Here is a 71,496-nt window from a genome sequence, read left to right on the forward strand (position 1 = left end):
TGGTGGTTTTGTTATAGCAGCCCCAGCCGACTAAGACAGCAAGTTACTTAACCCCTTTGGGTATCAGTTTTCCTTATATATAAAATGAGGATAACTGTTATAGGCTGAATTGTGTCCCCCCAAATTCATATGTTAAAGTGCTAAACCCTCTACCTGAAAACATGACTATATCTGGAGACAGGGCCTCCAAAGAGGTAATTACTGTAAGTGAGGTCATATGGGTGGGACCTAATCCCGCATGTCTGGGGTCCCTGTAAGAAGAGGCGATTAGGATATGGACATGCACAGAGGGAAGAGCATGTGAAAGCACAGGCAGGAGAAGACTTGTCTGCAAGCCAAGGAAGAGGCCTCAGAAGAAGCCAACCCTGCTGACATCTGGATCTTGAACTTCCAGCCTCCAGAAGTGTGAGAGAATAAATTTGTGTCATTTAGGCCACCCAGGCACTTCATTGTGGCAGCCCTAGAAGACTAATCCAGCCCACCTTTTGGAGATGTGGTGAGAACTACCTGAGAGACAGTAAGTGAAGGCTCTGACCACAGAGGGTGGTGCAGAAAGGTCAGGAATTGGAAGGAAAAAGGAATCACCTTTGTCTGAAGGCATCAGGAGTGGGTGATGTGGGATCCTGTGAGCGGAACAACCCAGGAACTCGAGCAGTAAGGGCTTGTTTCAGATGGAACTCAGGATTCCACTGGAACCAACCAATAGGACGTATTCTACTAGGAACAGAGGGGACTAATTTGATAGCTCAGCTTCATTCATTCATTCATTTATTCAACCAACAGTTACTGAAGGTCTGCTATGTGTGGGCCCCCAGCCTGGGCTGAGAGCACGAGGGAAGGCTTCTAGAAGACAGCTGCTCCTGAGCTGAGTCCTAAAGGATGAGCAGGAGTAAGGCAGATGAAAGAAACAGATGACAACTGTATGCCCACATTAGGTTTGGACTGAAAGACCAGGTGCAGACCCCACTTGGGTAAATCAAACATAGTTTCCTTATTTACAGACTAGGAAGAAGCCAGGACATATGACAGAGACGCCAACAAAAGGCCAGGACAGTGGCCCAAAGTTGCAGGTGAGGACTTCTGAGTAAATGAGGGTCACATTAGATTTTCTGGAAGCCTGTCTCCTTCCAGGCAAGGACATATCTCTTGGTTTTGTGGCATGAAGCTTATACAGTTTGGAAGGGCCCTCTTTAAGAAAAATAATAAAGTTATGAATACACAATTAGGTACAGAGTGAATGTTTATTTAGAATGAAAAAAGAAATCAGAGCAAATTAGAAATTTTAAAAAGCTAATAAATATAGCAAACATTCCTCTTTCTTGGACCTTGTGCAAATGAGGGTCTTGAAGTTTAGCTTCTAGTAAATCTTCCATTTGTACACATAAACACATACCCACATCTAGACATGAGGCTGAACCATCCAGCACGTAACCTACACAGCATTCTTACCAGAGACCAGCCCGTCACCTGGGCCAAGTGTGTGGCCATCCCAGGGTACGCTGGCTACAAAGTGTACACGGTCCATTAAGGAAGAATCAGACTCTCCAGCACAGCCTGGTGGGGTACATTGCTGAACTCTGTGCCTGAAACTGGAACGAGGGTTAGCTCCCCAGCAGGCTGAGTCAGGCTGTAAGGCCCTCAGACCAGCTGTGGCACCCATCCTGCACGGGCATTCCAGGCTGGAGGGAGAGCTTGTGAAAAACAGAGGGAAGAGGTGGCGAGGCCCTTTTGGAGGCCTGCCGGTAGTTCCGTGAGGCTGGAGTTTGTGCACGCGGGCACAGAGGAAAGAGGAGGGTGTGGAGAAGTGGGAAGGGCTCAGTCATGAAGGGTTTAGTATAGATGCTAAGGAGTTTTAATTTTATCCTGAAGGCAATGGGAAGTCATTGAAGGAAGCTAAACGTGTAAGAGGCACACTCAGATTCTCGCCTGGGGAGAGCTCTCTGCAAGCAGCGTGCAAGGTCCAGGTGGCCTAGCAAGGCAGGCAGACCCCTCAGGAGGCTGCTGCTGTAATCCAGGTGTATTATGAGGGTTCTCTAGAGAACCCTCTATATAAATAAACTCTCTGTCTACAAAGAGACTTATTATAAGAAATTGGCTCATGGGATTATGGAGGCTGAGAATTCCCCAGATCTGCAGTTGTCAAGCTGGAGACCCAGGAGAGCCGATCTGTAGTTCTAGGTGGAAAACCAGCAGGCTCCAGACCCAGGAAGAGCTGATGTTTCAGTTTGAATCTGCTGGCCAGAAAAAAACCGATGTCCCAGCTCAAGCAGTCAGGCAGGAGGAGTTCTCCCTTGCAGAAAAGTCAGCCTTTTGTTCTATTCAGCCTTCAACTGATTGGATGAGGCCCACCCACATAGGGAGGGCAATCTGCTTTATTCAGTCTACACATTCAAATGTTAATCTCATCCAGAACAGCCTCACAGACACACCCAGAATGTTTGACCAAATGTCTGGGTGCCCCGTCAAGTTGACACATAAAATTAACCATCACACAAGGGAGAAATGATAATGGTTGAACAAAAACAGTGGCCACAGCAATACAGAGGAAGTGTTTAGATTAGAAAACCGTTAAAAAGTTCAGCAGGATTTGGTGACCAATTAGTTTTGAAAGATAAGGGAGAGAGAGAGTCTATGATAACACCTGGGTTTTGGTTTAGGGAAGAGTAAGTGAAAGATGGTTCTTTTTACTGTGATGGTGTCATCTGGCTGTCCCTTAGCTTCACCAGTTCACAGGGACAAATGCTGTCACATTACAGTTAAATATCGATTTTACCAGCTCAAAGCCCCGCCAACAGATCCTTGCAAAGTTTTCCCAGAGAACTCCTGGCAACTTAAAAAGTCTTAGCCCACATTCAGGAATCAATCATCATTCACGGCTGCAGAACTGAGATTCTGCAGAGCCAGAGATGCACTGTGTCTGCCCTCTCATTGGCATCAGCGGCCAAGCAGAGCTCTGCTCAGGCGCAGAAGCGGCTGGCAGTGCAGTGCATGCGGCCGCCTGCTGGGAGGTCAGAAGGGGAGCACTCCCTCCCTCCCTCTGGCTCTGAGGCTGCCGTTGACCTTGCTGCTGTTTACAGCGAGAGCCTTAGCTCTGCCCTCAGAGCCCTTGTTCCCAAGGTGCATCCCTGCCCTCCGCGAGGTTCTGAGGGTCCCTCCACACCGGCTGCCCTGCGGCACCCAGGTCCGCACCTACATCACTGCCCTCCTTCCGCCGCAGGCACTTTTGGCGGATGTACTCGTCCTACCGGATGTCTCCCTTTGTGGTGAATTCTCTCCCGGAGGGCTGGAAGTTCTTGTAATTTGACCTTTCCCACCCAGTCCCCCAGTGCGCCTGACGTGCCTTTATGTGCCTGGAATCCAAACGTGGATACTCCAGAGTCCCTGTCCCCACACGCAAATGATCCTCTGCCCAAACGTGTCAGTACATGTGAATAGATATTTAAAGATGTGTTGTTCCAATCTTAGGGTGTTTATTTTGTGTTTAGAGTTTTTGTGTGTGTACTAACTCTTATTGTGGTTGTTTACTCGGTTTTCGTTTGTTTTGGATCTCAAGTGCGGAGAGCTGTTAACTGTAGTCCTCATTTCGTGTTACTTCCTCAAGATCCGTGCAAGGTCTCCTCTTTATTTATTTATTCTTCTTATTTCTATACCTAGAGTGACCATATATTTATTAGACAAACAAGAGCACTTCTGAGAATAAAAAGAGGCACTTTAATAATTATTATGCTGGGACCACAGTTGTAAACCAGAACATATGGTCACCCTGCCTCTACTTTATGTCTGTTCCTGTGTCCCTCTAAGCAACCATGCCATTTTGTTTCATTTATGTGTTTTTGCTTTTACATATTCTTATAAAATGTGTACTTTTGTTTTATGTGCAAGCATCTTCAGTTTATATGGATAATATTTTGCTATAGCTCCACTTCTGTTTCTTACCTTTTTTCTCTGAGCACCGTTCCTGTTCACATTGAGTCTGTTGCTAACAGATGCCTAATGCTCTGTCATTTGTGACCAGTGCATTTATAGATGCATCCACGTGGTGACAGATGCCCAGGTCGCCCAGCCCCACGCCATCAGGAGGAACACCACAGAGATTCTCCTTGTTCAGGGAGCCTCAAGAGCTGCTGTAAGAATTGCTTTGAGATCTCAGGACCAGAATTGGCAGGTTGTTATTTAAGTAAGTAGTGCCAGATTGCTCCCTAAAATTTGCCTAACTCTTTGTGAGTAATGTGTAAATTTCAGCTCCGGTCCAGCTGGGACACTTGGGGAAGGGAAGGCAGAGAACGGAGATGAGGCACAGGAATTTAGAGAGGGCACCAAGGGGCTGGATGTGATGGTGGAAACTGCGAACAACGGTCAGAAAGGCCGGAGGGAAACCAAGAAAGGCCATAGAAAGAGGAGATGGGTTGCCCAGGCTGCAGAACTCTGCCTCTGAAGTCACACACTCCCCAGTGAACCCCGGCTCAGCCAGCAGCCACTTATGTGGCTGAGTTCCTTATTTGTGCTCAGGCTCAGGGTCCTCACAAGTAAACCGGGTATAGTGAGTCCCTGCCTGGATGGGTTGTAGCTTAGTTCTATATCTGGAAGATGATAAGCATCCAGGAAATGCAAGGTATTTTATTCTCTAACAGCTTCCTCCAAGCACTTATCAGAGTTTGTGGTTTCATGGTTATTTGTATGATTATTTGATGCATATCTGTGTCTTCCACTAAACTGTATGCTACCACAGGACAGGGACCTTGTCTATTTGATTACGATTCTGTCCCTAGCACTGAACACACTCCCTGGCACAGAGGAGACAGAGTAAATATTTATTGAATTAATTAACCAGTGAAAGTAAAATACAGAGGATAATTACGGATTGTGGTAAGTGCAACTGCAACAAAGGAAAAGAGCATAATGTGTTAGAGAATAACTGAGATGAAGGCAGAACGTATGCAGGTCTGCAGGGAAGGCTTCTCTGAGGAGGTCACAGGAGCTGAGAGAGAAACGTAGAGAATGAACCATCCTTACAGACGGAGAGTTGAGGGACGAGCCTTCCAGGCACAAAGACAGCATGTTCAAAGGCCCTGAGGCGGGTAAGGGCTTGGAACATCATGGGAAGTCAATGAGGGATCTTAATTAGGAAAGTAATGTAATAAGTGGAAACAAAGAGAACAGTTAGGAGGCTATTGCAGATGATGGTGGCTTGTACTTAGTGGTGAAAAGATGAAAAAGAGTGGGTGGTTTGGGATCATTTGGGAAGTGGAAGACGGGACAAGTTGAATGATCAGGAGTGAGACAGAGGGAAAATACATGTTAAGGTTGACTTGGGCAGTTCTGTGAGAGAGTAGTGCCATTTGCTGGGACAGAAAAACTAGGGAAGAATAGAATTGGTGGTGGGGTGGGGAGATTGAGAACAGAAAGCTCAGATTTCAGCATAATAAGTTTGAGATAACTTTGAGATCTTTAAAGGGAGATATTGAATAAGCAGATAGATAAATCTGACACTAAGGGGGAGGGGTCCTGATTTATTTAGAGTCATCAGCATATGAGGTGGTACTTAAAGTCACGGGTTGGATTGGATAAGCTCGCAGAGTAACAAAGTATCAGTAAAGATGATAAGAAGGGCCTCCACAGAGCCTTGGGTCTCCAGCATTTGGAGGCTGGGTGGAAGGGGAGGAGCGAGCAAGGGAGACTGAGGAGGTGTGGCTGGTGAGGTGGGAGGACCTGGAGGGTGTGATGTCAAGGAAGGCAAGAGAGAGAAGGAGGAAGTGGTAAACTGTCAACTGCAGCTGAGAAGTCAAGGGAGAGTGGAGTAGGGAAAAGATGCCCCTGGAACAGGCAGTGTGAAGGCTGCTGATGAGTTTTTTTAATTATTATTTTTTATTTTTTTTAAAGATTGGCACCTGAGCTAACAACTGTTGCCAATCTTCTCCCCGCCCCCTGCTTTTTCTCCCCCAACCCCCCCAGTACATAGTTGTATGTTTTTAGTTGTGGGTCCTTCCAGTTGTGGTATGTGGGATGCTGCCTCAACATGGCCTGACGAGCAGTGTCGTGTCCATGCCCAGGATTGGAACCGGTGAAACCCTGGGCCGCCGAAGGTGGAACGCTCGAACTTAACCACTTGGCCATGGGGCCGGCCCCTGCTGATAAGTTTTTTTTAAAGACTTTTTAAAAAAACAGGTTTATTGAGATACATTTTACATGCCACAATTTGCTCATTAAGTATACATTTCAGTGGTTTTTAGTATGTTCACAGAATTGGGCAACCATCACCACTATCTAATTTTAGAACATTTTCATCACCCTAAAAAGAAACTTCATACGTATTAGCAGTCACGCTCCTTCCCCCCAACTCTGCCCCAATCCCAGCTCCAGGCAGCCACTAATCTACTTTCTGTCTCTATGGACTTGCCCATTCTAGACATTTCATATAAATGGAATCATACTTGGGGCCGGCACAGTGGCCAAGTGGTTAAGTTCACGCGCTCCGCTGTGGCAGCCCAGGGTTTCGCCGGTTTGAATCCTGGGTTCGGACATGGCCCTGCTCATCAGGCCATGCTGAGGTGGCGTCCCACATGCCACAACTGGAAGGACCCACAACTAGAATATACAACTATGTACCCAGGAGGGCTTTGGGAGAAAAAGGAAAAAAAAAAATCTTTAAAAAAAGAAATGGAATCATACAATATATAGCCTTTGTGTCTGGCTCCTGTCACCAAATATAGTGTCTTCAAGTTTCATCCATGTTGCAGCATGTATCACTATTTGATTCCTTTTTATGACTGAACAGTATTCCATTGTATGGATATGCCACCTTTTATTTATCGTGCATTAATTAGTTAATGGAAATTTGGGTTGTTTCCACTGTTTAGCTATTATGAGTATTGCTACTGTCAACATTTGTGAACAAGTTTTTCTAAGGATATATGTTTTCATTTCTCTTGGGTATAAGCCTAAAGTGGAATTGCTAGGTCATATAGTTATTCTATGTTTAACGTTTTGAGAAACTGACAAACTGTTTCCCAAAGTGGCTGCACCATTTTGTGTTCTCACCAGCAATGTATGAAGGTCCCAATTCTGCCACATCCTGTCACTTGACATTGTCTGCCTTTTTTATTTTAGCCATCCTAGTGGGTGTGAAGTTACGATATCTCGCTGTGGTTTTGATTTGCATTTCCCTAATGACTATTTCATATGCTTATTGGCCATTTGTATGTGGCTATTGGTACATATGATGAGGACAGATTCATGGAAATGATGGTTGTTGAAGTCAGACTGAGTTAAAGAAAGAATTGAAGGTGAGGAAGTGGGAAAAACTAATATAAAACTATTTTGAGGAGTTTCCCTTTGGGACAGTTTCAAGTGAAGTTTCTTTGTTTTTGTGTTTTCTTAATAATAGGAGACATTAGAATATGTTTGTTCATGAGAATGGTCCAATAGACATGGCTGCTTGATGATGCAGAGGAAAGAGGACATAACTTCAGAGTAAAGCCCTTGAGAAGGTGATAAGGGCAGGACTTAGAGCATAAGAGAGGGGGTTGCCTTGAAAGGATCCCCCTTCCTCCATTTCACCTGTGAGAACTTGCGAATAGGCGTGGTCCATTGTGGAGTTGGTGGTCGGAAGTTGAAGGGGTTCCTTTCCGATGGCTCCTGTTTTCTCAATGAATTAAAGAATGAGATCATCAACAAGAAGCAGAGTGCAACAGGTGTGGGAGGTTGGAAAAAAGAGAGGAAATAATAAACTAATGATTTGGAGTGTAAGAAATCAAACTTAAAGAGAAATGTGGGTTTACTAGGGGGGCATTGAGTGCCCATTGTAATTGAAGCCATGAATTTATAGTAAATCCTGTCAGCTCAGTTTGATTTTCTCCAAGAATATTCAGCTGCTCAGATGATGTGGGATCAGAGAATGTGGCTAGCTGGACTCAGCCGGAGTTGTGGCCTTGCCAGGTGAGTATAACAGAAGGAACTGAGCATAGAGTTGAGGATGTGTGTAAAGTCGTCATTATAATAAGGACTGTGGCAGTGGTTCTCAGCGTGTGATTCCCAGACTAGCAGCATCAACATCACCCAGGAACTTGTTAGATATGTAATTTGGGGCCCCACCCCAGACCTATGTGAGAGGACTATAGGGGAGGCTGTGTCCTCAGAGGACAGAAGTGAAGATATAGGGAAATTACTTGGTTATGGTTGGGAAGCTCCAGAGGAGAGAAGAAAGGATTTGGGGGCTCTGGGAAATGGATCCGTTTAGGAGCTATTGATGGGGGCTCGGTGAGTCGAGGAGTTGAAAGAAAGATTTCTTGGACTCTCAAGGTCTGGCTGTAGTGCTCTTTTATTCAGAGAATAGTATGGAATAGCATGGGGACAGGACCCATGGGCAGTAAAGAGCTGCTGGCATGGGGACAGGATCCATGGGCAGTAAGAGCTGCAGGCACGGGTTGAGGGTAGGGCTAAATTTAAGGTATAGGTATGTGAGTTATCTCTCTACAAGACAAAGGAAAGAATATGTAAAAAAAAGTCGTTAAAATGGTATCAGTGCAGGTGGGGTCTGGTTATTGGGTGGTCCTATAACTTTAGATAAGAATCAGATCGGATTAAGTCAGGATGTCCTATGCTTCCCCATTAAGAGTTTCTAGAGATAAGGTCATCCCCTCTTCTTCCTGGTGCAGAGAGGGAGACACCTTTACACATGGAGATTTCCTTTACAAATGTAAATGTCTCTTTAACAAAGGGTAAGTAAATTCTACTTTTCAGAGTTTCTTTCCTGTCTGCAGTTTTTAAAAGTAACTAGCCCAAAATAATCCTCATCAATATGGCCAGTAGTTTGGGGACCAGTGATCCACTGATCATGGATGACCCAGGAAGCCTGGACTTTGGAGGTTCCTAAAGTAAGCAGGGATGTGACTTATGATGGGATTTACTCTGAAGATCCCTAGGGGAAAATGGATATATTTCCCTCCAGGGTCGTGAATCCTTAGCTGAGTTCTGGGTGACAGCTCCTCCTGTAGCTGGGAACTGGCATCACATCACTTCTGCCACATTCTATTGATTAAGTCAAGTCACAAACTCAGCCCACATTCAAGGGGAAGGGACTACACAAAGGTGTGAATACAGTCAGGTGTGGTTCACTGAGGGCCACCAACAAAACAAACTACCACAATAGTTAATGCTTTTTGTATACAGCTTAAAAAATCATTGACTACTACAAGATCATGAAGATATTCTGTTTTATTATTTTTTTTTTTGAGGAAGATTAGCCCTGAGCTAACTACTGCAAATCCTCCTCTTTTTGCTGAGGAAGGCTGGCCCTGAGCTAACATCCATTTCCATCTTCCTCTACTTTATACGTGGGACGCCTACCACAGCATGGCGTGCCATGTGGTGCCATGTCCGCACCCAGGATCCGAACTGGTGAACCCCCGGCCACCAAGAAGTAGAACATACGAACTTAACCGCTGCACCACTGGCCAGCCCCTCTGTTTTATTTTAAAAGCTTTATTGTCTTACCTTTCACATCTAGATCTACCCATCCATCCAGAATGGATATTTGTGACCAATATGAAGTAGGACCCAAGATTCATTTTTTCCCCATGTGGAAGCCCAATGTATTAAAAAAGACCAACCTTTTACTACTGCTATGAAGTGCCATCTTCATCATAAACCAAGTATCCATATATCTTTGAGTTTATTTCTGGACTTTCTCTTTTGTTTCTTTAGTATATTTATCTATGTTTGCCCTTACTTCAGTCTGTCTTGATTATTGTAATTATGTAAAAAGTCTTGATAACCAGTCGTATTGATCTTCTAATTTTGTTATTCTCTTTACAAGATGCATTCAAATATAATAAGATAATAAAAGGATAATAAGATTGCTATGAATTGAATTGTGCCCCCCAAAAGATATATGGAAATCTTAACTCCTGGTGCCTCAGAATGTGATCTTATTCAGAAATAGGGTCTTTGCAGATGTAATCAAGTTAAGATAAGGTCATATTGGAGTAGGGTTGGCCCTACTCCAGCATGAGTGGTGTCCTTTAAGAAGAAGAGAAGACAGAGATGCAGAGAGAGAACGCTGTGTGACGACAGAGGCAGAGACAGGAAGGATGCAGCCGCAAGCCAAGGGGGACCAAAGACTGATGACCCACCAGGTGGGAGCTAGGAAGGGGCAAGAAAGGACTCCTTCCTACAGGTTCCAGAGGGTGTATGGCCCTGTTGACACCTTGATTTCTGAGTTCTAGCCTCCAGACTCTGAGACCATAAATTCCTGTTGTTTGAAGCCAGCCAGTTTGTGTATTTTGTTACAGTAGCCCTAGGAAGCTAATAAAAAAATGTTATAACAAACAACTGTACTCTAAAAAACTTGAAAATTTAAATGAAAGAGACGAATTCCTAGGATAACACAACTTACACAACTGACACAAAAAGAAATGTAAAGATTTGAAATTCTATATCTATGAAAGAAATTGAATCTGTAATTTAAAAAAAATTTCTTCACAAAGAAAACTATAGACCCAGATGACTTCACCAGTGAATTTTACTAAACTTTGAGAGATGTATCTTAAATCCTCAGTAATAGGGAGCATTGTTCAGGGTTAGAGTTAGGCCTTACAATATCCCAGGCAAAAATGATGGAGACTTCCATTCTTTCAGCAAAAATGGGGAAGGTAAAGAGAGGATGGATGCAAGGGATATTAGGGAGAAAAGGTAGAATCAAATGAACTTGTGGATGTTCTAGACATGAGAGCAAGAGGGCGGAATGACAGCTGTGTCCAGGGTGCCTTACTTGAACACTTGAGTCAATATTTACGGCATTCATTGAAACAGAGAACATGGAAAGTCAGCTTGAAAGGCGGGGTTGACAGGGAATTGAAATTTGACATGTGGTGTTTGAGGGGAATCTCCAAGCAGGGAGGTGAGACAAATACTGGATACGTAATTCAGGAGTACAATGTGAGTTGGGGATACAGATCTAAGAATTAGGAGCCCACTGAGTGGTATTTGAAGTTATGAGAATGGATGAGATCTCCCCAGGAAGGAGTGTAGTCAGAAAAGAAGAGGGCTCAGGACAGAACCCTGAAGAAAAGAAAGACCAAATGGTCAGCAGTCAGCAAGCTATTGCAACTAAAAGACAAAAAAACAAAGCAAGAAACCCTATCCATCTAAATTAAATGATAAGGAAAAATTGTCCTTAGACGTAACAAGCGGTCTCAAGGTCAGGCAGCAGTGAAGTTGGCGGATGGGTCAGAAGGATCCTGTATTCGTTTCCTAGGGCTGCCATAACAAAGTTGCACACACTGGATGCCTTCAAACAATAGACATTGATTGTTTTACAGTTCTGGAGGCTAGAGTCCAAAATCAAGTTGTCAGCAAGGCCATGCTCCCTCTGAAACCTGTAGGAGATGCTCCAATCTCGGCCTCTGTCATCACACAGTCATCTTTCTGTGTGTCTTCACTTCTTATAAGGACACCGGTCATTAGATTTAGGGCCTATCCTACTCCAGTATGACCTTATCTTAATTACATATGCAATTATTTTATTTCCAAGTAAGGTCACATTGTGAGGCACTGAGGGTGAGGACTTCGGCATATCTTTTTAGGGGACACAATTCCACCCATAACAGACCCATTCCATCTTTCTGTTCTGCCATGCTCAACCTGTTGGCTTTGCCTCATGGTCAAACTTGGCTACCGCAGTCCTGGGCATCACATCCAGCACGATAGTGTCCATCAAATGAAGAGGGATCATCTCTTCCCTCTATCTCTTTTAGAAGCAAAGAGACCTTTCCAAGACCTCCTCCTTCAGCAGACTTCTTCTCGTTTCTCATTAGAAAAATTTCATCACGTATGCATCTCTAGTCCCATCACTGGGAGGGGAACAAGACCGCTCATCAGGATTGGCTTGGACCAGTGGTTCTCAAATTTGAACATGCATCAGGATCACCTGGGGGGCTTGTTAAAAAACAGATTGCTGGGCTCCACCCCCAGCACTTTGGGTTCGGTAGGTATGGAGTGAGGTCTGAGAATTTGAATTTTAACAAGTGTCCAGGGGAGGCTGATGCTGCTGGTCCTGGGGCCAGGCTTTGAAAACTGCTGGTTTAGACTATTCAGATTCATCTCAGAGAACTGGGCTCAACGAGCGGGAAATGCATTGCCTCTCAGAGGAGGGGGGTACCTGGACAAAATCAGGACTCCATCAGAAAGGAGCGAGGGGAGAAAACTGGGTAGGTGATCCATAGTGTCTGCTACAGAGTGGCCAAAGAAGAGCCTGGAAGAGACTGAGAAGCAGTGTGTCCAGACAAGTGAGAAGAAAGTCAGAACGCAGTGACGTCAAGGGAGCCATAGAGAAGAGATTCAGAGAGAGAGTGGTCAACACTGTTAATGTCTCTAAGAGGGCCAGGAAGGTGAGCACTGAAATGTGACCATTGGATTGAACAACTAGGAGGTCTTTATTGATCTCAGCAAGAGCAGATTTATTTTGAAAACAAGACATGGGAACAGTAATACAAAATACAAAGTTGTATACACATCATGTGCTACTGATACCAAGTGCTAGACCTAATTCCTAGAGTTGGGACTGGCTTTCCTGGAATCCAGGCAACTAGTGAGTGATAAGAGGAGGCAACAGGGTTTGATTTACTGCTGAGCAGTGAAATAAGTTTACTGAGACAGAGCTCAGTGTTCTGGGCTCAAGTTCAAACACAGCCACATCCTGAGTCCTGAGTTAGAGATAAGAGGTCGTGATTGTGGGGGAAAGATTTGTACATCCTCATCTCTTTGTCGGTTCACACATCTGTCTCCACATATGTGGGACTTACCCATCAGTTCCCACCCACTCCTCTCTGTTATGTGTATTTGTTGTCTAGCTTCACATATATACTTAGTTATCTACAGACAAGTCCAGATTCTGCCACTTGCTACTGGAATACCTCTCTGGGCCTCCATTTTCACATCTGTGAAATAGAGACGATAATTGCACCTCTCATAGAAGTGCTATGAGAATTAAATGAGATCATGTGTCTAACTAAAAATGTGTATATATGTAAGATAATTATTAGGGCTACACATCCATTACTTTCTGTACATATAACATCATCAGCTAACTACCAATTGATTCCCAAGTGTTGGATGAGTACAATTTAAAAAGGATATTTATACTGTATGTTTCTAACTATATGTCATTCTGAAAAAGGCAAAACTATGGAGACAATAAAAAGATCAGTGGTTGCTATGAGTTGGGGACAGGGGAGGGATAAATAAGTGAGGCACAGAGGATTTTTAGGGCAGTGAAACTACTCCATAGAATGCTATAATGGTGGATACAAGTCATTATACATTGTCCAAACCCACAGAATGAATACCAGCCACAGTGAACTCTAACACAGACTGTGGACTCTGGGTGATTATGATGCATCGGTGTAGGCTCATTGATGGTAACAAACGTACCACTCTGATAGAGGATGTCGATAATGGGAGAGACTATGCGTGTGTTGGGGCAGGGGGTCTATGGGAAATCTCTGTACCTTCTTCCTAATTTTGCTGTGAATCTAAAACTACTCTAAAATAATAAAGTTTTCTAAAAAAGTATATTGATAGTTACCGACTTATACCCACCTACTCAGGTCTATACCTAGAGGTACGTATACATTTGCTTCTGGCATTGCATGTAAACATTTACACATCTGTTCTACCTTTCTACATGTCTTTCTAGCAGTTGTTTACATAAACAACATGTAGGCACAGAATCTCCATCAGCCACACCAATGTACACAACTCTCTCTCCTTATGTGAATGAGTGGTGTGCTCTTCCAGGTCCTCTGAGAATCAGACACCAATATGGGATTAAATGTGCAAAGATTTTATTAGGGGAAATGCCTGTGAGGGAAAATGGGGAGGGAGCCAGGGCAGGCTGGGAGAGCTGTCAAACTGCTCTGCAAGTCTGATCCTGGTGAGGGAGAGAGGGCCGGAAGGTTGAGTGGAATCTTCCTAGACAGCCAAGCAGCATAAGAAAGATTTGGCAAGGCCATTGGGGAGTCCTCCAGCCAGTCGACCATTAAGAGGAGCCCCCTAACTCTCAGGAATGGGCCTCTCTGAACATCCCTGCCACACGCAGTCAGTCGTTGGTCAGGAACAGCCCATGGGAGGCATGGGCTTGGCACAAATGATGCCGTGGATTTTAGCGCAGCAGCTGCAGCCCTTGATCAATTTCCCTCACGGTAGCTGCAGATCCAGGGGTGGTGCATTCTCTTGGCCACCATCTGAGGGACCATCCATTTTTGCATTTGATCCAAACACTCCAGATCAAAAAACAGCAAATCAGTTCAAACTTGATGTCTCAGGGGCCCAAACCTCAAATCAGGCACAGAATGAGTGGGGAGTCCCCTCCAAGATTCCCATCATGCCTTCCTCTCCCTGGGGTCCATGACCTCCTTCATGGCAGGGCTGTCAGTTTAGCCCTGATCAGAGGACAAGTGACCAAGGGCAGCCAATCAGGCCAGGGGCTCCGTGTGAATCACCTTGTATCCGAGGCTGAGTTCCACTGATGAAATCCTGGCAAGCCACCATGGCTCAGGCCAGTACTGTACAGATGAAAGTCTTATTTACGTGGAAGATATATCTGCAGAGGGAGCAATAAACTGCAAAGCAAAGTATGAAGGTTTGCAGCAAACGCTGTAAAGTTTTATATTCCTGAAAACTAGGGATGAAAGATGTAACCATTTAAAGCAAAGTGGATAAAAGGGGCTTCCACACAATTGTAAAACAGCCTTATAATAGTTAATTGCTAGTTTCTTATTACAGCAGAGAGAGCCAAAATAGCCTTTAAAATACCTATGGTTGGAAAGTGAGAGGAGGAAGGAAAGAAGAGGACTGGAGGGAGTGACGAGAAAGAGAGTTCGGGCCCCAGTTCCCAAGTAGGCTCAGAATAGGGACCACTGTCATTCCTTGAAGCCTGACCTGTCCCCAATCCTGAGGGGCTGGTTGCTGCTCAAGCCTGTCCATCGTGTTCCTGCTGACTGCCACAAAGACCTTGGGTGACTGTGGACAAGTCATTTCACCTCCCTGGGCCACAGCATCTTCTTCTTTACAATGAAGGAGAACACCATGCTCTCCCAGGTCCTTCCCACTCCAATACTCAGTCTACGTCATTCACTCAGTGCCTTGATATTCCAGGCACAGTGAGAGGAAGGTGGCAGGGAGAAGGATTAGGATTCTGAGAAGAGAGGAGAAGACAGATACTTAGATCATTGCAATTCCATGTAGTAAACTGCTTAACAGAGGTGTGGGTGGGTGTGATGGATACCAAGAGGAGGCATTAAGAACTCTAAGCGGAGATGAAACCTAAGCTGGATCTTGTAGGTTGAGCAGGAATTTGCCAGAATGACATTCTAGGTAGAGGGACTTTCATGTGTAAAGGCTCAAGACCAGAGCTGTGGGGTCCATGTAAATGGTGCCCCTGGGGTTGCATAGTGCACAACCTGAGCAGCCTGACACAGCAGCCCTGTAAAGCCAGGGCCCAGATGCATAGGAGGAATGGTGAGGCTGATGGTGAATGCCAGCACACACCACAGTAGACCTCCAGGGTTAGACCTCTCACCCCAACCCCACTTCCCACCACATTCCTGATATCAGACCACTTAGTGGGGCTACTGCTTAGTTATGGCCTGGCCCCAGGGGGATTTCTGTTCTACTTCCAAACTCTGGAGAGCCCTCCCGGAGCTGTCAGGAAGCTAGGGAGAGGCCCAAATCCATTTCCCCTTTTAGCAACACAATTGCACTTTCTCTCTCCTCTGCAGGGGGCATATGGGTTTCCTCCTCCACAAAAGGGATTACTAATGAAAAGTAGACTTTTAAGGGAATGGTTTATCGGAGGATTCCTTGCAAATCCAGCTCCACTCACCAAATTTTCAACCCTATGTGCCAGCTGCACCCCTCCACGCTGCACCCGGCCCCACCCAACATACAAGTGCAAGGTAGCATCCCTGGCTTGGGGGTGAAGGGAGTCGTCAAAACCACGCCCTTCGGATGGTGGGGGTGGGGCGTCCTGAGCCCCTCTGTCCCTTCCTGGGCCTGCCCAGTGCTGCTTCCTGCTCCAGAATCAGCCCATCCTTCTTCCTGGGGGCAGGAGGGCAGAGGCCGAGCTAGGACTCCATGTAGCTCTGCTGAAGACATGCGGTGTTTGACCTGTGACCCCACAGGAAATCCTTCCGACCTCTAAGGTGAACCTCAGGAGGAAAACCATGACCCCACAGTGGACAAAGGGCAGTGCTGAGGCCTTTCCTCCCCTCCCCCAGCCCAAGATCTCTTGACTCTGGAATCTTAGGGAGCAGAAGGCCTCCTGGCCTACCAGCTGGGGTAGGGTCTCAGCTATGGAAGGGGGCAGGGAACACCCTAAAGAGGAAGGGAGGCCATACATCCTGTTTGCCCCACTTTACAGTAGGTTGTCCCTATGCAATTATTAATAGTACCTCATTTCCAGGACAGGCATGCTGTGGTCTGGATGATAAATTATACGATCGTTCTGGCAGAAAGGGGCTCATGTAGAATCCACATTACCTACCACCCCTCTTCATTCATTCAGCAAATATCGAGCCTCCGCCCTATGCCAGGCCTGCATCTGGCCCTGGAGGTGCAGAGCTGAGTGAGAAGCAGTCAGTCCCTGCTGTGGGAGCTCACGATGTGCAGAATCAGTCCCAAACCAGCTATGGCTCAGTGTGGACGTTCTGGGGGAAAGTGATCTATTCTCTTAAAGCGGCTCAGAGAAGGTTCACTGAGGAAGTGACATCAGGGGCTTCCATGGCCATCAGCCTCCTCAAAGCCACCCCTACATTCCCCCTCCAGCCCCCTCAAGGCCACCCCCACATTCCCCACCCAGCCCCCTCAAGGCCACCCCCACATTCCCCACCCAGCCTCCTCAAGGCCACCCGTCCTCCTTTAGATTGCCCATGCTCTTTCAGCTGCCTCAGTCTCTCTCTTTTATACTCTACTCTCTGCTTCCCACCCAAAATGGCAGTGACAGTGTGCACCAAAGGGTAGATTAGAGAAGGAGTTTCAGTTAAGATCTTCCCTCGCGTGTCTTTCTCACATGTAGATGTCTCTCTCCCCAGTTACAGTTCATTCATTGATTCGTTTACTAAATGCCAAGCGTGGACTACAGTCTGGCCCCTGGGAGTGGTGAATACCTGCCTTTGGGAACTTACAGGCTGGGAGCCAGGATAGATGCTAAGCAAATCACCGCACTATAAATACATGACTTCCAATTATTGCGAGAGTAGAGAAATGGGGAGGGTGCAGAAAGAACACATCACGAGTGAGGCTTAAAGTGGTGGGAGAAACCCTGGACTCACGTTCCCAAGACTTTGAGTGAACCCTTAGTGGGATCCCGAAGCCCAGTGACAAACTCACATGGCAGATGGATTTGAATTTCGTTAGTGAGATCCAGAAAAATGTGCCCTTAAGTGAAAAGGGCAGTTGAGGCTGGAGGGGGGCGGTCGATATGTCAGCAAAGAGAAAAGGACAAAGTGCAGAGCGGGAGCCTGTGCCATGATTAAGTGTCACCTAGATGGGAAGGCAGGATTTCCTGGATGTTAGGCTGGGAAGGTCCTCTAGAGGTTATCCTGTCCACCCCTGCCTGTGCTACTTTCTCAGACAAAGAAGGAGACCAGGAGAAGGGAGCGGCGTCCCTGTTAAAGGCTTTGGAGGGAAGTGATTGGCACCCCCTTCTGTGTCTAACATCTCTTGCATCAAGAAGCCCTTACCACTGTCAAGCACCTCTCCACCCTAGGAAGACCAGCAGACCCTGGGAGAGGGGTGGGGAGGGGAATGAGAAAGGCTGCCACACCCTGATCCCGTATCTCTCTGGCTAGAGTCCTGGGCTCATTGCTGTAGGTTCTGCTTTCATAGCCCCTTCTCCTAAGTTATAAAGTAGCTCAGTATTCATCACCATCAAGCTATTGCACAAATGAACGTGGCCTAATAGTAGTATATTTCTTATATAGTATTAATTAAATGGGGCAGAGATGGACCACTCCTCAATTTTGCTGTGCAGGGGCCTGGGCAAGAAGCTTCTAGATTTATGCGTAAGAGCAATAACAAAACCGTAGTTAAAATTTATCAAGCATTTACTTTGTGCTAGACCCTTAACTGGCCTTGGCTCTTTGGATCCTCACAACAATCCTGTAAGGCAGGATTGTGTAGATTTCACAGATGAGGAAACTGAGGCAGAGAGAAGTTAATTAAGCACCTTGCCCAAGATCTCAGAGTGGTGGAGAGTGATGCCCCCCCTCAAAGACACCCACTTCCTAATGCCTGGAACCTGTGCTTATGTTGTGTTACAAGGTAAAAGGGACTTTGCAGGTGTGATTAATTTAAGGATCTTGAGATGGGGACATTATTCTGGATCATCCGGGTGGGCCCATTGTAATCAGAAAGGTCTTTATAAGGGAAAGAGGGAGGCAGAATAGTCAGAGAAGGAGATGTGACAAAGCAGAGAGGTTTGAAGGTATTACACTCCCGGCTTTGAAGATGGGGGAAGGGGCCATGAGCCAAGGAATGCAGGCGGCCTCTAGACTCTGGAAAAGGAAAGGAAACAGATTCTCCCCTGGAGCTTCCAGAAGGAACACAGCCCTGCCAGTCCATTTGGGACTTGCAGAACTGTAAGATAGTAAATTTGCCCTTTTAAATTGGTGATCTGTTACAGCAGCAGCAGGAAACTATTATGTATAGCTAAGGTGGCAACGGCCAAGTTAATGGGCGTTGCCCTGGGACGAGAAAAGAAATCATATCATTAACCCTATTTGGACCAATGTAGTCTCTTCAGTCCTTACCCTGGAGCCATTGGATGAGCTCTCTCAGGGTCCCACCCTCCCTATCTAGTTACTGACCCTACCCCTCCCCTCTCCTGCTCTGGGCAGCACCTTACTCTCATCCTTCTCTTCCTGAGACCACTGAGGACCATCTCAGAGCTGGTGTGGGGTGCGTTGGAGTTGAGGCCCCAGAGACATGGGCAGAAGAGAAAAGCAGAGTCCTCTGTGTACCTGTATATGTCTGGGTTTTGAGTGAAACAGCTTTTTTACCATCAGGCATCAATATCTTCATCATCTAAGCAGAAAGGGGAAAAGCAGCTAAGTGTGTGACTTAGTGTGGGGTCCAGGCCTGAGCTCAGAAGCAAGAGGGGCAGTTTCTCAGGGATCAGTGTGGGCACAATTGTGTGATGGCACGGGGCGGTGGGCTAGCCTCTCCCCAGAGCATCCGAGCAGGGCTCCAAGCACTCTGGAACAGGATCCTCAGTGCTTGCCAAAAGGGAAGAGCTGGCTTTGAAAGAAGGGGGCTTCAGAGGCCTCTAGAAAGGGATGCAGACATTTTTGGGAGGAGGGGAGAGAGAAGGGGGCAAATAATGTTTCATGAAGGCCTCTCCATAGAATTTCTGGACTTTGCTGCCACCTTGTGGAAAGAATTTAGAAGGATAGGGTTGTGGCTGCCCTTGGCCAAAGATCGGCACCTCATTCTGGGCCTTAGGAGAGTACTTTTTTCTGAGTCTTGAGAGTGGGGTTCTCCCAGGGACATAGAAGTGAATTCTTAGGCTCCCGTAGTCCTGGCTGTCATACTCATGATGTGTCCCTCTGCTGAGAGGTTAGTTCTCTTTGCAGACAGGGACAGAGGAGGGGGAATTGAATAGGAGAGACCCAGCCAGGCATCAGGAGAGTCCACCCAAGTTGTGCTTACAATTCATACGCTTTCCCAAGGGAGGAGCTCAAAGCTGTGGTTTTAGGCAGGAGCTCTGTGCAAAGGAGCTCGGGAATGTGCAGGGGCAAGGTAGAGGGAGTAGCAAGGGGAGAAAAAAGGACACAGATGTATAGGATGTAGACCCATTCGGAACGTAATGTGAGCAGACCGAGGGGGCACTGATATGCCACTAGACATCTCTCTACTCCAGCCTTCTGACTTCCCTGGGCTTTTGCCCCATGTTGAGAGCATGGTGCCCCACAACATCTATGAGACGGGTATGAATATGATCCCCATTTTCCAGATGAGAAGATTGAGGCACAGAGGAGTTAAGTACTTGTCCAAGGTTTCACAGCTAGCAGGTGATAGGGACAAAATTCGAATCTGGGGCAGCCCACTCTGTGTGGCACTCGTATTGTCCCTGGTAAATGGGTTGCAAAAAGGAATGGGAGTGGCCGAGCTTCAGGAGTCCCAGCTCTGGGCTCCCTCCCGACTCAAGTTCTGATAGTGGAGATTGAGGCAGACTCTCCTCCCAGGTCTGTCCCTTCCAGCCTGGATGAAGGTCTCTCTTTAAAGCCTTCTAGGCAATGAGATTCCATTCCTTCCCTTTCAGACTTCCCATCTAATTCATGTCAGGAATATGACTGTCAGGAAGTTCTTCCCGCAGTCTAACGTCTATACCTCTTCCTGCAGGTCAAGCCCGTTTATAAGGTCTCAGATAGAAGAGAGAGAGGATGTGGAGCATGCTTCTCGTCTCTAAAACCAGGGTTTAATTCTCTAACCATGACAGTCAGGGCTGGCCAATCACAGGCCTTAATGGAAGAGCTTAAATTATAGAGGACCAAGTTAGAGAAAAGATGAGAAAAAACCCCAACAAAACCCACCCAACTCCCAGCCACTGGTACTGCAGCTGATGGTTAATTATCTGCTGTTGGTGTGCGCTGTTAGGGCTCCTGAGCCTGATGGTCAGGGCAGACAGTGTGGGCCGGGGGAGAAGGCCAGCGAATTGGTGTCAGGTCAAGACAATTGTGTGGGGCCCGTCCAGACCCTTCTTGACATCTTCCCGCCTCTTCCATCCATCCACTCCCCTCCAATCATGGGAGGAGCTGCCCTCTCTTGCCCACCACCCCTCCCCAAACACTCGGAGGAGAGAGGGAGTGATTAGCATGGGGCATTGTCCCCGATAATGGGCCCCAGCTGCCGCCTGAAAGGAGAGACAAAGCGCTGGCCGCTCCACAGGCATTATCGCCTCGTTAAATCTCTGTTATTAGATTAGATTCAAAACGTATTGATTCAGAGGCTGGAGGGAGATGGGGGAGGGAGGGGATCTGGCTCCGGAACACTGAACCACACCTCCCCCACCTTCACCCCACAGGCAACTTTTCCTCCCTCCTGGTCTCTCAGGGAAATCTCCCCTAAGCCGGTATCCTGACTCTGAGCTCAATTACTCTCCCTGGAGCATTCCGAAAGCAGTGGAGTGTCTAATCCTGCGAGGGGCCCTGAGGTCGCTATGCGCAGGCTGGCATCTCCCAGGATGGTGGCCACGGGCTCCACAGCTTGGAGCACTGCAGAGGGCTGTGGGGCTTCAGCCTGGCACTTTCAAGACCTTTAATGGAATCTTTTGAGTAGAAATGACAGGTTTGGAAAGCAGGGTGGATGGGAAAAGGAGGTGAAGACTGGGAGTAATCGTGGGTGACCAGAGAAGGCTGAGGGAGAGGAGTGGAGATGAGCCGAGAGCCGGCAAGCTTCTCGGAAGCTCAGATGAAGACATGGGTGGCTTCTGGTTCTCTCTCTGCTTGGGACAGAGGGGAGGGGATGAACTGAAGCAGTGGGAGGAGAGAAGGATATAACAGCAGGGAGAGAGATTCTGGGTGTTCTCACATCCTAGACAGGGTAAAGGTCTCCTTGGGAGAAGACCAAGACCAATATTGATGGATGAGAGTTAGTCCACTGGGGGATTCTCTGGCCCTGGGCCTCAGTTTCCCACCCCTGGGCAGCACAGCCTGGATGCTGGATCGATGAGCTGATTGGCTGTGGCTATTGGACCAGAAGATGTTACACGTGGCGGCTAATTCCTGAGGTAGTTAATTGGCTGCCTCACTTCTGGGCTCTGTTGCCGCATTGATTGTCGGCGGAGGGTGGGGAGGGGAGATGGGGAATCAATAGGTTGATTAGTGTCTTACTAGCTCTCTAGTTGGATGCTTTGTCAATAGCCACCCACTTACTCACTAGTGGTGCGTCAGCAGTGCCACACTGTCCACCTTTCTCTCTCTCTGGCCTGAGACATGAGAATCTTCTAGTAGTATGAGTGGCCCCAGTAAATCCTAGTGGAGTGGGGTAGCTTTTGGACCTAAGACCAGGCTCCAAAGTATGGGCTGTTGGGACCATCCTGAGAGAGTAGAGATAAACAGTCTCCATCTTTAGCCCAATCTCTGCTCACCAGGAGGCTACAGCTGTGAATGGGACCAGTCTCCAGCCCCACAATCTCCTGCTTTTTGCTGGGAGACCCTAATACCTACCCATCAACAAAACAAGATAAATATAGAATCCCTAACCAATAGCAAAAGCACATATGTCTGGGGTGGAGGCAACAGATGAAACCTCACTCCTAGTTCATCTTAGGAACTAGCAGCCAGTTAGACAATATTTACTGAGTTCTTGCTGCGTGCTAGGGAAGTTGGGGTGAGGAGAAGCTGATAGAAGCTACACCAGACAAGTACCCTTCCTCAGCCTCTAGGCTCTTTCAGACATGAAGCTCCCAAGGGCCCAAGGTCTACCCTCCACTCAGCCTCCTGGGACAGTCTGTGAACTAGAACTGCAGAGTTTGGGGTCAAGGGAAGGTACAGTGTCAGGTGTTCTATGCTGAACGCTTTATAATTGGCAAGCCTGGAGCAACTTGTCCCAGATACTCCTTTTGCGTCCTTTCCCTTTAGCCTGGCAATGTTCAGTCTCTGTCCACCGTGGCTTCCTCTGAGTGACAGGCAGCCCATGACAGGGAGAGGGATAAGGCTGGAATGAGAAAGGGAGGACCAAAGCCCCAGGCAAATGTAGCAGACACTAACACAGGTTACTCTTGGTGGGTTCTGCCATCCTTTCCTCTGAATGCTTGTTAGGTGGGTAGAGTGATAGAGTTGGGGTGCTTCTCAGCACATCTTAAACCCTAATGACTGGGAGAGGGGGCCAGGATATGAGAAGTAAGATCAAAGGCCATGTCCCCAATTCTGTCTGCCTCATGGTCCTCCTTCTGGTGCACGTGCCAGTGGCTGGCTGCCAAGAGTTCCCAAAGGGGATAGATAAAAAGCCTTGGCTTTCCCTGTCTTCCAAACACCAAACCGGCTGGTGCTGGCCATGGTGCTGATGTTCCTGTCTCCTTAGCTGGATCCTCTTGCAGGGAGAGAGCTTGCTCCCAGCTTCGCGGAGAGACCAGGAGCCCAGAATGATAACAGGACTGCAAGAACACTTCCAGCATCTTCCTAGAGGTCACAGAACTGAGCTTCCCCCTCCCTACCTCTCCACTGCTAAGCTTTCATGGTCCTGACCCTCGCACCTTAAATTCCACCTCCTCTTGTTTCTTCTTCCTAATAGCCACTATCTGATCACCTCCCAATTCCCTGAGGCAGGGAGCATTGAACAACTGAAATCACAGATAATTCCCCAATCTCATTTCCACCAGTAACTTTAAACCTCTTCTTCTACCCACCCAGCTGCTGACAAACAGTCAAGAAGAGAGTTTAGAGCTTCACCGTATTTTATTACCCCTGCCCACCCCCACCCCCACCATCTGATGGAGCAATTCAGGGAAGTGGCCACAGGTGAGGTGAAGAAGGTGCCCTTAAGGTCGGATAAACCTGACGCAGAGTTATCGGGCCTGTGCAGCAGCATTGTTTGCCTTCAATCTAAAAACAAGGCTGAGGGAGATGAGCAGAATTCCAAAGTGCCTTATTCAGGGAAGTGCCAATAGGGAAATTGAAACCTGATACATAAATAGAGTTGAAGTTAGGAGATGTATGGGTTTCTTCTGATCTAAGACAGCATGTTTTAAAGCCATGATGAGCAGGTGGGGGAGGGAGGGAGGATGTAAGGGTCTTGAACACCAAGGTTTTTGGGGAAGGGTTAAGCCCCCGGTTCAGGATTGCTGAGATGAACTAGCAATGGAACCAGAGATGGAACCGTTTATGTGTTTCGAGAACGTCCCTGGCATCCCCTGGGCCCTGAAATTCCCCCATCCCCATCCTAACCAGCGCCATTCGCCCCGCCCATGCTGGGCTGTAGCCACTCAGGAATACTGCCAGATGGACCAGAGCGTGACCAGGGTGACGCTGTAGGCCAGCATCGCCAGCAGGTAGATGCGGAAGAGCAGCCTGTCCAGCACGGAGCCCACATGCAGCCAGTCCCGGGCCACCTCTCGGCTCTCATCTCGCTTCTCCAGGAAGTGCCGGATGGAGGCCAGCTCCTGCAGCAGCCCACGCGCAGCCAGGGAGGCCTCCCCCGGCGGTGGCGGAGGGCTGCCTCTGCCCCTTGGGGTCTTCTCACAGTCCTGGGGTCCTCCCAAATGGCTGCAGTGGTTTCCCACCTCTGGAAGAAGGGCAGAACATTTGCAAGGGAGGGAGGCTCAGCCAAGTGGCTGAATGCTGTCCCTTATGTTTCCGTGGTCTGCAGAAATTTTTATTAGGAACAATTTCAGACATAAAGAGTATAGAGAATAACTTACGTATTTGCATACCCACCTGCCAACTTAAGCAAATAAAGGGAGCCAATACAGTTGAAGATTCCTGTATACCCATCCTTAGTCACATCCTCTGTCCCCTCCCCAGGTCACCAAGATCATGAATTTGGTGTTTATCCTTCCCATGTATTTTTTTTTAACCCATGGGCTTTCCCCAACAATTTGATATCCACTATTTCATTTGAGTCTCACAATAGCCCCCACAAGAAAGGTAGAGTGGGAGTGATTACTCTCTGTACTTTTTATATGAAGGTGCTAAAGCTCAGAGAGGTTAAGTGACTACCCTGTAGTCCCACAGCTGGCGCATCGTTTAATAGTGAGGCCACCTGGGCCTAGGTATCTGGACTTTGAATCCACTGCTCTCTCTGCTGTGTCACAACGCCTTACTGCCCTCCTCTCCATGACTCCAGGTCCTGTACCAGAAAATACACCTGCAGATGTGGCTGCCTTGACCAGGTGAGCAGTGAAATTAGGCTTGAGGCTGGTGTACTAGCTCAGGAGCTCATGATGGGAAGGTCTTAGATTAACCAAACATCTCCTATAGAAGGCCTGGCCTTAGCCAGAGGGAGGACAGAAAGCAGTGGAGTGGGATGAAAGAGTTAAAATGCTAGTTTAGAGGCAGGTGGGCCTGGCTGGATGCAAATCACAGTTTCCTGCTTCCTGGCTCTGTGACTTAGGGCAGGATCTCTGGCCTCTCTAGGCCTGTGTCCTCCGTTTCGAAACTGAGAATGAGCATCCTATTGGGTCGCTGTGAGGACTACCTGTGAGAAAGCACAGAAAGTGCTTTGCAGGAGCCTGCCCAAAGCACCTCAAAAAACCAGCCAACGCCTCCCCGACCCCAACCAATGTGGCTGCAACAGCTCCCCAGGGGCGTAAGCTCCACACTGAGGGTCCCTCTGTACCCCTGTCTCTCTGCCTCATAGGTGTTTGAAGTCTAAGGGCCGGGGTCTTTGAGCTCATTAGAAAGAGAGTTTTAGAAATCCTGGCTGCAGTATTTAAGCAGGCGAAGCAAAGAGTCCAGTAACTGCCCGAGGGGCATCCATTTGACCCACTTTTGGGTCCATCTCAGAGAGAGGCCACTCTCAGCTCAGAGGTCTCAGCTCCTGACATGCTCAGCCTCTGGGACTCCTACCTCTTCTCCATCCACACCCGGGCTGATGAGAGGATGTGAACGTGAAGAAACAGTCCAATCGGTGCCTTTGGCTGAAGTCTGTCCCCTCCCAACGAGGCCAGGCGTGGAACACTGTGTGCAGGACAGCACCCAATTCCCAGGCATGGCACGCCCTTCAGGGACTCTCCACCACATCCCTGCTTCCAGGCCAGAAGGGGCCCCTTCGTGTGGGACTCTGCCTTTCCCTCTCTCACCTGAGCAGTCATGAGTCTTGGTGGCTTGGGAGGTGGCGGGGGGCCTTTGAGAGGTTAACTGCTCCCCTAGGCAAAGGAGCAAGGTGACTCTCTCCAGAACCAGGTGCTGCAGCCAGGCCGGCACGGGCTGCTGCAGGTCTTGCTTGTGTACCAGCCGCACGATCAAGATGGTCTCAGCCAAGCTTATCACCAGCAGAGCCATGCACACGATGAAGTAGACACCTGTGCACCCCAGGGAAGGAGGGGGGGACACACAGAGGAAGTGGGAAGGGGCGGTCCCTTCATTCCTCAGCCACACTGAGCTCTTCCCCAGGAGTGGGCCTTACCAATGAGGGGAGTGCCGATGGCGGTGGCCGGCAGCGTGTCGGACACAATGATCAGGAAGACTGAGTAGCCCAGGAGGAGTGTGATCTTGAAGGAGACCCTCTCGCCACTGTCCGGGGGCAGGTAGAAGCCCACGATGTCCATGACCATGAGGAAGATACTGGGCAACAGCAGGCTGACCGCATAGAACAGGGGCCGCCGGCGGATGACCACCTGAGACCAGGAGAGGAGCTCACGGGGAGCCTGCGGCAGACAGGTTCTGCACCCAGGAGCCGCCACCCCATCCCAGACCCCCTGCTTCATGGAGCTTTTAGCCTGGATCGCTCAGAGAAGGAAATGGACAGAGCCCACATTCTGTCTCTGGATCCAGGCTTGTGCCTGTTCCGCGTAAGCAAGGGACAATTCAGCTGGGTTTCCCCATCTATTCTGTTGAAGCTCCAAGGGGTGAGTGTGACCCTGGAGTTGGGAAAAGGGCTCTTCCTCACAGGCCTCCTTAAGTCTCCCCAGGAGCGAGGACCTAGTAGTTCTATCCGTCATGTACCCACACCCACTCCCCGTTCCACTCACGTAGAACTTCATTTCTGCATAATAGTTGCTGCTTTCGAGACTGAACTTCTGAAACTGAGGCAGCACCTCCAGAAGCTCCCACTCGCCCTGGTTCATGAAGACGCTCTTGTCGAACTTCACTTTTTCTGGTAAGCGCAGCAGGGTGATGTTGATATCCTGGACTGAGAGAGGAGAGATCAAGCCAGCCCTGGAGTCTAGTGCCAGGGGTGTGCCAGACTCTGTGATGGGGGCCATGGAGTGGGCTGTGCCCACATGACTTAGCTCATCTCAGCTCTCGATCTTCAGCCTCGGTTTCCTCAGCTATAAAGTGAGGTAATAGTGTACTCTGTCCCTATCGGTACAATGGGCTGTGGTGAGCGAAATGAAGTCTTGGATGGAAACATGGCAAAATGCAGAGAACCAGACAAACCATTTATTAGAAAGCCCTCTCTCTCTTTCTCTTACACACACAGACACACATACCCCCCTTACAAACATCTTTCTAGAGTTCCCTGCTAGAATTACCCACTTAGGAAATGAACAAAAGTCAACATTCTACACCTTTGCCTTCATAGAGACACCTGTCTTTAAAGATGAATTAGGAAAATCAGCAAAATCCTCACTTACAACATAGCAGTTTTACTTTCTGTGTCTATGCTAGAGAGACAGATATACACACGCGCCAGGAGGACAGGGGTCTGCAGGTACCGTGAAATATTAGGAAAGATCTAAATGTCCACCCATTAGGAAAAGGCTTAATGAAGTTTTATTAAGCCAAACGATGAGCTCTTCTCCGGCAGTCAGAATTCATGAGGAAGATCCAAATAGGCACTAACTAGGAATGTCCAAGATTGGTTGTTGACTAAAAAGGGCCAAAAAGCAGTAGCATAAATGATACATTTGTGTAAAATAAAAACCTATAAAATAATTTCCACGTGTTTTCCATAGATGTGTGTGTGTATATGCAAAGGACAGAAGGCTCTGGAAGAACACGCTATATGAAGTGTATGATAAAAGCTATTAAATCTTGGTGTGGGGAGTTTTTGATGAACAGTTGGGGATTGAGGGTAGAAGTCAAAGGTCAAAGATTATTTGTAATTCTGATTCTTGTTCAAGGAAGTTATGTATTACCTTTGTCATGAACAGTTAATACAATAAAATCAGAATAGAAATGGAGGATGCCTTTTTGTGGGCGGGTGATGCTCACTTCACTGGACCTTCATGAGCAGCCAGCATTCATCTGCTCAATAAAAGTTTGCCGAGCACCTTCCTTTGAGCCAGGCACTGCACTGGCGATCTGATGGTGGGCCAGAAATCATATTCCTACCTCTCTAAGTTTATGTCTGGAAGAGAAGCAGACATTGAATAAGTACTTACCAGTGCAATAGAATGGGGAGAAGAACAGGATGATATGAAATTGAGCAACGAGGATGCCTAGTCTGGGGGATGAGAAGAGTTCTCCATGAGGAACTGATGCTGATGCTGTGATTAGAAGGTGAGTGGAGGAGTCGGCCAAGCTAGGTGTGGCTGGGGCAGGAGTAGCGTGGGAAAGGAAGTGGGGCAGCGGGAGGGGGAGGGGGCAAGGTGGCCTAGGAGAGGAGGCAGCATGTGATAAAGGGAAAGATAAAGGGGCTTTGGGGCCTGGGAAGGAAGGCAACTGGGCTGGAGCAGAGCCCAGGGGAGCATGCATGAGATGAGGCTGGACTGGCAGGGCCGTGGGCAGGGCCACAGTTTGCAGGGCCCTCCCTATCTGCCAGGTGAAGGACTTGGATTCTGTCTCAGGAGTGCTGGGAAGCCATTGAGGGTTTAAGCAGAGAGTGACGTGATCAGATTTGCATTTTACTCAGATCTCCCTGGTTGCTGTGAGGATCGTGACTTGGAGGAGGATGAGAATGACTGAGGGGGACCAGTCGGGAGGCTCCTGCAGAAATCTGGGCGGGAGACGAGGATAGCTGGCCGCAGAGGGGAGGGCACATCAGTAGAGAAGAGAGGCGGGTGGGTCTGAGAGACACTTACGGCCAGACCCTGTCTGTGATATCGGAAAGAACTGGTCCTACTGAGCGTCTCTCTGTTGGTTCATACTGTCTCATTCAATCCTTATGACAATTGAGGGAGGTGACAGGGGCAACAATATTAGTCCCATTTGGAGGACGAGGAAACAGGCTCAGCGGCATTAAGAAAAGAAGTGATAAGAAAGTTGAATAAGGGAGAATGCATCCTGGTGTCCGAGGTCACTCAGGTGTCCGAGGGACCCCTCAATCTGTGCCCCCTACCCTCCCGAAGCTCATATACTCACTGGTGTGCAGCCAGCTGGTGAAGGTCAGGGAGCAGTTCTGTACATCGAAGGGGAAGTTGTAGATGTCAAGGCTGCAGGCGGTCACCACCTGGAGGGGCTTGTAGTTCTGGACCTCACCGCAATGCCGGACATACACGTACGGGATATTTGGAGACTTCCCCACATCCACACTGGCCAGGGAAGAGGGATCAGCTTGGAGGCTCAAGAAGCAGGTCAAGCCCTGGGAGTCTGAAGGTCTCTGAGCAACTCGGCAGGGAGAGAAATTCAGGGAGGGGCTAGGCACCAGGATAACCTGCACCGTTTCATCTGGCCTCAGCTTTTCCAACCTTCTTGTCTATCTTAGACTTCCTTACCTGCCATTGTCAAGGCTGCTTTCCAAGCAGTAGAGGGCATTTCTCCTCAATTCCCCTGGTAACCTAACCACAAAAGGCATGCAAGGAATCCGTGTACCCCAAATCCACTGGCTGTAAGGAGCTTGCCCAGCTGTCCCTACACTGCCACCCACCCAGGCTGGGCAGAGCTCAGCTCCAAGGATTATTGGCCCAGTGGCAATGGGCAGGCTTGGCGGAAGAGCAGAACCTTGGGTTCCATCCTGACTCAGGCTTCTCTTTGCTCCCCACCCCTAGAAGTCCTGTGAAATGGGAATAATCATCTGTGGAGAAAAAGGAACTAGAGAAATCATTGAGAAGAACTGGGTCAAGCTAGGAAAGTCCGGCAAGACCTCGTCCCACGCTCTCAGCAGATCCCAGACCCCTAGACTCTCCCTAGTGACCACTGTGGCTTGGAGTGGCCATAGCCCGGGGTCCTGAGCCTGCAGCCTTCTGTGGAATCAGGCTGAGAGATGAGAAGTCAAGACTAAGGCTACTTCACTGTTTAACTGGAGATCCAGCCAGAAATGGAAATTTCCCCAAATTCCTCCATCCCGAGCTATGCAGGGCGTGGGGCTCTAGGTCAATTTCCTCCCCATAAACAACAGCATCCTCTGGAGTCAGGCAATGCAGTGGGTACTGGGCAGAGGGCGACCGGCCCCAGGCCACCTTCTCCTTCCATCTGTCTCCCAGCCATCCTGCCCACCCTGGCATGCAAAAGCCCAGGCAGTGAGCCTGAAGGGACATGAAGGATGGGGAGAAGGTATGTTGGCTGGGGCCAAATAAGACAGGGTCTGGCTGCTGAGAGTAAAGGCTGGGGGGACACACTTCATATTGAGGGTGTAATTTGTGGCCAGTCAGGCACATGTGAGACTTGAGAGGTGTGAGTGTCTCTCAGCACCAAATCTCCACTGTGACCAGGAGCAGTGGCCACTGCTGGGCCTTCATTCCTTTCAGTAACAGTCCTGTCCCCCTTAAAAGGCAGCTGTCCTTTTTGGCTGTTATAACAGGGTGAATTCATTCCCTGGCTTCCTCTCCCCAGAAAGGGGGCCTTGAAAAAGTACAGACCTTCAACATCAGGCATAGAAAAGAGGAGTTTTAAAAAAGAAAAAGGGAGGGGGGAGCAAAGGGGAATTTGGGCCCAAGCCAACTTTGCAGACAGTTCTGTAAAGAGAGGGTGGGACCTCTCAAATGCAAGAGCAATGACCCTGTCTCCCTGCCCCCTGCCTTCCCAGCCCCTCAGCCACCTGGCAGCCCAGCCTCTGAGGACAGTACTCACAACTCGTTGATGAGAATGTCCGGGACCCAGATGCTGTCCGTGGGGATGGATAACTGGGTGATGTTGTCAAAGTCCTCAGGGTTCCACTGGAGAAACTCATCAGTCCAGTACTAGAGGAGGAGCAGGAAGGGTCACAGGCAGCCCCTCTATCTCGGGGGGGGGGGGGCGTTGTCGGCAACTCAGGCCGACTCCACTGCTCAGTGCCCAGGCAACAGGTGGGCATTTTCTTGGGGGAATCTAGGTGGCACCCAGATTGCTCAGCAATACCTGACAGTCCCCCCACATACTCTGTACTCACATACTCCTACATGCAATATGACGCAGACAGGTGCAGCCTCTCCCGGGGAAAGCATTCATTGGGGGATTTCTAATGTTTTGAATCCCCTATCTACCAACTGAGGCATCTTAGCAAATAGCTTCTTGAGTCTTGGTCTGCACATATGTAGGCGGGGATAATGACACGTACCTCACCAGGGTAGAGACACTTATTGTTAAATTTTGACCAATGCACTCTCCACTGTGCTGCCAGAATGACTGATCTAAAATGTAAATTTGCTCATGTCACTCGCTTGCTGAACATTCTTCAGTGGTGCCCCCTTGTACTCCGGATAAAGTTAAACCTCCTGGCCAACAAAGGTCTCCACCTCCCTCTCTAGCCTCATTTTTTTGTTGTCATGCGAAAAAAAGAATTAGAATTCTCCAGCCACATGGAACGAAACAGTCCACATCATGCCCTTCTTCCTCTCCCACACTACAATCCCCATCTTCCTTACCAAGGAATGCCTCATCCTTCCAGACTTAACCAAGGCCTCTGTCTGTTCCTTTCCCCAGGAAGCTTCTGTGACTCCCATCCCCAGGCTGGGTTTTTATGTGCCTCTTCTCTGCTCCCACGGTTGGCATGTCGTCCTTGCTGCCTTGAGTGGCTGTCTTGCTGCATTTAATTGTTTATTCAGGTGTCTGTGGCCTCTGCCAGTCTGTGAGCTCCTTGTAGGCAGGGCCTGGGTCTAGTTTGTGTTTCTAATTCTGGTTCTTTAGCACAGTGGCTGGTACATAGTAGATTGGCATCCCCTCACTGCGGGGAGCAGACAAGTGACCCCAGAGGTCCAGAGATGGGACCAGGCCAGATGTCCCAGGAAAGGAGCTCCAGGCTACTTGTTCCTTGGCTCCCCTCCCTTGAGGCGGGGTATGCTCCGTATTAAGGGACACTCTAAGGAAGGAAGGGAGTGGTGTGTCAGGGATCAGCATTCTGGCTTCTTCCTTCACCCCACTCCCTGTCCTGTGAGCTGAGGGTGGTGGTGGAGTGTGCCCAGGAGGAGCGGGGAGGGACTTTACAGAGACTCATATATTCCAGGCATGTCCCCAGAGCATCTCTCAGGTTTGACCTCTATGCAATGTCCCCATCCTCCTGCTCCCCTCTCTTCAGCCACTTTGGTTTCTCCTTCTGCTCTGATGTCTTCCCCACAGCCTCAGGGGCTGCCAGAGTGTGACCAGCCTGTGGACAGAAGCCCCCACTGTGTGCTGCCCTCCCCTACCAGCCCAGACCAGAAGTGCTGCCAAGGCCTCAGAGCTTCCACATTCAGTGCCTGACCAACGCCCATTAGAAGCTGGAAGAGTGGGGAAATGGCCAAGGATGTGAGGGCTAAGTGGGTGGGGTCGTCCTGTTTCAAATGCCCAATTTGGTTTTGTCCAACCTGGCTTAACAGAAGGAAGAACTTTCTAGCAATTAGAGCTGTTTAAAAGTGAAGTGGCTGCCTTCGGAGCTCCCCGTCACTGGAGGTGTTTGATCAATAGAAGTTGAACAAGATTCTGGGAGAAACCTCAGAAACCAGAGGGGTTTGGAGGATTTCCCTTCCACTGACCCCAGGTTTCCTTCCGTTCCCAGTCCTGAGCTTAGAGGAGTCCCCGCGCCCGCAACTCATGAGTATGCCTCTGGAGCCCTCCCCTCCCCTTCCCTCTCCACAGCCTCTGAGGTTCCTGACTCCCCTGAGATGGAGAAACCCTTCCCAGAAGCGTAAGTCCCCGTCCCAGGATGTGGGGTGGGCAAGGGGCTGGTCTGCTCACCTGTCGGTACCAGATGTAGGTGGTCAGCACCTGATTCTTCTCATCCTATGAAAGGAAAGGGAGCTCAGCGAAGGTGGCCCTGGGGCTGAGGGTCCCCGTGCACATGCCAACCCCAAAAGGAGCTGCTGCTTTGTGTCCCTGTTCCCTCGGGAAGCGGAGTGAAGGAAAAGGGTGGGGAGAGGGCCAGCCAGGAAAAGTGGTCTCTTACCAGGACTCACCTAGAAAGAAATACAGTGATTTCTTTCTTAACTTCCTATGTGTGTATGTGTGTGTGTGTGTATAATTATATGTACTTTCTATTACCTTCTATTATGTTATGCATATTATATACGTCTATTATGTTATGTATATTTTAAATATATAATATACCTAATAAAATAGGAGATAATAGAAAGTTTATATAACAATATCATATGTATCTTTCTATTTTTCTATATTGTATATACATCTGTACATCTATATCTATCTCCTGCCCTAGTATGAAGTCAAGAGGTACAAAACGACATAGAGTGAAAAATTCATCACTCTCCCTCGCTCCCATCCAATCCCCACTTTCCCTTCCTGAAGTAGCCACACTGACCACAGTAGCGACTGCAAAGTCTGTTCCCATGCACCCTGCCCCAACACGGTGCCCTGCATCTCTGCAATTATCTTCTTGTTTGTCTCTGCACAGTGTCTGACCTCCTCTGCTGGGCATTGCAGCCCCCTGCCACAGTAATTGATGAAGGAATTGATTAATTAATTGATTTATGATTAATTCTTCCACCATTTAGTAATACCAGCCGTGTCCCAGGACCTGTGTAAGACACCAAGGGCATGGTGGTGACTAGGACAGTCTGAACCCTCACACAGCTTACATAGGGAGATGGTTACCATGATACAGTGTGTGAAGAAACTCTTGTAATGAGGGACCTGATGGCTGCAGGGATGCAGGAGAGGCAGCCACACGGGGGACCCCAGTTTTCTGGTGTGGGCATCTGTGTGGATGGTGGGTGCTGTAGTCTGCCCTGAGCCATGGTGCCAGACTACAGGTACTGTGGGTACTTGAACGCCCACTGTGCTGCCCAGGGGGTGACTTGGTCTCACATGGTCTCCCACCCCAAAAGGCCCACCTCTGAGTCCAGCAGATTGGGGCTGAGCGCTCACCACACTGAGGATGGCATAGACGATGACATCAATGGATACGGTGGTTGGCTTCCTCCAGTCCCGCACGGGTCGCACACCCTTCTCGTAGTTGGCCAGGAGGTAATCTGAGAGCCTCAGCAAAGCGGGCCTGGAGGTGTTATGGGTGTGGGGCACCCCCCTGAGCCTGGCTGGGAAAGAAAACAGTTCAAAGTGGATGTTAGAACCTGAATCTCTCAGCTCTCTTGCCCTGGTTTGAAAGCTATTAAAAGGAAAGTGTCCCCGCCCTTCCCACTCAGGAAATTCCCAGATACTCCCGCAGACTGAAATTCTCATCACTAGAGCATTTTGTCTGCAGAGATTCCTGCCAGAAGTCAAAGGCATTGTCTCAGAAGGGTAACCTCTGCACTCATTTACGCGAGAGAGGGAGCTGGGTTGTAAAAGCAGGTGACACAGGATGGGTGGGGTCTAATGTCGGCCAAGGACTGAGAAGGGTCGAGAGTCGGGAGCTGCCCAGAAGAGGTGGGCCTGTGGGGCCCCGAATGAGGGGCTCTGGGGAGCCAACAGGAACCTGCCCTGCATGTGGGATACTGGAAGGTGAGAGAAATGCAAGAAAATGGGGCCCCAAGTGCGCAATTTCTAAGCCAATAGTCTGTATGAGGGTTTGCCTCAGCCAAGGTCAGATCTCAGCACCTGCACGGCTCCTCATTGTCTCCTTGACCCTGGCCGGCACCTGACGAAGAAAGAGGGTGGGAATCCAGGGAAAAGGGACACTGCCTCTGCCTCCTGCAAAATCCACCTGGAGAAGGTCCCCTGCCACCCCTCCCCCTCCACGTTCACACAGAGTCCTGGGGGAGGCTTTGCCAGGTCTCCTTCCTAGGGTTGCTCTGTGGACACATTTGATGGGGTTAGGGAGAGGGTTAGGGGGGAGGTGTGGAGAAAGTGAGGAGAAACCAAATTGTTCCCAAAGCAGGAGGACTACAAGGACAAATAGTGACAAGAAAACCCAACTCCTAGGATTTAGCTCCATTCTATGGGGATGTCATGGTCACCTCAGTTATCCCTCTGGGAAATAGCAGGAGCATTTCCTGAAAGGTGCCAAGAAATATGAAGACAAAAGGCCTGTAGGGGGAAGGGGGAGCACCCTAGAGGACAGGGGAACAGGTGCAGGGATGTGAGGGGACGGGCAGGGAGAGACCAGGGTCTTTCTCAGGAGCCAGCAGGCCTGGCTTCCTCTAAGCAACACTCCCTCTTGGCTCATCTTGTCCATCACGTGTGCAGCCTGTTGGTCCTCCAGACTCTCCTTCCTGCCCCTCACCGCGTAGCCCTGATAAACTTTCAGCTTCCCTCAGGACAGAGAAAAGCAGAGAGGGAAGACAGACCATTTACTGAGTGTCTCCTCTGGAATAATATCAGTTGACATACTACTCACTTCTGTCCTCTGAGAGGTGAGTACTGTGCCCTGCAGGTGGAGGAACTGAGATTCAAACCCAGATCCCTGTGTGTCTTCATGACACCAGCAACGGCCCAGATCCTGTTGTCTGGGACTCTGACCGGTTTGGAGGGAACCAGACTGGGCCTTGTGGGCTTTAGAGCAAAGAGCCATTGCTGGGAGGGACAGAGCTTCTCCTCAGCCAAGCCTGGGGGTCTTCTCCCCAGACCACAGTCATAATGGGCAGCCTGGGCCTGCCTGTCCCCCTGCGTTTCTCCAATGACAGCTCACAGGGAAGAAAACCACTATGCCTGTGAGCCCTTCATGTGTGTCCAGCCCCTGCATTACATCCTAACTGCACCCCAGCCCCAGCTTCAACCAGCTCTGGATGGAGAGAAAACCTTCCCAAACCGAGAATAAATATTGTCTGCAGCCAAAGGAAATGGATCCTTTTGGGACTAAAACGCTCTATATCCACACGAGGCAGGAAAGGCTGGGTGGAGGGAATGCAGAGCGAAGTTTGGTGTTATTGGAGTTAGTCCCGGGAGGGAACTTTAGCAAATGAAGGCTCTGAGAGCCCATGCAACGGGACCACTACAGTTCTGGTCTCCACTCTGCTCTAATGAGCTGTGTGTCTTTGTGTGAATTACTCCCCCACTCTGGACCACAGCGTTCCCATTTATAACAAGAAGCGGTGGACCAAATGAGCTTGAAAGTCCCTTGCAGCTGCTATTCGATAGTTTAGGGGCAAAGAGGAGGGAAGCCCCTCTCCTGTACCCGTCTAGCATTTCTGATACAGCAGGCTGCTGCTCTGCTCCTCTGCTCTCCCCAGGCACCCAGCGTCCCCAGTTTTCTAGCTGGACCACAGTGCCTTAAAGTTCTCTCGTGCTCCTCTGTGGGAGACCCCTGACTTTCCTGCAGCAGCACCCACTCCATAAATCCCCCTTCCCTCAACCCTTGGAGGAATCAGGCGTCTCCTACCCCACCTCTGAGATGGCCCGCCAAGTCCTGCGTGTTTTCGCATCGTCCCCTTACCTTCTCCCTGTGCCAGGAGCATGGGCAGAAGTAAGGCGAGCAGCGCCCGTGGCACCCACAGCAGCATGGTGAGCTTCCCGCGGTGTGGGGGTGCCTCAGAGCCACCTTCAGAGTGAGTCCCTCGGAGAACCAGCCTGCTTGCACTCTGCCAGCCTCACGTCCCAGCCAGCTGCATCTCCCCAGTGCTCCCAGCAACTTCTGAGGCCGCAGTGTCACACTGCCCGGGCCACCAGGGCTGGGAAACCGCCAAGTTTTCCTGCACTCAGTCCTTCAGCCAGATCAGGTTTCAGGGTGGGAGGGATGGGAGGGGACCAGTGAGATGGGAGCCCGCCCAACTGATGTCATGCAGCAGGAGCTCAGTCCACCCGTTCATCCAGGTGGCCTGGCTAAGTTCTCCAAGGAGTAGCTTGGGGACAGGGGGCTGCAGGAGCCCCGGGAGCAAGGGTGCAGCCTGCCTGCTGGGAGGTGCTCCAGGCTGCTGGCTTTGTTTCTGTCCCATGACAAATAAGTTTCAGCTGCACTGGGCTGGGGCAGGTGGGGTGAGGTAGGAGGGGCAGGAGGGCCACTCCCTCACTCCCCAGGGTGACACAGTGCCCCTAGCTAGCGACTGTGCATCTCTGCAGACAGAGGAAGGGGACCTGGGGGCACCACATGTCTGCCCTTGTGTCATCATCTAGATAGACACAGTTAAATATTTAAGTAGTTATATATACATAATTTTATACTCTGTCTATATATTTATGTATTTTAAATATCCATGATAAATGCATGTTATAAAAATATAATAGTAATACATGCTCACTGTAGAAAAATATGAAGAAAAATTAAAATCATCCATAGGCTTACTGCCCAGAGACAGACACTGTTAATATTTTGGGGTATATTCTTCTATCATTTTCTTCTGTAATATGTATACAATGAAGTTAATATGCCATACATATGATTTTGTATCCAGAGTCTTTGTTTGCTTAATATCATTTCATGAGCATGCTCAACATTTTCCTATTAAATGTTGTTTTCCTTAAGTCAGACAAAGAAAGACAAATACTGTATGATTTCACTCATATGTGGAAGATAAACAACACATAGATAAGGAGAACAACTTGGTGGTTACAGGGGGAAAAGCGTTGGGAGAGGGTGAGAGGGGAAAAGGGGCACATGTGAATGGTGGTGGATAAAAACTAGACTATTGGTGGTGAACACGATGCAGTCTATACAGAAACTGAAATATAATAATGTACACCTGAAATTACACAATTTAGAAGCCAATATGACCTCAATAAAATAATAAAAAAAAAAACGTTTTCTTAAAAGAGGAGTTTCTGTTTTTGTTGTAAGTCACATAGGCAAGTATCTATCCCTCAGATGCCCAATCGTGTGCCACCAAAATTCCTTGAGAAAAGAATTGCTGTGAATTTCTGTTGGAGGGAATCCCGGCCCCACCTCCCTGTGTAGGTAGACGTGGGCGTTTCTACCTCGAGAGTTAAAGGCAAGAGGCATCTGTATCAAATCATAGCAAACTTCAACAACAGAACATTTTCTTTCTTTTTAATCCCTTTCGAGCTGCATTTAAATGTGGAATAAGCTGAGAACACTGTAGGAAGGAGGAATTTTCTGAATTGTAGTAAAAAAAAAAATCACCTCAGTCAGGGGTGAGCCCTTTGGGTTGTGTCTGGATTTTCCTCTCATTCGTGTGCATGATGAAATCTGCATATGGCGTCACATGGCTCCTGATGGAGTCCCTTCGTAGGGCCCTTGGGCAGAGTTGGCCCTGAAAGGTTCAGTCAAGCTCGAGGAGGTCGGGATACCCTTCTCTCAAGTCACGTGCTTCCTCCTGTGTCATCCAGAAAGACAAGGAAAATCATCTCCAAGAATTGCTTTTGGAGGAATGGAGACGAGGACAAGTGGTAGAATAGGAGAAAATAGGCAGCCCCAAACTTCTAGGGAATTTAAAGAGCCACACCCCCCAGAATGAATGTACTCAGACTCCAGCCTTGACAGCAGGACAAGGCAAGGCAGGAAGAGCTAGGCTGCCCTCGGGCCTCCAGGCTGAGGTCTTGAAGGGGCTCAGACTCACAAGGAGCACTTGTGGACTCCTAAATGCATTCTCGAGTCCAACATCTGGAGTGATAAAGATTCCTGGGCTCGTGCTCCCCTCCATTTATGGCCATTACCACTTAGAAATCGGCTGTAATTTTCTAGAAGGATTCTCCTCTTGTTTATGTCCATTATGAAATCTGCATACAGCATTATACCTTTCATTGATGGGGTCCCTCCTTATGGCCATGGCCAGGATTTGCCTTAGCAGTCACAAGTGAGCAAACTCACTTTATAGCTCCATTATAGCTGTTTCATCATTAGAAACAAACAGGCACCGGGCCAGCTCTGGTGGCCTAATGGTTAAGTTCACATGCTCCGCTTTTGCAGCTGGAGTTTGGTCCGCAGCGTGGACCTACATTGCTCTGTTAGTGGCCATGCCATGTGGTGGCCCACATACTAAAAAATAGAGGAAGATTGGCATGGATGTTAGCTAAGGCTGAATCTTCCTCAGCAAAACGAAACAAAACAAAACAGACACTTAAGTGCTCCATCACAGAACCCTAACCACTGCCCCCAAATGCCCCGTTTGTACTCCTTGGGGCTCCCTGTGTCCATCCACGAGGCCCTCCCCATCTCTTGCTCCAAGCCGAGCTGGGTACCTGGGGCCCATTCCTTCCACTGAGCTGAGCCACCTGGACACAGAGAGCCAGGAGGAAGCACCAGGCATTGAACTTGTTCTGAAAGGGGCAGAGCCAAATCAGGAGGGAAAGGGGCAAGAAGGAGATGAAAAGAAACGGAAGCTAAAACTACAGAAAAGGTGTGGGAGGGTGGGGTGGGAGAGTGGGGGTTGTGGAGGAGAAGAAGGGAGAGAAGCAAAAAATAAAAGGAAGAAAAGAAGGAAAAATTGGTAAGAAACTAAGAAGGGAGAGGAAGATCGGAGTAAAAGGCAAGAAGAGGAGCGGAGTGGAGAGGAAAAGAGAAGGAAGAAAAGAAGAGGAGGAGGAAGGATGAGGCAAGGCGGCAGGAGGAGGCTGACCTGTGAAGCCAGGATGGCCTGAATGCGGCTGACCCCTCCCCACCTGGGACACTGGAAAGTGGGCTCTCCACACTGTGGAGTGGAGTGCCAGCCACCGGTGTGTGCCGCAACCCACCTAGGGGGCAGTGAGAAAGCCTGGAGACCCTGTGCCGTAGTCCCTACGCCTTCATTTCTGGGAGCTCCTGGAATCCTCTGGGACTGCCCAATTGTGTTAGGGAGGGAAGAGGATGTCTTCGGCACAGTGTGTGCCTCAGGGAATTAGCCTCTTAGGTAACAGGATTAGAGCGAGCCGGGCAGGCACAGCCTTGGCTGGAGATGTATTGCCTGTGCGCCTCTCTGATGGAGCAGCAATCAAGTTTCCCCTGAAGAAATTTCCTATTAATGGATTTGATGGCACAAGAGAGGAGGGGGCGGAGTTGGGGCCTTGGCCAGTGGCGGGGTGTAAATTGCCTCCGATGAAACTGTGGAGTCACTTTTGCCCCTTTTAAACGAGATAAGAATTAGTGCGAGGCCTTGATGAACTCTCCTTGGCCGGTGGGGATGAGGAAAAAGTGGAGGCCTGGCTAATTTGATTCCTGAGCTCGGCCTTCAGACGGCCAGGCTCCTCCCAAGGAGTGGAGGCAGACACGCAGATGGCAGCGGTCCAGCGTGAGTAATGAAAAGCTCTGAGACTGCAGGACCTGCAGGCCTGGGCCTTCCCTCCGTGCCAGCTGCTCCCAGCACCACAGGGAGGAGGACTGTACTGCACAGGGACCTGGAGCTTTCCACCCATCCGGGATCCTGTCCCACAGGGTCATACCCCTTATCACCTTTGTTGCTTTCATTTTCCAGGTTAAAACACAAGAGCCCAGAGAGACTCCATGACTTGCCTCCATTCCCACAGTTAGTTACGGAGGGAGCTGAGATCCTCTAGACTCCTGGCTCCAGCCCTTCCATTACAGCTGTGTTTCTCACCTTCTCCAGTAAATTTTTACTGGTCTGTAAAACTTTTACCACCCAAGAGCCTGACCTTTTAAAACCTATAAACTTAACAAAAAATTCTGCAACCTGTAGTAACCCTCGGCCCCACTAGGGGCCCACCTGCTAGGGAAGGGTTGAGGGAGGCTTATGGTTTGTTATCATGGTGCTACATGGGGGACAGAGCTTCATCCTCCCCCATCACCTGGGGGAGAGGGATCCACGAAGCCCCACTGGTTAGACACCCGAGCTTAGCACTTGCTCATGGAGTCCCTACAAGACCCACCTCTTTCTGCTCTGGGGATGGCATAGGGAGGACAGACAGGGGCAGCCTTTCCTCCACCCAGTTCCAGGGACCTGACACGGCCTGGCAGGGAGGTTAAAACATTTAGGGGTCGTCTACCCAGGGAGAGGGTGGAAGCCATCAGGATGCGAAGATGCCTGACTCAGTTTTCCTAGTTCTCCTGCCCAAAGAGGCAGCAGCGGCCTTTATAGGGAGGACAGTGGAGGAGCGGCATCCCCAACAGACATAGGAGGATCTCTTCCCTCCTCGTCTTTCTTTCTTTGATGTCCCATCATGTTCTATCACGATCTTTTCTTTATCAAGTCCCTGGACCTCGGAATGGCGCAGTTTGCCACCACTCCGCTGACAGTACCTACCATTTGTCCAGCATACTATGTGGCAGGCACTGTGCCGAGCTCTTTAGCCTACTCAACCCTTATTTCTTATGAAGAAGATATTATTATTCCCATATTGCAGGTGAGGATATTGAAGCACAGAGAAGTTAGGTAACCTGTGCAGAATTACATAGCTGGTAAGTGGAAGGTATGGTACTAGGTCTTACAGGCACAAAAGCCTGAGTTCTTTTTTTTTTTTTTTATTAATGTTATGATAGATTACAACCTTGTGAGATTTCAGTTGTACATTTTTGTTAGTCATGTTGTGGGTACACCACTTACCCCTCCATACCCTCCCCCCACCCCCCCTTTGCCCTGGTAACCACCGATCAGATCTCCTTCTCAATATACTAATTTCCACCTATGAGTGGAGTCATATAGAGTTCGTCTTTCTCTGACTGACTTATTTCGCTTAACATAATGCCCTCGAGGTCCATCCACGTTGTTGTGAATGGGCCAATTTCGTCTTTTTTTTTGGCTGAGTAGTATTCCATTGTGTATATATACCACATCTTCTTTATCCAATCATCAGTTTCTGGGCATGTAGGCTGGCAAAAGCCTGAGTTCTTAACCACCTGGTGATACGGAGTCCCAGAGCATTCTCTTGGATTTAGACCCAGGCTGATTGGACTCTGGCTGCAGTCCCGGGAGTGGATGGGGGTCCCCACTCCCACCTTGATTGCTCTTGTTGAAAGGGCAGGCTCTTTTGGCTGGCCCTACATAAGCCCACTAATTAAAGATATTTTTATTAAAGAGTGTCATAAGAATATGCAGTAAGTTAATGGACCATTAAGTTTACTATTTTCTCTATGAAGAGCGTTCAGAAATACTGCTGTCCACCATCCTGGTCTCAGCAAAGCCAGTTTCTGCAAATGTTAGGGATCAGGCCTCACAATAAATATGGAACTGACAACCTCTGCAGCCCCTCCTCATAGTATGGAAGTGATGCTAGAGTTTTTGGAGTGTAATATTATTCTGTAGAGTCTGGGTAAATGGGGCGGGGCTTCCTCAGAAAGATGTGGTTATTTCCCATCTCCTGTTACTTAGAGAAGAGGCCCTTTTCTTGCCCTCTAACCAGACAGGATCCAGATCCTGAAGTAAGTGGCACAGTGGGGCTTTTTCTCTCAATATTGACCCCAAAAGGTCAAGAGGACCCAGAGTTTGGTCTTAGGAGTTGGGTGCTTACATTGCCATCTTCCACGTGCAGATAGGCAAGGAGTAGGAATGACGAAACCCAAGCAAGCGGCCTGTGAAGCTGTGCTGTGCCTTTGCGACTCTATGAAGCTATTTTGGGACACTAGGAAGGATTCAGCACGTCTAGGGGAGCTGAGCACCCTGTTCCGGGCAAGACAGATTGTTCTGGTCCTTTCATACCCCTTTGCTTATTTCCCTGTCTCTTCCCTTAATATATATTCCTGTGGGAATTCCCAACCTTCATCCTTCGCACCAAGGGGAGGAGTTGGGGGCCGGTGGCCTTTGTTCCTGAGTAGGCCAGTATGGTGACAGCAGCAAGGGTCTGAGAGAGAAGCACCCAGGCAAAGTGAAGCCCTAGGGACTGAGATGGGGTGCTTGGTCCCACTGCGCCGTCTGCCTGGAGATGTTCCTGTGGCTAAACTTTGGAGATTTGAGGACTTGTTTTCCTAAGGGAGGTGGTGATCCTTCACACAAGCCATAGGAAATCAGGAGTATGAGAGGGAGTAGAGCAGGCAGGGGCCTGTCCTTCCTTCTAACCCTTCCCCTCCTTTGTGGCGCAGGAGGATGGAGGTGTCACTGCAGTCGTTACAGGTATCCAAGATGGTGATGTTCCAACCTCTTGAGTATGTCCCTTTCCTGTAAGACGACACTTTCTGCCTACCTCTTTCCCCAAACCTCCATCAAATTTGCGCTCTTTCATCTCCGTGAGATGGAAGCTTTTCTTCTGTGCCCCAAACAACAGAGCCAACTCCAGGGTGGTCTCCAGGGCAGAAGGTCACCCTGGAAAGTGCATCTGGGATTAGTGGGCTGGTAGCAAAGGCAAGGCCTTAATGGGGTTGGGGGTGGGTCATTAGCCCATCTGGTCACCCCGGAGCCGGACCTGCAGACGGAAGGTGGTTTGGCTTAAATTTCTTTTTAACTCAAGAGAATTGCTAAATTCCAGGGAGGAAGGGACCAAAGAGGTCATCTTATTCCTGGTGAGTGCCCATTAGTCTATCTGGCCACCCCACAACTGGACCTGGGGAGAGAAGATGGTTTGGCTTAAATTTCTCTCTTACTTGAATTCTAATTTCTAGAAAGGAAGGGACTGGAGAGCCCTTTTTAGCCATCCTCTTGCTTCCAGGAAGATTAGTGTCTTAATATATTGTTATTAGTATTTTCTGAGAAATTTTCAAAGAAAGAAACCTCACAAGCTCCTTTGGGATTCCAAAACAAAGTTTCTCCTAATATCTAACTTTAATTGCTCTTGGTACAATTTGAATCATTTCCTTTCATCCTGTAGAAATGAGTCCCGTCTCCCATCCATCCGCTCCACTGTCTTTGAGAGGCAGTGAGAACACAGTGGTCATTTCTGGGCTCTTCCAGAGAGAAGAAAGCAGAGGCCAAGAATAATAACATCGACCAACCTTTGTAGCGCACCGCGCAGTTTACAATACGTGTTCATGCATATTCTCGCTTTCACTCTGAAACTCACTAGGGCACGCTGAGGTAGGCGACATCCCCATCTTATGGATGAAGAGCTACGACTCTGAGACATTTGGTGACTTTCCCAAGGTCACTCAGCTTATAGGTGTCCAAGCCTGGTTTAGAACCCTAAGCCAAGCTAGGGCAGCACTCACGAAGATCTGACTCTGTCTTCTACCTTTTCTACTGGGGTAAGAAGCAAAAAGGAACGCAACAAACCATAACGGTTGCTACCTCTGGGGGATGTGGATCTGAGGGAATAGGGCAGAGAGGGAGACTTATTTTCTCTATTTATCCTCTTACGCTTTTAAATTTTGTGCGATGTAAATATATTACCTAGTCAAAAAATTTAAATGAGTTTTTAAGAAGAATCAATGGGAAGAATGGAATACAAACCAGGTCCAGTCCTAGTTCCGTCATAAACTCCGTGTCACCTTGGGCAAACCAACTGAACTGTCTAAGCTTCGGTCTCATCATGTAAAACATGGGAATAAAGGAGTAATTGGCCTGCCCACTAGATTGATCTATCTACCAAATTCACAGGACTTCTTTTGAGAATACTGTAGTTCAACAATTATTAATCTGGGATGGAGAAGGCAACATCAGCATCACCTGGTTCAAATTATGCCTGTCCCCTCACCTAGATATTCTGACATCTGCTCCCTCTTTCCTACCACACACACGATTATGAAAATAACAATTCATGGTGTTAGGAAAATAGCACGGACTCTGGAGTCAGACTTGGCTTGAGCTCAAATCTCAGCTCCTCAGATAAGTAGTTACATGATCCTGGTCAAGATACCTATAGTGTTTAACCTCGGTTTTCTCATGTCTAAATTGGACATAACCATACTCATCCACATAGTTCACTGTGAGGATTAAATGAGATGCTGGGTGAAAATCACGTGGCACAGGGTAGGACATAGGATGTACTCAAAATCTGATCATTTCCTTCCCATTACAAATAAAAGGGATCAATAGAGTGAATAAATAAGTGAGGTAATGGGTTGTGAACACTCTAAAAGAGTTAAATACCGCAACACAACCTGCAAGGGGTTGTTCCTGAGCAGCCTGTCACAGTGGCCTGAGGGTGAAGCCCGGGAATAGGGGAGGGGAGACCTGGAAAACAACAGTGTGTCTGTGACCCAAGTGGACATCACCTTCCTCAAATGTCACCTTCTCAGTGAGACCTCCTCTGACCACCCTATCTAAAAGTACGCTCCGCCATGGCTCTTTGTCTTCCTTCTCCACAGCATTTGTCACCACCTAACATACTATGTGGTCTTCATTTGTCTTGTTTATTATCTGTTCCCCCTTCTAGAATGTAAACCCCACAAAGGCAGGGATTACTCCCCGCTCAGGTTTGCTGAGGTATAATTGACAAATAAAATTGAGTGTATTTAAAGTATATAGTCTGATGATTTGATATATGTATACATCATGAAATGATGACCACAATCAAATTAATTAACATATCCATCACCTCCCATGGTTATCTTTTTTTGTGTGTAAGAATGCTTAAGATCTAATACTTTAGCAAACTTCAGGTATACCATACACTTTTATTAACTATAATCACTAGGCTGTATATTAGATCCTCAGAACTTATTCATCTTATAACCGGCAGTTTGTACCCTTTGACCAACATCTCCCCATTTCCTCCACCCCTGGCCCCTGGCAACCACCTAGCAACTACCCTCTTGGGTTTGACTTTTTTTTTCTTTCGCTCTCTGGCTTATTTCACCCAACAGAATACCCTCCAGGTTCATCACTTTGCAAATAGCAGGATTTCCTCTTTTTATGGCTGAATAATAAATATTCCACTGTATATATAATCTTATTTTCTGTATCCATTCACCCATCGATGGACATGTAGGTTGTTTCCATATCTTGGCTTTTGTGAATAATGCTGCAGCAAACATATGAGTGTATATATCTCTTTGAGATCCTGATTTCATTTCCCTTGGATATATACCCAGAAGTGTGATTGCTGGATCATATGGTAGTTCTATTTTTAAGTTTTTGAGGAAGACCCATATTGTTTTCCACAGTGGCTGCACCAATTTACATTCCCACCAACAGTGCACAAGGGTTCCCTTTCTCCACGTCCTTGCAGCATTTGTTGTCTTTTCTCTTTTTGATAATAGATATCCTAAGAAGTGTGAGATTATATCTCATTGTGGTTTTGATTTGCTTTTCATTTCATTACTGATGCTGAGCATTTTTGTGTGTGTACTTGTTGGCCGTTTGAAGATCTTCTTTAGAAAAATGTCTCTTCAGGTCCTTTTCTCATTTTTTAATCAGATTATTATTATTTTTTTGCTATTGAGTTGTGTGTGCTCCTTATATATTTTATATATTAACCTCTTATCAGATATATGGTTTGCAAATATTTTCTAGCATTCTGTAGGTTGCCTTTTCATTTTGTTGATGGTCCCCTTTGCTGTGAAGCTTTTTAGTTTGGTGTAGTCCCACTTGTTTATTTTTGCTTTTGTTGCTTGTACTTTTGGTGTGAGAGTCAAAAAACCATTGCTTAAGACCAATGTCAAGGGGGTTTTTTCCCTACGTTTTCTCCTGGGAGTTTTATGGTTTCAGGGTCTTACATTTAAATCCTTAATCCAGTTTGAGTTATTTTTGTGAATGGTGTAAGATAGGGATCCAGTTTCATCCATTTGCATGTGGATACTCAGTTTTCCCAACACCACTGATTGAAGATACCATACTTTAGAAGAAGGGATTTCTATGTGTTTTGTTGATTGATGAATTCTCAGAAACTAGAAGAGTGCTGGTCAAAAGTAGATGCTCAATAAATATTTGTTGGGTGAATGAATGGTATTAGCAGAAGAAAATAGTATTAGGGAAGAAAAGTGGAGATATCTAGTACTTGTGCTCTGGAGCTCTCCTCACTTCCTTGGGGGTAGGGGGTCTGTCAACTAAGGTAGGAAGGATGCCACCAGCCCAGGAGCCGGGATCCTTGGCTGCCTCCTCTGGTTCCGGGGAGGTACCAAACAGACTGCCATGGTCCCACTGCTGCCACAACTCCGGTCTGCTGCTCTCTTGGACGGTGACACAATGAGACTCAGGTGACCACTGGGCGGCCTGTGCAGTAACGTGTTTCCTGGAATGGGGAACATTTGGGCCCCCTGAGCTGCCATTACCCAGAGAAAGGAAATAGCCTGTAGTCCTATGTGAGTAGATAGAGTGGTGGGACAATGGGGAGAGGGCAGGCATGGAAGAAGTACCAGCCTCATTCCTAACAAGGGGGAGGCAGTGAGGGCTCACAGGAGGCCTCAGCTGAGGAGCATTCTTCCCTCCACCCGGTGCAGAGGCAGGATCCACTGAGGCGGTCACATGGCCCTCCTGCTCCAGGGACCACTGTCTCATTCATCTTGGCATTTATGGGAGGACAATCTGTCTCTCAGACTAGAGCAAGGCCCTTGACCAATCCCAACAGCCACAACCTGCCTTTGTATCAATGTCCTCCCGAGTGAGAGGTATCTAGAGATGTCTTGGGCCTTAACCCTTGGGTGTTAACCTGGTCTAGTCTCCAGCTGGCACCCAAATCTCTATGACATCCCCAGTAAATGATCTTTCAGCTTTTGCTCACAGAACTCCAATGATGAGGAGAACTTTCATGACAGCCCATCTCACTTTTGCAGAAATCTTTCCCTCAGATCTGTTTCTCTAAAACATCCAGTGCTCTCCTTTGGGACTATTCAGAAGGCAAATTCCTTGTTGATATCAAAGTCCTTCCATCATCATGCCTTCTCAACTGTAGCCCCAAGCCCCTCAGTTCTTTCAGCACAGAGTATTAGAGCAGGAAGGACCCCACGCAGGGAGGCAGAGGCTGCGCATGACTCACCTTAGAGTCTGCAAGGCTGTGCCATGGGCCTGGGGCATCATAGACACTTATTGGCGTCTGTTGAATGAATGGATGAGGGAAAGAATCTGGTGCACAGTTCTCGATTTATAGGTGAGGAGAGTGAATTTCAGCAAGGATAAGTGACCTCAGCAAGGTCATGCAATTCCTCACTCCAGAACTAGCTCCCAGTTCAGAGGATTTTCCAGAGTCCCATACCAGAGGGTTCAGAGACCTGTTTTTGCTTTGTGTTCTCTTTTCTTTTCCGTTTGGCCTGGTTTGCTCCACAGAGGCCCTTGTAGCCCATCTGGCCCCTGTTCCCACTCTGTCCTCACCTGCTGTGACCCTCCCATTGTTCTGTCCACTCCGCCTTAGAACCTTTGCTCAGCTCCTCCCTCTGCCCAGAGTTCTCTCCCCGAGATGTCCACTCGGCTAATCCCCCCTCCTCTCCTTTAAGTCATTGCCTGCATCTCACCTGCTCTATGAGGCCTACCATGGCCACTCGATGCGATATCTTCATCCATCCCGCCCAGCACACCTGATCCCTCTTACCCCGCCCTGCTTCTTCTTTTTTCCACAGCCCCATCAGGTCCTTACACTCTGCATGACTGACATGTGTTGATTCTCTGTTCTCTGTCTCCGCTGATAGAATGCGAGCTCTGTGAGGGCAGGGAGCTTTGGGGCTTTGTCTCCTGACGTATCCCAAGTACCTAGACAATGCCTGATACCTACTAGGGGCTCAAGAAATATTTGTTGACTGAATCTCCTACTTGGAGAACCAGCAGGGCCCCAGGTCTGAGTGGCCTCCTGAATCACCTGAAATAGGACGCATATTTGTTAACGGATGGGTTGGTTGATGACATGACGTGTCTTTGCTGCTCTGTAGCCCTGTGTGTGGAGCACAGGCTACACAGCTGAAGGAAGAGGTGTGTACACAGGCTTTCCTATGGTCCCACAGAGGTCCCACCCATGGTCATGGCCGAGAAGTTCCCCTACCCCAGCTCCCAGGGGGCGATCTGTGGAGTGTGACTGAGTTCATGGTTGCTCCTTTTACTTTCCAACCCATCTCAGATGTCCCATGTGGTCGGCTGAATAATGGCCCCAAAGACACTCAGGTCCCGATCCCTGGAACCTGTGAATCTTGCCTTATGTGGCAAAAGGGAGTTTCAGGTGTGACTACATTAAGGATCTTGAGATGGGGAGATTATCCTGGATTATCCCCGTCAGCCTTAAATGTCATCACATGTCCTACCAGTTAGTAGAGTGGAAAGTGAACTCAACTTCTTTCGGTTCTGTATTAGAGGCCAGTGACTGCAAACATTTTCCCAACTCTGACTTTTTTATTGTCCTAACACTGCTGCTACGACACATCTCCTATCCAGAAGCCCATGAAACTGTTTCTGACTTCCCTCCCATCCCCAAATGCTGAAGGAGATTTGATGACAGAGGAGGAGAAGGCCATGTGATGACAGAAACTGAAACTGGAGTGGTGAGCCTTGAAGGTGGAGGGAGGGACCACAAACCAAGGAATGCAGGAGGCCACTAGATGCTGAAAAAGGCAGGGAAACAGACTCTCCCCTCAGAGCCTCCAGAAGGAACCCGTCCTGCCAACACTTTGACTGGAACCCAGTGAAACTGATTTGGGGCTTCTGACCTCCAGAGCTGTAAGAGAACATGGCTGTGTTGTTTTAAGCCACTAAGTTTGTGGTAATTTGTGATAGCAGCCATAGGAAATGAATACAAACCATTCCTCGGGCAGCTCCCCCTTCACAGCCACCGGTACAAACCCCAGGTCTGTTTTCTCACATCCCACAAAACCTCAGACCCTCAGGCTGGGGTGGATGGACCCTGCGAGGTCCCAGGTGACTTCAGCCCCGACAACCTCATGTTCCTCCTCCGGAGTGTTGTTCCGAGTGGAGCCACCCCCTTCCTCCTCTTCTGGAGCTTTCCAACCGCTGTAAATAGACCCTGAAGTGCCTTGCTGGCCTGGAGTAGCTTCCCCAAGAGAACCCTCTCAATCTTCCTGCTTTCAAGTACTTAATTAGCCCTAAATGAAGAGTCCTCCAAAAGCATACAGCACTTTGCACATTTGCTGACGTAATCGCATTTGCGCATCTGTTGTTGCCACTGCTCGTCATCCTGGAAGCTTTCCTTCCCCTTCGGGCTCCCGTGAAGGTGACTTCGTGAGCCCTGAGAGCAGCAGCACTTTCCAAAGCACATCCTCTCCTTCCAAGGAAACCTTCTGAATTCTACAGCTCGATTTGTCATTCCACCAAACAAGGGTTGAACTGACCCACCCCAAAACATTCCTGAACTTCACACGTGAACACAGATCGCCATGATTCGGTGCTGCCAGGTTTGGACTTCTTGTTGTTACTATGTCATTTAGTCAGTATGACAATCCAGAGAGGGAGAATTTTACTCCCTCCTTACAGATGAGGAAACTGAGGCTCACTGTACCGTGGAATCAGTCAAGTGTGGTGATTAGAAACTGGATATGGTGACCACCAGTACTATCCTCCAAATTTTCCAGTTGTCCCCTTTTCTGGGCGCTTGGAAGGATTGCACCTCCTGGCCTTGTGGTGTTTGGGTTGGTTGCGTGGTGAGGACAATGGGACAACGAGTTGTGAGCAGAAACGACAGGTGTGTCTTCCAGGCCAGGCAAGACCCTTCCTTGTGAGATCTCTTTCTCTCTGCCACAGTGACTGACGATGCCCCAGCTGGAGGCTGCTCCACCTGCCTGGTCTCAGAGGGAGGACAGGGAGCAGAGCTAGAGCTGACCTGCGGTGGGCACACAGCACGCTGCTGTAAACCACCACCGTGAGGGCGTCACGTGTTACCACAGTACAACTGAGCCTCTCCTGACTAACCTGGCTCGAATGTCAGCTCTGCCACTTTCTGGCTACATAGCCTTGGATGAGCCAGTCAGACTCTAGGGCTTGGCAGGATGGATGCAGGGCATCTCCCATAGAGTTTTGGGGAGGATTTGATGAGAGAATATGAGTAAGATTCCTAGTGCTGTGCCTGTCACGTAGTAAATGCTTGGTAAATGGGAGTTATAGTCACTCTTGTTATTACTGTTATTATTATAAAGGAAATTCAGTAAATTGCCCAGAGTCCTCTAGTTAGAAATGATTGGCAGGAAGGGGAAGGGGACCACATTTTTGAGCAGCTATTATGTGCCTTGTCTACCTGCAAAGTCTTCAGCCTAGGTGTTGGACATCATTATCCCTGTTTTACACATGAGTAAACTGAGGCTAAGAGAACAATTTAACTTGTCCAGGGTCACGAAGCCATTAAATGGTGGAGCCAGGATTTGAATTTAGGCCTGAATGACTCTCTCCCCATTATCTTCCTTCTCTTCTTTGAAAGAGAATTCCCTCAGCACTGTGCACATAATCCTCTCCTAAACCCAGCCTCCTCTACTCCACCCTCCAACCAGCCCCATCACTTTCCCACATCATCAAGGCTTGTCAAGGGCTCCAACACACCAGCCTTCTCTAGCCTTCTCCTCAAATCTGGACCGCCCCCATCCTGACCTGACCTGTAGTGGCCCAGCCCCATTTCTGACCTCTCCCTCTGCCCTTCCCACCTACTTCTCTTCAGCCTGGGCAGAAGAGCCCATGGAGTCCTCAGGATTCCAGCCCAAGGCAGTATGCACATCTTCTAGCCTGAGCGTGTTGGGGCAGGGGCTCTTTCCCAGCAGGATGCAGCCTGGAGGGAAACGCATTGCATTGGGAAGCAGAAGACCCTAGCTCACCTCTGGGCTCTGCATTTGAGAAGGATAATCCATCACCTTTGCAACTTCCATCCCTACAGGAGCTCATTTAACTGCCACAGCTCCCTGTGACTGGGAGGGTACCAGTTATTGTCACCATCCCTCTAAATGCTAGAGATACTAGCTACATCTAGATATAGTCATGTGCCGCATAATGACGTTTCAGTCACCTATGGACTGTGTACATGACGCTGGTGCCTTAAGATTAGTACTACATAGCCTAGGTGTGTAGTGGGCTAGACCATCTAGGTTTGTGTGAGTGCACTCCATGAGGTTCACACAATGGTGAAATCTAACGATGCATTTCTCAGAATGCATCCCCATTGTTAAGTGATGCAGGACTGTACTAATATCTCGATACTAAAGCTACTAGACGTTAAGTCAGATCACCCTGAGTTCAAGTTCTACTCTTTCACTTACTCATTGTCTGATGTCAGGCAAGTTACTTAACCTCTCTGGGCCTCAGTTTCCATATTTGTAAATTTTCTCTACCATGAAGACTAAGTTAGATGCAATATGGGAAGTCCTCATACAATGCGTGACACACAGTAAGCCTCCCATAGGTACTAGCTATCAGTAATCAGCATCCTTACCATCATCTTTGCCATTATCTTGGATTTATAGTTATCCTCTCCCAGCCTCATCTACAAAATGAGGGCTTTGAATGAGCTGGTCTGGTTTCCCTCCAACTTTGAGTTACCACTTCAAACACATACATACAAGCACACATGCACACACACACGTATAGGCATACACACCCTGCTCCCCAAAGAGGCAGAACGGAGGACTCCAGGCCTACAAAGCCACAGTGACAAGCCTATGACCTGCCTAGCTACCCTTAGTGGGAGCTTCAGGTGGCAGGGAGAGTGTCCCGGTGGCTGGAAGGCAAGTGGGCAAGGGGTGAGGGGGAGATGGGCCAGGCGGCCAGGAGGATCAGCAGCCTGTAAGGAGAGCTAAGGGCTTGGAGTGCAGCCCCAGAGCCACCCCCTTAGCCCTGGAAGCAGCACCCATAAAACCTAATGGGTGTTTGAAATATCACCAGCAGGGGAAGATCTGGGAGATGCAGAGAGCTTTCGTCCCTCCCAGGGACCGGGACTGAGACACGGTGGCAGGGAGAGCAGGCCAGTGGGCAACCTTGGAGACCTGAATAGGGAGACAGAGTGTTGGCTTCACTTGATTGGCGCCTCCTCCCAGCACTGGCACCTCTGGGAAGCAGGAGAATGAGCAGTGACAGCAGCACGGACTACTCTGTCACCTAGGGTTCTTCCCCTCCCCACCCCTAACACCCAGTGCTTTGATACGAGGTGGCAGCAAGGTGCTTCACCTAGTGCAGCTTGCCTGGCTGCCTCTCAGGGAAACTGGAGTGCACGTTCCTTCCTCCAGAACTTTCTGTGCCGGTGCTCTGTGTCAGGCCTGTACTAGATGCCGGGGCTATGGAAGGATGACCATGGCGTGGCCGCTCCAGTCTCAGGTCTGCTTCTGCTTGATTTTCTGATGTGTCAAGCTCTGGGGAGAGGCGAGGGTTTGGGTGAACAAAGGCTACATCTGATCAGAGGCAGCTCCTGCCGGGAGGAGAGGGAGTCACATGATCGAGGTCCATCCAGAGGCTGTGGCCATGACACAGCAGGCCGGACGGCTCAGGAATTTGCTTCGTGCAGTGAGCGGGCCCTCAGGGAAAGGGGTGCCTGGTTGCTTGGGCTGGCAGCCTGGTTCTCCAGAAAAGAGTGTGGCCGCTGTCAGGGGAAGGAGGGCCGTGGAAAGGGCCTTCCTGCCCCTGCACTCCCGTCTCTCCTTGGACGGCACACACAGAGCTATCTCCGCCATCTGCCCACAGCCTGTAATTCAGCCGCCCGCCCAGCTGCACTGAGTGTCTGACTGCTCTGACTGTGGGGAGGGCAGATTACCGAGTGGAGAGCAGTGATTGGCAGGTGCCCAGCGGGCCCAGCTGCCCTGGTGGCAGAGGCGGTCTCCACGTGATGCTGTACTGCCCCTGAGCCCCCAGCTCCCAGGCCTGTCGTGCGGCCCCCTCCCAGAGTTCACACCGTCTCCCTTTACCTTCATCCTTCTCTAGATCCACACTTCTCCAACTGTAATGTGCAAGTGAATTGTCTGGAACCTGGTTATAATTCAGATTCTGATGGAGGGCCCAAGGTTCTGCATTTCTAACCAGGTCCCAGGTGATGCTGATGCTGCAGATCCAGGGGCCATTCTATGAGCAGGAAATCTTTAGAGTTTACATGGCATTTTAACATATGTGATCTCTCTGGGCTCTTGCAACAGCCCTGTAGAAAGTGGTGAGTAATAATAATGATTGCTTTCATTCTCAGCGCTCTAATGCAAGGTGTTGTGCTTGGCACTTCATAAAATCTTATCTCATTCAATCCTTACAGCACTTTGGCAGAAGAGCTCTTTCTCAGAATCTACAGGTGGGAAAAAAACAGAGGTTCTGAGAGAACTCAGTAACTTGCCCTAGGTCACAGACCCCAGGAGCTGTGGAATTGGAATTCAAACTCCCACCTTCTATCCTGAGCCCTCTCCTCCATCCATATATAAGGTGGGCAAATATGAGCCTGCTTTAAGAAGTAATGACCAAGGGGGCAAGTTCTGGAGTCAGAGTGCGCCTGAGTATAGCTGACTCCTCGAGAGCGTGGGGTCTGGACTCAGCCCGCTCAGATGTGAATGCTGGTTTTGCCACTTGCTAGCTTAGCGATATTGGGCAACTTAACCTCTCTGTGCATCAGTTTCTTCATCTGTGAAATGGGAATGATAATAATAATACTAGGGTTATTATGAGGATTATATACACTATGAGATCTCATTATATATACATACCTCATAATATACATAATCCTCATAATAACCCTAGTATTATCTATCTATCTATCTATCTATCTATCTATCTATCTATCTAAGGAGATCAGAGAGATAGAGCACGTTGAGAAGTGTCTGGCATCGATATAAGTGATATTACTTGTGAAATGGAGATATTGACACTAATGATAAAAACTCTCACTTAAGTCCTTAGCATGTGCCAGACCCTTTTCTAAGCAATTTACATGTAGCAACTCATTTAATTCTCGTAATAATGCTACAAGCTAGGTTTAATATTAGTCCCATTTTATAGACGAGGAAACTGAGGCACAGAGTTTAAATGACTTCTCCAAATTGCGTAGCTAATAAGTGGTGGAACTGGAATTTGAAAGAGGGAATATGTGGTTCACCCAACACATATCGACATACTGATCGAGGGTCCACTGTGCACCAGGCACTGCCGTAGGCACTGCAAATACAGCAGTGGACACAGTAAACTCTTGCTTCCCGGGCTGATGTCTAGGGGTTCTAGAATAACACCAGCTAAGCACTCAGCACAGTGCTCGGCACATTACGAAACCCTCCATAAAAGTTAGCTCTGCTTATCCTCTGATCCACCTTGCCTATGGCAGACATCAGTAGTTGATCACAGCATTTGTTCCCACAGAGCCCACCTGTGGCCCCAAAATCTGTCTCAAGACAGAACTCCAGGCAGCTTCTGCCAAACCCTCAGGTTTGCACTGAGACCAAATCTGTGTCAGCTCTGGGTGACTATTCTGTAGTGGAACAGATGAATGTTTCTGACCCCAAAGCCTCTGGTGTCCACCACCCATGAGGAGGCTGTGGCAGGAGGATGGGACTGGGGTGGAGAAGGGAGCTTGTAAGGGGAAGAGCTGGAAAGCTGAGATTGGCCAGGGAGGTGGGGAGAAAAAGAACTGCCAACAACACCTCGACTCCCTTTGCTCTCGGCCTGGAGCTCCCCAAGGAGGATGAGCGGGGTGACTGGGAGCAGGGTCTGATCAAGGGCTGGCCATGCTGGTCCCTATGCAGCCCTGGTCCCTAGTGACACCAAGGAGGGCTGATAATCCCACTAGACTGACACAGGCGCCAGGTCTTTGGAGTGTGGCACTAGGCTGGGCAAGAGGTAGAGAGGACAAGGTAAAGGGCCCAGATCTGGAGTCTGTTGCCTAGCGGTGCCCTCCCGCCCCTGCAGAAAGCTCCACTGCAATTCCTGCTTTATGGCCTCTGCCCAATGAAGCGCAAACTTAACTACATCACCCCCCCCAACAGGACAGGGGCGGGGGCTGAGGGTGGCACGCTGGGCTGCTTCAGCCCCCTAATCTAATCACTGGCGTGGGTCATTTCAATTACGGACACCACAGTGTGGTGGCGGGCGTGGCTGCTCATAAAAGCCTGCCTGCTGTTGCTCAGCTAATTATGAAGCTCTTACTGTCTCGGCAGGTAAATAACTCAGGACTGAGAGCTTCCGGCTGCTGAGAGGGAGTGTGAGCCAGGGAACAGGCCAGGAAGATGCCTGAGGTGGGCTCCAGGGCACAGATGGGGGTGCAGCGAGGGAGGCACAGCCTTCCCGGAGGGAACACGGGAACTGGGGTCTCTGCCCTGGGGTGATCATCCATCAGTGGGGAATTGATGGAGGAACTCCTTACCTTTAAAACCCAAGATCTGAAGTTTTCTAGAAACCTCAGAGCCACAGGGTAGAGAAAAAACTTAAGCTGCATCCCCTTCTGCTATCCAGGGCAGCTCTTTGGTTTGCTTCCTGGTCTGACCCATCCAGGCTTAAAGCTGGACCACAGGAGACTGGCTGGGTCATAGAGATGTAAGAGATGAGGGCTCAGCTTACTTAACCACAATGGCTTCTCTCTTCCAGGACAAACAGAGAGGGAGACAGGGATGTCTTGGGACGAGGGTGAGACCCTCTGCCACCTGATTATTGACCATACAAAAGGCTGGGGAGGCTATGGGAGATCATAGCAGCAGCAATTGGAAGTTGTTCTGAGATGTAATGATGAACGCAGGGCTGCCCATCTAGCCTGGGGCTGTGCTTAACTAATTCCTTATTCTAGATGTCAGTGAAGTCCCTAGAATGGGAGCTGTGATTTCTTAGTGAGTGCTGAAACTACCTTAGATTCTGGGAAACGGCATATGGTAGGAGCATTCACAGCTGGGAAAATCCCATTTTTGCTCTGTTCCTCAGTTTCCTTCCTCTATGAAACAGGCATCGTGAAATTTATAAACACTTGGAGGGGCTGAGCTAAAGCTGCTCTGTAAATAAGGGCTGCGGGCACCCTATCTTCCTCCCACTGCAGAGGGACGCTATTCCAGGAGGAGGTCTCTAGTGCCATTTGTTAATAATGGTGCTGCTTCAGGAGGCACACTTGACTCTGGGGCCTAGAATGAGTCCCTGGCTGCCATGTTGAGGTGAGGGCCACTTGGTACTTAGACAGAGGAAGTCCGCACTGGGGCCCAGCTCAGTGGCTAGGCTTCCCTCCTGAAGGGCCGCTTCTTAGAGGCTGATGTAAAGAACCTGGGAGACGTCCACTAGGGAGGGAGCAAAGGTGAGCTGTGTGGGAAGTGGAATGGGAAGTCCCTTTGGCAGCGCCCCCCACCCCCACCCCAAGTCCCCTAGAAGGAGATATGTGATGGATTCAGCCATTGGCCTTCGGGTCCTGGAATAAAAGCACTTCTGGGGAGAACCAGGGCCTATAACTGGATTATGATAGAGGTAGTTGGAAGAGAGGCGTCACACCAAAGACTCAAGACTAGAACCCATCTGTTGATAGCAGGCGGGTCTCGTTTTTATTTTGTGACGTATTATTTACTTTTCAAAGTGCTGTTAAATACATTCGTCATTCTGATCCTCAAAATTCTGTGATGTGGGTAGAATAAGTATAAGCAGCCTCAACTTCAAACATGGTAAGCTGAAGCTCTAAGTTAAGCCCAAGGTCCCCTGGCTAGATAGTGATGGAGCCAGGACCAAAACCAGCTGCTTTCCCCATGACACAGCTGGAAAGGAAAGAGCTTACTGCAGACCTCTTCCTCCTCTAGTAACTGAGGAAGAGAGACCTAGGGATCAATTCAGAGGCTACCTGAGCAGGTGGAGGCAGAGGAGGCCAGCGGTAGAAAGTGGGAAGTGAGGAGGGAAACAGGTGGAGGTTTGCATGGACACTTCCTGTTCACAAACTTCTTATGTTCCTCATTTCATTAACAGCAGCAGTGGAATTTCATGGACAATTGGCATTGAGCACTAACTGGGAGGTAATGAGAGAAGGAGGATGCAGGTAAAGGCTGTTTGAATTTAAATTCTTTTTCTTTGGGGGGATGGGGGACAGGTATTTTTTAAAGGCAATTTTAGTGCTGGAAAAGTTCCTAACAAACAGCTTTGGACTTTTGTGTCCTCTGCGGCTGCATTAGGAGCAAAGACTGTCAGCCCGCTGTGTTCTTCTGCCCACCAGCTCCTGATGGCGGCCCTGAGTGAGGGATGCTGAGGGACCATGTGTCTGACCTTGGGTAGATTTTGTCCCTCAGACTTGGGAAGACACACTAGAAATGTGTCCACCATCAGCCGTGAGCTGGAAGGAGTAGGTCTGCAGTAGTTATTGCAGAATCACTGTGAGCAAAACTCTGTATGGACCTGGGCAGAGATGGGGATAAACTAGAAATGGAAAACAGGATTACTGTTCTGGGAGTGTGTGATCTCTCTGACGAGTGATGCACACACACACACACACACACACACACACACGAGGCCACGAAACATTCAAAGACAGAAGGCTATAAGGTAGGATAAGACTAAAGACAGAGAAGAGGGGACTGAGTCATGGGGTGATCAGGTGAAAAGATGAGAGAATAAGACTATTTTGAGCAGGGTTCTCAGATAGTGACACACACTTGGTGAAACAAAAGAAGAGCATGTCAAAAGTGGAGGCTTTGATGGAAATAAAACCCTTCCTGAGGAGAATGGCATGCAGGTTGGCTTGGCTTGATTGAAAACTCTGTTATAGAAAGCAGGGGCTGGCCCCGTGGCCCAGTGGTTAAGTTCACGTGCTCCGCTTCGGCAGCCTGGGATTTCGCCAGTTCAGATCCTGGGCACGGACATGGCACTGCTCATCAGGCCACACTGAGGCGGTGTCCCATATGCCACAACTAGAAGGCCCCACAACTAAAATATACAACTATGTACTGGGGGGCTTTGGGGAGAAGAAGGAAGAAATAAAAAATATATATAAAAACAGAAAAAGAAGATTGGCAATAGTTGTTAGCTCAGGTGCCAATCCAAAAAAAAAAAAATGTCATAGAAAGCAATGAGAAAGGAAGAAAGGCAAATATAAGTGGAGGGAAATTTTGTGGAAAGCTGAGATTCTAATCTTAGGATTCGGGTTGTGAGGCCCCAGGACCTGCCCTAAGATAGGCTCAATTCAGATTTGGCTACTGAAGTCTTGATTCATTACCCAAGTGCCAGGTGATCAGGGCTCTTCTGTTCTGGACAGCTAGCTGTGGACATAGAGGGAAGCTAAGGGGCCATTAGGACTGTGATGGTTAATTTTATATGTCAATGTGGCTAGGCCACAGTACCCAGATATTTGGTCACACATTCTTCTAGATGCTTCTGTGAAGGTATTTTTTAGATGGGGTTAACATTTAAATCAGTAGACTTTGAGTAAAACAGATTATCTTCCAGAATGTGGATGGGCCTCACCCAATCATTTGAAAGCCTTAAGAGAAAAAGACTGACCTATCCAGCAGAAGAGGAAATTCTGCCAGCAGACTGCCTTTATTTATTTTTTATTTTTTATTTTTTTTAAAGATTTTTTTTTATTTTTTCCTTTTTCTCCCCAAAGCCCCCCGGTACATAGTTGTGTATTCTTCGTTGTGGGTTCTTCTAGTTGTGGCATGTGGGACGCTGCCTCAGCGTGGTCTGATGAGCAGTGCCATGTCCGCACCCAGGATTCGAACTAACGAAACACTGGGCCGCCTGCAGCGGAGCGCGCGAACTTAACCACTCGGCCACGGGGCCAGCCCCAGACTGCCTTTAGACTTGAACCGCAACTCTTCCCCGAGGCTCCAGCCTGCTGGCCTAACCTGCAGATGTTGTATTTGCCAAATTTCCACAATCACGTGAGTGTTATGGGCTGAATTGTGCCTCCCCAAGATTCATATGTTGGATCCTAATCCCTAATACCTCATTATGTGACTGTATTTGGAGAAAGGGCCCTTAAAGAAGTAATTAAGGTTCAGTGAGGTCATTGGGTGGGCCTTAGTTCAATATGAACAGTGCCCTTTTAAGAAGAGGAAATTTGGACACAGACACACACAGAGGGAAGACCATATGAGGACACAGAGAGAAGGCAGCCATCTACAAGCCAAGGAGAGAGGCCTCAGAAGAAACCAACCCTGCCAGCATCTTGATCTCGGAATTCCAGCCTCCAGAACTGTGAGAAAATGCATCTCTGTTTAAGCCACCCAGTCTGTGGATTTCACTATGGCAGCCACAGCAGACTAACACAGGGTAGTGGATTATAAATTCCTTAAACCCAAGGGCCATGCATTTAGCCTGTTCCTCAGCTCAGTGCCTTCCACACAGTGTGTGTTGACTAAATGCTGTACTAGATAGGGGCTGGGAGACTTGGCACCTGGATTCCTTCCAACAGTAATGCACTGAAGAGGCACAGAGGAAGAGGGACTCAACCAGGGTAGTGGAAACAGGAGTTTCAGGACACAGATATGGTGGGGATTTTGTGTTCTGGTTTGTACAAGGTTGACCTCGAGAATCAAGTCATGTAAAGAATGATCTGTGACTGACTGACTTTGTATTCTCTGGTGTGTCTAACATGATGTCTAGGACTCAATTGACACTCAGTAAAGGTTATGTTGAATGGTTGACTGAATAAGTGTCCAACACAGGACTGGGAGATGGACTGGTCTTACACTTTTTAAAAAATTGTTAAAACATACATATATACTTGTATGCCTAGAAATTTTCTGAAAGAAAGATTGCTAATGTCGTTGCTTTTGGGGAGTGAACTCAGATAAGAAGGCAGGCTTACTTTCCACTGTCTACCTCATACTGTTCATACATTTTCATCATGACTGCATTCCTCCTGGGTCATTCAGGAGCCCATTAGGTGTGAGTACCTGGGCTGAATGAAAAGAGGCAATGGGGACTCAAGGGCTTTTTAACCCTAGGTGAGCCAGAGGCTTCTGAGGCCCCCTTGGACTTCCCTGAAGCTGATGGCCTGGTCCTTCAAGGAAGGTTGTGGGCAAACCTGGGCAGTGGGTTGGGGACTCTCTCTATCTGCTGAGGAGAGGCAAGGCTGTGCTGAGCTGCACAGAGCTGCCTTGTATAAGTAGGATGTCTTGGCTTGATCCACCCAGGAGATTTTCTAAGCTAGGGGCCAGCCCACATTGGCTCAGTCTGAGTTTAGGGGCTGAGATGATTCTTATACTTTTTCATATTAAGCTACTAGAACCCAAATTTATACAAACTCCATGTGTCAGTGCACCAGCACTCTACTATTCTGGAGTCATTAACTCAGTCACTTTAGGTAATTGGTTGAAATTGGAAAAAAAAAAAAAAAACTAAGGTGACTGAGGGCCCTACCACCAAGCTAAAACGAGGCTTTCTGGAAAGCCAGCAGGAAGTGGTCTTCCATCCCCAGAATGATAATGTAAAATGCAGTGCAGAGGATAAGAAGCAGGAGTTTCAAATTGTTCACACAGCCTAGCGCTCCATCAGTGGGAACCGGTGCTGAGGGTGAAACAGCAAGATAGGGTAGGGGCCTCAAGGCTTCTCCTAAACCTGTTACTACAGCAAGCTGGGGCCCTGGGATCCATTCTCGGCCCGTCAGCATTGGTGTCCCCTCGAAGGCACAAGAGGGGTTGCTCCTGCCCACTGTGCTGCTCACTGTGGAGGAATTTGACCAAACAGGATGCACTTAGATAAGCTGAGAACCAAGAAGTCCATACAGACTGTGAAGAAGACCCCTGAGGGAAGGAACCAGGAGAGGTGGAGTTCGTCTGAGCCTCTGGGGCCTCTCCCTCTCCTCGTCTGAAATGCAGCATCAGATCTTTGAGGGGAGTTATATACATGGGGGTCTGGTAATCCCAAGGCTGCTTACCAGCCAGAGGGGTGCTCACTGTGCTCCTGGGCATCTCAGCAGACATGTTGACCCTGAAGACGGTGTAGCCCACCAGCACGCTGGTGTTGAACACAGTCCTGGCACAGCAGGTGGGTGGCAGCTAGAAGCTCCCCAGGTCCACAAGCATGAGGAAGATGCTGGGAATCGGCAGCCTCACGACATAGACCAGTGAGCACCTGAGAATCACCACCTGCCCAGGGAATCTGTTGAAAAGAGGGTCTAAGCCAACACAACAATGTTTGGCCAAATCCATAGCCAAGAACGCTCCCTGAAGTCCAAACATGTTTGCATAATGTGAAAAGTCTATGTAGTTTAGAAATAGGAGATTGTTTTGTGATGTAGAAAATAGGAAAAAAAATCCTTTAGGCTTTTATGTAGAGCTAATATTAATATTATTAATAATTGTAATAATAGGAAGCAGCTACCATTTATTTACCGCTTGTTGGAGCCCAGGCACTGGTTGGATGCTTCATCTCATTCAGTCCTCACAACAGCTCTAAGGGCCTGGTCTCATCACCTCCATCTTACACGCAAGGAAACTGAGGTTCATAGAGATGAAATTGCTTGTCCAAACTCACACAGCTGGTGAGTGAGAAACTGTTTTAAAACCAGCTTTACACCAAAATCTTTCTTCTTAAATTGCTTATTATGCAATATATTGTACTGTTTTTGGTTTAGTCTATCCTCTTACTTGGAATGCGAGTGCCTTAGCACCTGCGTATCTGTCAGAGTCTGGGCAGGAAGAAATAGCGCAATTAAATTGGGAAATCTGAGGCGGGCTTGACTGGGTGTGGGCCAGACATAAGGAAACAGGAGGGCAGTGCTGCAGAGGGCGGGGGCACTGAGTGAGCTGGTCCTTCCCTTAGACTGGAAGGGGCCCAGGGCTGGGAATGTTACTGGAGCCTGAGAAGAGAGAGGCCTGTCAGACAGGAGTCGTGGCTTCCCCTTAGGGGCATAGCCAGCAGGAGGACTCCACAGGGAAGGAAATGGAGAGAGAAGCTCCCTATTCACTCTCCCTACCTCCCATCTCCTGCCACTGCTCCCCTTGCCCTCTACCGGCCAAACATGACCAGAGGTCCCATGTCTGCAGGCCGCCGCCCAGTCTCCAGCAGCACCGAGCAGGAGGCGAAGGCGGAAAGTGGATCTGAGCGAGGGGCCAGCTGAAGATATCCGAGGAGCCTGTGGTATGGCTGGGCGCACAGAGCTGCTGAGTGGGTTTTGCAGCTGGGAATTTGAGTCTCATAAAATTACAATGATTGTTGCCATTTTTTTTATACCTAACTTCTCTGGGATGGTGATAGGAAGTGTCTTTAATAAACACAAGCTCTGTTTTCATCCTTCCTGGAGAGAAACCAGGAAATATCAGGGCTACTGTCCCACCAGGCTGTGGACCCTTTGAGAGTGAAAGCAGCAACTTTTTTTTAACCCCTCACAGGGCCAAAAAAGAATACTTATCTTACAGTATTTGATAAATATTTACTGAACAAATGGATGTTCTGGACCTTTTGTTGTCAGATTTGGAAAAAAATAATGTGCGAAATCTCCCATTTCTCTGATTCACCGAACAAGTGAATGCTTTCTATGAGTCAGATGGTGTGCTAACTGATGCTTTTACACCTGTGATGTGATTTATTTAATCCTCACTGTGAGCCTGTTAGCAGGTAATAAAACATCCCCCCTTCATAGATTTTTAAAAACAAAGCTCAGCCCCTTAAGTAAGTTGAGTCAGTGGCAGAGCTGGGATGTGCCCCACATCTTCTGATTCCAAACCCGGTGTTCTTTCCTGTACAGCGTCCTCTTGATCTGAGCAGACTCTGAGTTGAGTTGTGAGTTCTTCTCCCTCGTCTCTGTCTCCCTCTCTGGAAGGGACTCACATAGAAATGAGCCAAGGCAGAGGCCAGGGATGGAGCAGAAGGTGGCAGGGGCAGAGCTTGGCTGGATGAGACCAGACATCACCTGGCCGATGAGAGTGGGGGCTCCCCAGCCAACGGGTCTGAGAGCATATCCCGACGCAGTGGAGCTTGGCAGGCTGGAGCTGTTTGGCGGACTGTAGTCTGGCTGTTGTCTTTCACATTAAACATGATTGGCTGCAAATATCTAAACAGGAGCAGCAATTACTGCTTTGCAATAATTTGGTTAAAATACCTTTCTACCAAAGTGCAGTCAACAAGAAAAACAACAACAACACGAGCTGTCATCAAGCTGCACCTCTCTAGCTCCCTTCGTCATGCTATGACTGAGACCACTGTGGTCAGGTGGGGGCAGTAAGAAGGGAGTCAAATGGTTAGAGTCCACAGGGGGCCTTGCATTGTGGGCCCAGCCTGGGCTATTGGTGGTCTGGCTATAGGGGGTGGTTGGGGGCAACCAAGCCTGCTGTCTCTGGTGGGTAGAAGCAGGAAGACCCTGTCGAGACTTCACGGTGGATATTACATGAAGGAGATGTAAATCCAAGAATACCACCCTAAAGAAAAGTACAAGAGGACATGTTAAGTGAAAAAAACCACCCAGGCTTAGAGGCAAAGGAACAGAGCTCCTGAGCCCTCAATTCAAGGTGTCTACATGTGCCAGTTTAAATGATCCTGGGTAAGGTGTTTGACTTCTCCATGCCTTGATTTCCCCTTTTTTAGACAGCAGTTTACTTTTGCCGTGCCAAACACCTTGGGTACAACTGAGATGAGCTGCCGTACTCTCTAAATAAAGTTCCTGTGTAAACAGACGTGCTGCGATGACTCCTCTCCACACAGAGCCTGATGCAGAGAGTGAATGTGAATCTGGGCCAGAACCAAAGATGAGCACTGTGGCTCATGAGCACCCCTGATTTCCAGAAAGTGCAGTTTTATCAAACCACATATTCCCCAAGGGGCCAAGGGAGAGGTGTGGCAAGAGCTAAGATGTTGGGAGGCAGAACAGCTTCATGGGCATGCACCCCATGTGGTTGCACAGAGCCAAGCACTTAGAAGGGCCCTGCACTTGGTTTAATGCTCTGCTGGTGCCATTTTGAAATTCTTAATAATTTTCGAACAGAGGGCCCTGCCTTTTCACTTTGCACTAGGCCCCACAAATTATGTACCCGGTCCTAGGAGAGGATATTCCTCACTGGATATCAACAGTAGCTGAAAGTAGAGAGGAAATATGTAAGTATAAAAACAGAAAATTACCTTCTGTGGTAACATAAAGCAGAAATCTCCATCTATGTTTGGCTTATACAGGAGTAAAACTAGACAGGCCGTCCAAAACCACTTCATCCATGTTCCTGCCTTTAGCAAGGATGTTCCCACTCCTAAGACAGACCAAATAGTACCTGCAGCTTTGGTTTTCTTCAAGAACAAAGGATCTGCCTTTTTCTTTAGGTTGATTTAGGGGTGATATTACCTATGGACCAAACTAATTTTCTCTACAAGCCAAGCGCAGCCTAAAGAAACTCTAATTTTATCACAGTCTTTAGAAATGTTTTGTTTTCATATCTCATTTGATCCTCAAAGCCCTTTATTCCTTTGTTCAAGAAACATTAATTGAGCATGAACAGAGTGTCAGGAACTATCCTCAATATTGAGGGAGACGTGTTAACAGGACAGGTCCCTGCCCTTCCCCCCCGACATCTTATGGGATCAGGTACCAGACTCTGGTAGTTAGATATTTCACAAGCCTGCAGACAGAGAGGAAGTTTGCCCCAGAATGGACCATAACCAGAGTCTACACCTGATTTAGATTATGATATTTGGACTTTTTTGGGTTTAGAAATATTTTGGTCTTAGAGTTGCTGCTGGAATGGATTAGGACTTTTGGGGATGTTGGGACAGAGCGACTGCATTTTGTGCATGGGACAGACATGAGTTTTGGAGTGCCAGAGGGCAGCAGACTGTACTGGGTTGAATAATGCCCCCAAGAATTCCTGTCCTTCCCAGAAGCTCAGAATGTGACCTTATTTGGAAACAAGATTGTTGCAGATCTAATTAGTTGAGATGAAGTTTTCCTGGAGTATGGTGGGCCCTTAACTCAATATGACTGGTGTCCTTACAAGAAGAGAAGAGACACATGAAGGAGAATGCCAAGTGAAGATGGAGGCAGAGATTGGAGTGATAGATCTACAAACCAAGGAACGCCAAAGATTGCTAGCAACCACCAAAAGTTAGGAGAGAGGCATGCTCCTCAGGGCGCCCAGAAGGAACCAGCCCTGCCAACAAGTTAATTTCAGGCTTTTAGCCTCCAGAACTGTGAGAGAATAAATTTCTATGTTTTAAGCCACCCAGTCTGTGGTACTTTGTTAGAGAAGCCCTAGGAAACGAATACAGGCGACTCGCCCAGTAACACACAGTGCATGGATGCCAAAGAATGGGCTGGAACACACTGCGTTATGTTTAGTTGTGTGTCACCATCATAAAGGATTAGGCACATAGTTTCTGGAGTCAGATTGCCTGGGTTTAAGTCCGGGCTTCACCAGTCACCCTGTAACCTTGGGTAAGTTACTTAACTTCTCCGCACCTCAATTCACCCATTTGTAAAAATGTAGATACTTGAGTACCCATCTCACAGAAATGTCAGGACTGTGCGTACAAACTTAAAATGATGCCTGACGCAGAGCAAGTGCTCGGTTTTGCAGTTATTGTTATTATGTCTCCCTGGGAAGGTTTTGAAATTCTTGATATCAGGAGTCTCATTTTATTCATGCTTGTGTCCTCGGTGCTTACCATTGAGCCTGGCATATCGTAATAGCTCAACAGATGTGCGTTGAGTTGTATTACAGTGTGTTAATAATGCTACTTTTAGTTCCAACAGGGTGGGAGAATGGAGTTAGCCCAAATGGGGGCTCTCCAATTGAGGTTAGTCCTCTGACGGCTACCTCTCTGGGGGTGACGCCAAAGGCAGTAACCCCTGCTTATGTTGAGGGAAGGTATGTCACCAGCTCAGTGAGCCACTGCTCTCTGCAGAACTGCCCCTACCTAGAGCCCATCGTTTCTAACGGACTAAAGGAGCTGGTGCCTTTAAATTCCACAGAAAAGGAAGAAAAAGCACTTTAGTTTCAGTCCGTGTTCTCCATTAGACACCCTTCAGGTGTTAGCAATATTATGCCACAATTTCATTATCCATTAAAGCCAGGTAATAATAAGTACACAAAGGTATTTGGAGCCTATTGATGTTAATGAAAGAGATCAATCTAATTCAGAATGTGTGTGTGGAGAGCTCCTTGGAGATGGAATAGGCCCCAAGGTTAGCCTCTAATTGCCTCCTTGATGGTAGACCCCACCAGTACTCAATTTTGCATGACCGTCTTTATGACATAGTTGGAATTTTGACGCCCAGACTCACGCTTCATACAGAAGCCCATTTTCCTCCTCTTCCAAGCCCCTCTCAACATTCCCAGTTCCGAAAGAAGGGGAAAGTTGCTGCCATTTACGTAAGATCCTTGCACCAGAGACTTTCTTGGATCTGGCCACGGGTTGGGCTGGATTAGCAGGAAGTCCAGGACTCCTTGAGTGACCCTGGAAAGGTTTCCAGGGCTCTGAATTCTCATTCCCTCTCTCTGTTTCTCTGTTTCTCTCTCTGTCTCTTTCTCTTTCTCTCTGGAGTGATCTGGGGGAGCTCAGGAGGATCTTCTGTCAAGTGTATGAGCTGCATTCAGTGGCTACCTCAACAAAATTACCCTAACCTGGAAAGGAAAATTATGTCAGAAAAAGAGAATAAATGAGGCACATTTCTCTCTCAAAAGCCCCTCTGAATTTTTCTAGGAGTCCCCTATAGGCCTCCCAATTCCTGCCTGAGTGAACACCTTATTCAGTGTGAGGATATCTGTGGTTGGACTCACTTTAGTTCCCACAGCTGTCCACCCTGCTCCATCCAACGTGAGTTCTTAAATTTTATTCCTACCTACTCCCACTTCTACCTCCATTCTTTTCTTTTTCTCCTCCTCCTCCTCCCCCTCCTCCTCTCCCTCCTCCTCCTCTTTCTTCTTCTCTCCAAACCTCCCAGTACATAGTTGCATATTCCATTTGCAGGTCCTTCTAGTTTTACCATGTGGGATGCCACCTCAGCATGGCTTGATGAGTGGTGCCAGGTCCACATCCAGGATCCGAACCAGTGAAATCTTGGGCTGGGGAAGTGGAGCATGCGAACTGAACCACTCAGCCATGGGGCCGGCCACTCTACCTCCATTCTTTAAAAAAACAAAACAGAACATTACCATACAGAAATCGAATGCTCACCCTGCTGTTTTTGGGAACCAGCAACTCCAATAATGTTCTGGAGGAAACCTCCCCTCCCGTGGCTGCTGGATGCCAGGCTGTACACAGACATCCTTGTAGGAAGAAATGCCTGTGCCCCAGGCTCCCTGTGGAATGCAGCCTGACTCCAAAGCGTCAGTGGTGCCTCCTCATAAACAGCGTGTGCCCTAGAGCCCACAGATATGATCGCACATTAGCTGACACTAACAGGGCATCTGGAGCATTGGGCTTAGCATCAATGGCAGCAGTGTACTTCAGGCCCAGGGTGAAGACATGTTTAGAATAATCACTGTTCCTCCTGCCTACCCCACCTATCCCCAGCCCCAGCCTGGCCTGGAACACAGCAGGAGATTAGATTAAGAGGGAGATGGCCCCTTGCCGTTGGGACCCTGGCAGGCCCCATGTTGGCATGGAACCAGGCTCTGAATTTCACGTCATCGGCCGAGGGCTGTTGAAGGACGCCAGAGTGCCTCGGCTGCTAAATTCAGAGTAGGATGTCTGGCACGGAGTAAGAGAACATGAGCCTCACCACGGTGCACACAGCAGGAACGGGGAGGCACGGAGGTGAGAGAGGCTGAGGGAGACAGAGAACCAGGACAGTCACTGAATCGACTTTAAGTCTTTCTTAAGCTTTCTTAAATGTGCAGAATCACTCCTGAGTCTGGCTCCCTGCCCGACCAAATATGATCTGTGAATCTACTCCAGATTCTTTCCCTACTCTTTTCCCGAGGGTCAGGGTGGAAGCCAGCCCTGCTAGATAACCCACCTTAGCCCCCAGGGCAAAGGGACCAGGGAAAAGCTCCAAGAACATGAACATGCCCACTTCCAGCACGCCTCGATGTCAATGCTGTGAATGGAGAGGCAGCATGGTCGTGAACAGAGCAAAGGAATGGGAAACTGTCTCCTGAGGTCCTCTGCTTCCTTAAACAATCTTCTACACCTCTTCATCATATTTAGTAATGGAACTCGTACATAGAAAAACTTTGCCACTGTTGAGAAGACAGATTAATATTTAGGATGAAGGGTGACAGGGAACTACAAATAATGGCTGCCCTATGGAGAGAGTGAGAGCGTGTGTGCACGTGTGTGGGTGTGCAGGCACACTCCTGTTTACCTGCCCCGTCTCTCGCCTTTGTTTGTCTCCTCCGTGCGGTGTAGGTAATGGTGTGTGCAGCGTTCTCCGGAGTGCTTGGTAGGTGACGGTGTTCCACCTCGCACGTGCTACTCCCTCACATTTCCCTTTAATGCTCTTCATTATTCGGGCTGCATTAATAATGTTTGCGGGCTGATATCTTTAAAATTAATGAGGTGTTTACTCTTAGCCAAGAAACTCATTGAAATTAAAAAAGCTTTCTTTTTACCCCTCCCTTTCCCTCACTAAAAAAAGTGGACAAAAAACCCACAAAGCAAGCTTTGCTAAAACCCAAGCAGAATAGGCAAGAACCCAAACCCCACCGCTAGGAAGGTGTGAGTCGCAAATAGCTAGGACCCAGCATTAGACGTTAGTCAGGTTCAAAACACAGCTGTTTCTAAGAGGCCCTGATTTAACAAGAGTTTTGCTGGAAAGCTGCACACACCACCTTTTAACCCACAGAGCTTCATGTGTGCCCTCAATAATAGCTTATTTCACTACCACCCACCCTTGGCATATAATTATCCATTGTAACCATAGCACCTTAGTCTTGTCTGAATTTTCCTTTTTATTCAAAAGGTTTGTTTCCAGGAGAATTCATCTTGTGTGCAATCCTGACCTGTCTGTAGTCTCTGTTTTTCAATTGGATCCATTACCTGGCATGAAAGACCTACCCCAACTACTACCACCTTAGCTAACTTTGTGCAGAAAAGCAGAGCTGACTACTAATGATGTGAGTCTACCGGTTGCATGAACCTGCTGCAGACCACGTATCAGGATGGCTTGCCAGGAGGGCCAGGGAAGGGAGAGTGGTGCCTCTGGAGTGCACAGCAGCAGGCTTCACTGTCCTACCCTCCCACTGCCGCTCAGGCTCCTGCTGGACAAATTTCCCTCTGAAGAATGCAACCAAGAGCCTTCCCAGTGGCGCATCTGAGAAGTTCGGGTTCTCATCACGTCCTTTTAGGACCGTCGTTCTCTCCGGTCCAGAAACTACCAGTGGTCTCTGAGGATCCTGCAGGTGATTTGTTAGCTAATTTCTCAAAATATTCAAGTTAATAATATAATAATTTTATGTATCTGCATCTGGAATTAATTAATAATTTACTCAATTAAAAACAGGACAATAATTTTGAAGAGACACTCTTCTCTGAATTTGTCGTTGTTGTGTGTGGGTTTTCTCTTTTTTTTCTTTTCTCTCAGTAGCAGTTAGAAATGAGGATGTCAGTTTGTATTGAAAGGCTTGAAGATTCCTGTGGAGTAGGTGGTTCAGGTCTCCAAACCATTGTCTTTATATTCACGTATGAAATACCTACAGCAGGAACTTGAGATCTGTGACTGAATCTCTGGTCTCTGAAATGCCGGGATGCAAGTGGATGTCCAGAGCCATCCGAATCAGTTGTTCCTGGATGATAATGAATGAGACTATGTAACAGAGCAGAGATTCCAATAGAGAAGGCCAAAGATTACAGAGAAGTGGGCAACAGGTCAGGAAGGGAAAGGACCTACATTAAACTGAAGCTGTGCAAAATCTCCAGCACCGCTCTGCAGGATGCTATATGTTGAGGGCACAGGAAGAAGTTCCCACTCACTGTCATTCAAAAATGCCTTTTTGTCATGCTTAATGTTTTCTCTGCTCCTGAGGAAGGCCAGGTCCATATCATCCACTGAGAACAGCAGAAACAATCGACTTCCCTGTAAAGAGAGAGACACCAACATCAACTCATGTTTCTAACTCCTGATCAAATCCTTCCTTTTACTCCTGCCCCCAGATGTACAGTCTTACTGAGATGAGGTTCAACATAACCATTTTGAATTAGGGGTAGATGTGCGGAATAAGATCTTTCTAGTCATGAAAAAACCCCTATGAATTTAGGGTGTAGATTTCACTATCCATAGAACGACGGCACTGCTCCTGTGACTTCTGTAACATTCTCACTGGCAGTGGAGGCCTAATATTGTATTTCCAAACCAACAACAGCAACGGGCTATACATCTGGGCACAGCACTGTACTTGGTCTGAATTACAGCAGGAGCCAAATAACAACAGGAAGAGATTTAGATTTGTAAAAAGTCAATTACGTGCAAGAATAAAATAGACCTGAGGAATGGCATAATATAATTTCACCTATGTGTGCCAACCCAGCACAGGCATGTTTCCCGCTAGCAGACTGTACCTTTCATGGTTTACCTGTGTGCAGAATGCTATTGAAGGTTAGGCTGCAATTCTGGCTATCAAACAGAAAAGCGTATGTCCCTAAACTGCGTGCAGAGACCACCTGGATGGGCTTAGAGTTCTTAATTGTCCTAGATGAGTTCACATAAACATAGGGAAGGTTGGGTGACCTTTCATTGTCCACACTATATGAAATTTTGTAGTTACAGAGAGAGCTTTAGTCATTTCAATACACAAACAAATAATTATGAGATGGTAGTGATGATGACACCCAGGACTAGCCTAGAAGTGCCAAGATAGAAGCACTTTTCCCATGAGATAATTTACCCTGGCAGAGATGGGTTCAGCAATGACAATCTCATATGTTAATTTACTTGCTATGTTATAACACAAGCATTAGGAATCAAATCCAAATCTTAAATGATGTCAACTTGTGGTACTTCTAACCTGAATATTCCCAATAACATGCTCCTCTTCTCCTCTTCAAGTTGGGAAACAAAAAATAACAATGGCTGAAAGTAAACAGCACTGGCCTGCATATTCTAAGCAGTCTAAACTCCACAGAAATGTATCCCAGCACACTTACAATTCATTAATGATGATATCAGGGGCCCAGATGGCACTCAGAGGTAGGGAGATCTCTCGAATGTCATCAAACATGCTGGAGTTACAGGATAAAAATTCATCATCCCAAATGTGTTAGGAGAAGCCAAAAAGGAAACTTATCAAAAGGGGCAATGT

At 48.2% G+C, this 71,496-nt stretch overlaps 1 protein-coding gene across 1 annotated transcript; it reads right to left on the reverse strand.

The window, feature by feature from the left end:
* Nucleotides 1-23,437: 23,437 nt before the first annotated feature.
* LOC106840340 (5-hydroxytryptamine receptor 3A) lies at nucleotides 23,438-36,516 on the reverse strand. Its single transcript, XM_014855727.3, has 9 exons — nucleotides 36,259-36,516; nucleotides 33,816-33,982; nucleotides 32,670-32,714; nucleotides 30,609-30,718; nucleotides 28,962-29,131; nucleotides 26,687-26,847; nucleotides 26,122-26,332; nucleotides 25,796-26,017; nucleotides 23,438-24,279 (listed from the first exon to the last, which is right to left on the reverse strand). The coding sequence occupies exons 1-9, from the start codon at nucleotides 36,323-36,325 to the stop codon at nucleotides 23,981-23,983; spliced, it is 1,452 nt and encodes a 483-aa protein (XP_014711213.2). The 5' UTR covers nucleotides 36,326-36,516; the 3' UTR covers nucleotides 23,438-23,980.
* Nucleotides 36,517-71,496: the final 34,980 nt, after the last annotated feature.

The sequence above is a fragment of the Equus asinus genome, chromosome 20 (assembly GCF_041296235.1).
Source record: "Equus asinus isolate D_3611 breed Donkey chromosome 20, EquAss-T2T_v2, whole genome shotgun sequence".
Lineage (NCBI taxonomy): Eukaryota > Metazoa > Chordata > Mammalia > Perissodactyla > Equidae > Equus > Equus asinus.

Excerpts from the sequence above, each read along its gene's own strand:
- LOC106840340 (XM_014855727.3), bottom strand. The coding sequence starts at position 36,325 with ATGCTGCTGTGGGTGCCACGGGCGCTGCTCGCCTTACTTCTGCCCATG. Across the intron at positions 33,983-36,258 it reads GCTCCTGGCACAGGGAGAAG|CCAGGCTCAGGGGGGTGCCC; the intron begins GTAAGGGGACGA and ends TTTCTTTCCCAG. Across the intron at positions 26,333-26,686 it reads ATGCAGAAATGAAGTTCTAC|GTGGTCATCCGCCGGCGGCC; the intron begins GTGAGTGGAACG and ends TCCTGGTCTCAG.